The sequence below is a fragment of the Talpa occidentalis genome, unplaced genomic scaffold, assembly GCF_014898055.3.
Source record: "Talpa occidentalis isolate TD23 unplaced genomic scaffold, MPIMG_talOcc4v2.1 talOcc4.2, whole genome shotgun sequence".
In the NCBI taxonomy this organism is placed as follows: domain Eukaryota; kingdom Metazoa; phylum Chordata; class Mammalia; order Eulipotyphla; family Talpidae; genus Talpa; species Talpa occidentalis.
In genome coordinates, this window is record NW_023602073.1 from 3,980,913 (window position 1) to 4,042,761 (window position 61,849).

The 61,849-nt window shown below is 43.7% G+C and overlaps 1 protein-coding gene across 1 annotated transcript; it reads right to left on the reverse strand.

The window, feature by feature from the left end:
• Positions 1-22,261: 22,261 nt before the first annotated feature.
• MCUR1 (mitochondrial calcium uniporter regulator 1) lies at positions 22,262-43,375 on the reverse strand. The gene is made up of 9 exons (XM_054698858.1): positions 43,084-43,375; positions 35,436-35,555; positions 33,353-33,456; positions 32,202-32,303; positions 31,313-31,354; positions 30,156-30,227; positions 25,066-25,119; positions 23,185-23,299; positions 22,262-22,333 (listed from the first exon to the last, which is right to left on the reverse strand). Exons 1-9 carry the CDS (start codon positions 43,373-43,375, stop codon positions 22,275-22,277), a joined length of 960 nt encoding a protein of 319 aa, XP_054554833.1. The 3' UTR covers positions 22,262-22,274.
• Between the last annotated feature and the right edge of the window lie 18,474 nt (positions 43,376-61,849).

Here is a 61,849-nt window from a genome sequence, read left to right on the forward strand (position 1 = left end):
AAAGAGAAAAATGAAAGCAGGCGGGAGGCGGGAGGAGTCAGAGGCTTTTCCTCTCTTGGGTGTCTTGGGCCTGGGAGTCCTGGGCTGGGACGGCGCGGGGCAGAGCCCTGGCAGCCTGACCTCCTGGTCTGTCCACGTGGGTTGACCCACGTGGTGTTTATCAAGCACCTACTGCTCACCGGGCATCCTTCCAGTGAAGAGAGCCTCCCTGCCTCCATGGAAGGAGGAAGCCAGCCAGTGAACACAGAACCACGTGAGCATGCAGCAGAGACTGTGGGGAGAGACAGGCAAGGTAAGAGGGGTGGAGGGTGGAGGTGATGTGGCCTGGGCTGGTTTGCTATTTATAGAGTGTGCTCCGAGTGCTGATGGTGCTCAGCGACCCCAGCGGAAGGGAGGGGCCGGCTCGGCTGACTCTTCGGATGAGCACTTCAGGGAAGAAAGTAGGGGCCTTCACCACAGGAGGCCTGCAAGCACCAGGACACTTACACTTATCTCTGGGCGTCAGCACCCACGCCCCTGGCATAGCTCACAGACATTTGTAATGGCCTCACTGGCATGCATATCTTTGTGAAGTTTTTTCTTATTTTATTCTAATTTCATGTCAGAAAAAAAAATTTGTCACTTTCAAAATAATTGGCCCCACCATTGGATTCAAGTGGAATGGGGCTGGCTGGGGTATTCAAACTAGCTTTCCTCACCATGGGCCTCTTCAGACAAGCCCTGAAAGAGGAGTGTGAGTTAGTCCTGGTGGGGATGAGGGCTGAGTAGTTCAAACAGAGGGTACCGTGTGGCAAAGGTCCAGAGGTGGCCAGTTCATCTTGAAGATGTCGTTTTTTTTTTTTAAGATTTATTTATTTATTTATACAAGAACCGGGGTACAGGCCAGATGTGCGGGAGGGTGAGAGGATTCATCAGAGACAGAGTGGGGAACAGAACAGGCAGACGGACCAAAAACACCGCTGAGGGGAGCAGCAGGCGACACAGGAGAGGTCTGCCGCACCATGTGGGTATCTTTCTGGCTGGCCAGGAATTGAACCTGCACTGCAGAGGCTGAGGACAGTTTCACAGCGCTGCGCTCAACCACCTGTGCCAACAGGGAGGCCCTTGATGATGTCACTTTTAATTCTCTAACTCTGGATCTCTAAGCTCAGGGTGGGCACCTTCTCCTTAGAAGTCAAGGCTTAACCGCATCTGCTCTGCAGGTTTTTGGGGAGGTGTATCCTCCTGCTCCATGCTTTTGCCCAGGGTTGTGTGTTTACACTAGATGCTGGCCCTTTAATTTTAAAAGCCTTCTCCAAAGCTTCGAAGCCATTTGTGGGGTTCCTAGTGTGTATTTATCTCCCTTGGGTCCCCTGGGCAACTGGCCTTCTGGCCCCAATTCTTGCTCTCTGGCTTCATTGCCAGGCCTGGCCAGGCCTATTCAGTGACATCTGGAAAACAACTTTTCAGCTCCATGCTTTAGCTTTTTCCAAAACCTGCATGCTTTTCTATAATCTCACAGTCATATTGCGATGGCCTTGGGATTTTTTTTTAAACCTAAGATGATCTGAAGGAAATATTATATAATCGCATTTAGTTTCATACTAGATGTAGTGGAGAAGCAAAAGTGTATCCAATTTTGGGAAAAGCTGAAAAATGGAAAATTTCAAAACACAATTATATTTGAAGAGGATTTTTCAGGTTGAAAAAAATCACCACTAGTTTCCTTTAAATAATTTCCCCAGTGTAATTAAAACAAAATAAAATTCTCTCAAAAGTCGATCCATACCCATCTTCTTAGGAGGATACACATTGCATAATGACAAGCACATCGGTTTTCTCCTTTCTCCCTCCATCCACTCATCAACCAGGATTTGCCTCCTCCTCCTGTGGCTCCATAATCTCCAGCCTTCAGGGGGCCACTGACTCCCCAGCCTCCACTCCACCCAGCAGAGGTCAGACCTGCAGCTGTCCTTGGAAGGTCCCAGACTTGCTGGCACTTCTTTTTTTTTTTTTTTAAAGATTGTAGAACATATAACTTTTTTTTTTTTTTTTGCATTTTTTTATTTGTTTGTTTCTTTGTTTTGTTTATACATGCACTGGGTACAGTCAGAAGCGCGGGAGGGTGAGAGAATTCACCAGAGCCAGAGCGGGGAGCAGAGCAGGCAGAAGGACCGAGGTACACTGCTGAGGGGAGCAGCGGGCGGCAGGGGATGTCTGCGCGCCATGTGGGACCCTCCTCCGGTGGCCGGGGAGCAGCCAGGGATCGAACTGGTGCTGTAGAGGCTGCAGGCAGCTTCGCAACCCAGCGCTCAACCGCTGCGCCACTGGGGAGGCCCTTGCTGGCACTTCTTGATCCCAAACCCACTCTTTGTCCCCTTCCTTTGCTCTTATTTATTTATTTATTTATTCAAGCACTGGGTACAGTCAGAAGCACAGGAGGGTGAGAGAATTCACCAGAGCCAGAGAGGGGAGCAGAACAGGCAGACTGACGAAATACACTGCTGAGGGGAGCAGCGGGTGCTGCAGGAGAGGTCTGCGGCCATGTGGGACCCTCTCCAGCGGCCGGGGATCGAACCAGCACTGCAGAGGCTGCAGGCAGCTTCGCAGCCCAGTGCTCAACTGCTGCTCCACCAGGGGAGCCCCCCCCATTTCTTTGCTCTTTCCAACAGAATGCTTCAGGAAGTCATTTATTCCCATTACCTCCAATTCCTTCCCCCCTTTATCTCAAACCCAATTGAATCAGACTTTCATCCACCACGCCTCTGAAACTGCTCTTGTCATGGCCACTAGCCACCTCTAGTGGGCGCTGCTCAGTCCTCATCCTACCTGTCCCCCTAGGTAGCTGATTACCTCTCTGCTGGGAAATCCTTTCTTTCCTTTGCTGTCCCCTCCCACCACGCTTGTCAGCCTTTACTGCTTCCTCCGCAGCTCACCAATCCCCAGCCACTGGAGTATTCTGAGACATGGTCCTCAGAATTCTCTTCGTCCACTCCAGAGGGGCAGCTTTGGTCAAGTGCTTTTAAATATATTATGAAAATGCCCAAAGTCTTACTTTAGTTGGAACCTCTCTGAACTCCCGCCTCATGGATCCAATAGCTGACTTCATGTCTCCACCTGGACATTTTACAGGATGTCTCTAACTTAATGTGTCTACAACTGAGCTCTGCTTCTACCAAACTGCCTCTTTCCAGAGTGAATAAAATCCGGCCTCATTTCCAGAACTTGGGCATGTTACCTTACTCGGCAAAAGGGGCTTTGCAGATGGAATGAAGTTACATCTCGCGATGGGGAATTAGCCTGGATGAGGCAGGTGCGCCCAATGTAAGCAGAGCGTCCTTGAAGATGGAGGCAGGAGTCGCAATGGAAGCAGAAGCTGAAACATTGAGCTTTGAAGATGGGGGCGGGGGGCAGGGGAGCCAAGGAAGGCAGACAGCCTCTAGGAGCAAGGAAAGCCAAGGAAATGGACTCTCCCCTAAGCCTCAAGAAAAAAACACAACCTGCCAACACCTTGACTTTAGCCTTCTGACCTCAGAGCTGCCAGAGAACAAATTCACATTGTTTTAAATTTGTGGTACTGTTCCAGGGCAGGGAGAAGGGCACCCCAGACCCCGCAAACCCGCCTGCTCTACATGGGTTCTGCCATCTGCAGCATCAACACAGAACATAGGAGACTTTAATGGGAAGGAACTTCAATACCATTAGGAAACAACACAGGAAAGGCAAAGAATCTAGTTTCTAAATCAAGCACCCAAAGTGACCCGTCCCCTCGGGGGGAAAAGTCCACCCAAGCAGGACTGGCCCAGAGCAAGGCCCCAAAGCTGCCACAGTCTGAAGCACCTTCCAGTGGGGACCCACAGAAAAGGAGCAGAAACCACCAGATAAGCCCGGAGGGAAAAGAGCAAAATCAACATCAAGACAAAACCCGCCATGGTCCCCTCCCCACGGGTCTCACCCACATCTGTGTCACCCCGTCCACGACCAAAAGGCAAGCGCAGTTTCTTCACGTGTCTCTCGGCTCCACGTGCCTCCTGCAGGTCTCCTTCTGGCTCCATCCTGCTCCTTCCTTCCTCAGTCTCCTCTGCAGCCTCTTCTCTCCCTGCTCAGCTCCACCCTCCCTTGGGTGGGGCAGGAAACCTGGAACCTCCCCCTTTCCTGGGGACCACCTGTTACAGTACCACTAAATTTGTGGTATTTTGTTATAGCCCGCTTCCCCCATCAGTAAATGGTGACTCCACCCTTTTAGGTACTTTAGAGGGACACTGACGTTGTCCCTGCTTTTCCTCTCTCTCCCACACTCCACATCCAACCCACCAGCAAATCCTGTTGGTGCTATCTTCAGAATAGAACCAGAATTCAACAACTTTCCATGTCTACAACTATGACCATCACCGATATCCTTATGGTCTTTATTCTAAGTATCTGTGAATGAATCTTCCTACAGCCTCCTGGCTCCTCTGTGGTCTGCCCACTTTGCTGCCAGAGATGTCACTCCATCCACACTTTTTCCACGTCAGTGATGCTGAACGACACAGCGGGGCCACGGCCCAGCCCTTTTCTTTCCTTCTGTTCCCCCCAGTCAACATAGGCTTGTTTCTTTCCCCTCCTTTCCTTTCCACAGGTTGATTCCAGGATACGGCCTAGTAAGCTACCCGCACATGAATTGCCGTGTCAAGCACCACCTCCTGGGGAAACTGACCAGTGAAGCTGCTCTCTTTGCTGTCCCTTGAACACTCCAGTTACTCTTTTGCTTCCGGGCTGTTGCAATCTCTGTTCTGCAAAAACTTTGCTCCCAGATGTTCCCCTAGCTCACTCCCTCACTTCTTTCAAGTCTTTGCTTAATGTCCTACAGTGAATAACCCTTCCTCACCACCCAGGGCAAAGCAGCAGGGCCACCATCATCAGTTTTACTATCCCCCTTGCTTGACCAAATTGTTTTCTATAGTGTCATCATTAGACATATTTACTTCCTCATTTATTTCTCAAAAGGGCAGGGACTTCATTCTTTTTCACCACTATTTCCATGGTGACTAGAACAGTGCTTGCTACACAGTAGACTCGGAACAAACTCAGGCTGGTGTTGGTTTCTTGCCCAGGCCTGATTCTAAGTCCTTGGCCATTGTTATATCCTCATGACAGAAGTCCTGCCTTGTGGGTTTTCCGTCTTGACCCCTCTAATTTGGAGTTAATGCCCATCAGGGATTCCATTACCTCCTCTATGATTGAGGGCCTGCCTTGTTATCCGCTCCTCAGTCTTTCTGGAGATGCCATCCTGCCTCTATCTCCCAGGCCCTCTATACTGCTATTAGATTAGGGGGTGTCGCACCACTCTCCAAATATTTTTGTACTGTCTGTTTCTGGAATATCCTTCCCAATCCAAGTCTTCAGTTCTCATCACTGTCCCACCCATGTTCTGCTCAGCCTCCCTGAGAGCTTTGTCTAAGGTATGAGACACATATTCATCTTCAGCAGCAAAAGAGCATGGAAATCCCTGCCATAGAGAAGGAAGTTTACATTTGGGCCAGAAGGGCCCGGGTGTGCACCCCAGCTCTGTCTCTTAGAGAGTGGCCCCTTGGCAAGTCACTCCACTCCCTATGCTCTAGCTCTCTCCCTGTGAAGCACAGCCAGTAATGTCAACCTTGCAGAGCAGTTGTCAACAACACAAGAGGCATGAAGGTGTCTGTCACAGGGCTGGCAGTCAGCCAATTTCTCCTGCCTGGACTGCAATCCTCTGAAACATCTGTCCCATTGTGTCCAATGGAATCACACAAGGTCCTCACAGAGCTCCAAGACTGGGGGGCTCTATGTGCAAAACAAAGTATTCCCATGGGAAGACACTCGTGATTACATGAAGATCCATGATAACTTCAAACATATTTGAACAAGGCACCAGGAACCTGTGTTGCAACATTACGTTGTCAGCCAAGTATGTGAGCTCCAGCTACCTACCCCCCAGAAAGGTAACTGAATAGACAAATTTCCCTCTCCCATCCTTGCTTTTGCCAGATTTAATGGAGACATTTCCACTACACCTTGTTGATTCTTATTACTTTGCTGTTCAAAAGGAAGGCGATTATCACTTCAGTGGTAGGGTGTGGTGTGTTTAACAGAGTGTTGAAAGCAAGTCCTGCGTGAGTGACCGATGCTGGCAGACTGCACAATGATTTTTGTGATGGGCGATGCTTTTCTTTTTCTTTCTGTTTTCCTCCCCTTGAGGTGGGTAATGATTCTCAACGAAAAGAACTCTTCCTGGCACAATGTGTCCTTCCACATGTGTCAACCAAAGGTCTTGTGTTCACACTCGTCCATGTGATGGGCCCTCTGCTTAGCAGAGATGGGAGAGGTAGTGATGTTCAGAGTTGGTGATGTTCATCCGTAATTTGTACAACGGGGTTTGGAAATGGGTCATCAGCTCCGCAATGAGGGTATAAAAACACCCAACAGGGCTCCCCCAGTTTCTGAAGTCTGAGCCATCATCTCTTGAGGAGCTAAACGTGCACACATTATGAGAGCTCCTATTTGCCGTCGTGATGGCCATGGGGTGTCCCTGTCCAACCTGGATGAGCTGTTTTGTGTCAGATGGACAGGTGACTTCGGGCCTCCTGTCCAGCCCCCTGAAATCCACAGGCTGCTACGTTCGCCGCCAGCTGCGCTCTCCTCTGCAAGACTGCCAGGAGCAAGGTGCGTAAGGCCATTAGTGATTAGGACAGAAGCTGACAGCTGTGGTATCTCCTCTCACATACCTTATCTATTCCATATCAACATACCTTACCGTGCTAATGGATGGGGTGAAGAGCGAGCCCTTGAGGACAGGTCATGTGCACCGGGGCGATGGCCGGATGCCCTCTTCCTATTCAGCCCCTGATTTTTCAGAGATTCGCCATCTTCTCCCCTGGGGTGGGTGAGTGCAGGAATTAAGGGGGATATTTGAGTGAGTGAATATTTTCCAAGAGAAGCCTTGGCGTTTAAACTTCAATTTTCATTTTAAAAAAGCGTTATATGCTCATGGTAAAAACAAAATTACACAGTCTACAGTAAGTCTCCCTCAGCCCCCCGACCTCCCCCTACGCAACCCGTCCCCAGAGGCAGCTACTGTTACCAGATTTGTGTGTGTCCTTCCAGACGGAGTCTATGCCTATAAGAGGAGCTTTGATTTTTGAGATGCATTTTTATATGTTCAGCTGAAGTGGTTCCTAAGACTCCTCTCCAAACAACTCTCCATGGTAACGTAACTTTGGAACACTTGCCACGCACACACTCACAGGGACACACACATGTACACACAGTTATTCTTTTAAGCATAAAATGGAGGGGGAATGATGCAACGGAGCGTGGCTAGAAGGTACATTACAGTAAACTGCAGTGGTTTGTGGATTCTTGGACTGTTCCAGACAGCGTTTTATACAGAAATAGCCCAGTGAGAACACCCCAGCCCACTCAGACTGCAGAACAAATCTCAGGAATTTGCCTTTGCACTCCCTTCCTCTTGAAGCTCAAGTCTCGACACATCAGAGCTTGGCGGGCTGCACGGGCACATTAGCTGACAGACGAAATACCCTCCTCAGGGCGCTCCTCACTTTTTCCCCCTCTGAGCCAGCAGATTCTTCTGGTTGCTTCTGCTTTCCCCCTAACCCTAACAAATAACACTTACAAGCACAAAGCCCCTCACATTTTTCTTGGCTGTGCAATGGAATAAAAGCCTTACTCAGTCTTACACTCTAAAGGAAAGGAAAAAACCCAGTAATTATAAAGCTAAAATACATATGTGTATGTTTGGCAGAAATAGCTTAAAAAAAATCATTCTGTTTGTAAGGCCATTCTGAAACTAAATGGTGTAGACTGTTGTTCAAATGGGGAAAGTGTGTTTGTCTTCCCAATAGTGGCATCTGAATAGGGGAAGATACAGAGTAACTTGAAGTTAATAGAATGTGAATGAAAACATGGAGGGACAGCTTTCACCTAAGTACTGCCAGCGGATGGAAGAGCAGTCATAACTATTGGCTGTAAAATCAGTCAGTCTATAGGTAACTACCTAGAGCCCCAAAAAATTTGGGTAAAATTCTCTCATCAAAAGCAGACATTTGAGGGCCTCCCTGGTGGTGCAAGGGGTTAAGTGTCAGCACTATGAAGCAGCCAACTGCAGCATGAGTTCGATCCCCGGCCAGGGAGCTACCTACATGGCACAGCAGACCTCTCCAGTCTTGCCCGCTGCTCCCCTCAGCAGTGTGTTTCAGTAGATCTGCCTGTTCTGCTCCCTACCTGTCTCTAGTGAATCCTCTCACTCCTCACCCCCCACACCTCTGGCCTGCACCCCAGCTCTTGTATGCATAAATAAATAAAATAAATCTTTTTTTAAAAACGCAAACATTTGAATACGGGAGCCACATGGAAGCCAATAGAAAAAAGGACATTTCCAGGTGAGGGCAGATACACTTTGGATCTCACATTGGAACAGAGGTCTTATTCCTAGTTAGGGAAATAGGAATATACATACATACATACAAAACATACATACACTTGTATGTATGTTTTTGGGGACATGCAAAGATCCTGCACCAAGAAAATATAGCTTTACCGGAAAACACTTTACTACTTGAGAAAGCTTTAAGTTCCTCAATAACAGGTAAGTGTAATAAGCTAAGCCCGCTGAAATGAACAACAATAATAATTGTGCTGATTTCCTGAGCCCTGAGTTATGGTGAGTGCTTTACTTACACCCATCCTCGGGATTTTGCAGGCCCTTTAATCTCTGTGGCAGCTGGTTCCCCAATGTGGCCCCTCAATGTATATACATGCCCTTGTGTGGTGTCCTGGGCTGGCCTGTGGCCCCAATATAACAAGTAGAAGGGGGCAGAAACAATGCTGTGTGGCTCCCAAGTTAGATCAGGAGAAGCCTTGTTTTGTTCTCTTGGATTAGTCACCCTAGGGAAAGTCAGTTGTCATATAAGGACTTCAGTTCTCCTGAAACTGCCATATTGTGGGAAGCCCAGGCCAACCACAAGGAGTAGCCAATAGAGAAAGAGACGCCTGGCCACCTCTCGGATATCCCAGCCACCCTGCAGCAGGTACCAGGCTCTTGAATGAAGAACCATCTTGGGCATCCAGCCCTATGTAGCCTTTGGATGAATCCCAGCTCAACCCACACGTGAACAACACGGCATGTGAGGGTCTAAGAGAATATTGTCCAGCTGAGCCCAGTCAACTCACAGAACCATTAGCAGTGGCCATAAATTGCTGGTAAGCCACTAAGTTTTGGAGTGTTTGTTACAAAGCAATGCATGACTGAAACAATCTCCATATTTACCCTGCAGGAATTTGAGAATCACAGTTAACATCCATTTCGCCCCTTCCTTGCTGTGCGATTTGAGGAACGGGCCGCAGCTTAGAAATACCCCTCATCAGTCTATACTAGTAGTTCTCCAAGAGTGGTCCGGCAGCAACACTGGCACCTCAGAGCTTGTTAGAAAAGCAAATTCTTAGACTTTTCTCCGGATCTACAGAATCAGAATATCGCACAGAGGCCTAGTTGTCTGTAGTGTGATAAGTCCTGCAGATGATTTGGATGTATGCTCAACTTAAGAACTATTAGTCCATACAAAGAGTATGGACTATTATGGTAATCCTGCCCCTACCTTGCTGGTTTGGGAACCCAGGCCTGTGCCAATCCATGCAGTGTCAGTATTGGCCTGTGGTTGAGGGAGTGGTGCCCTCTGTGCTGCTGGCAGCCTCTCTGAGTGACACTGGGGATGGAGGATAGAGATGGAGAAATAACCTGGGTCCCTGACACAAGGGTTCAATGAGCCTTTCAAACCTTTGAACTTCCGGTTATGCGGGTCAATACATTTTCCGATTGGTTAAACCCACTTGAGTTGAATTTTGGTTTCATGGAGTCAAAAGCACAGCACCAGCAACGGTGAACACAGCTGTTTTTTCCACAGAAGAGGCTACGTCATTTGCAGTAGGTCAGACAACCAAGAAGCACAAGTAGGATTTGAACCCAAGTCTCTTTGTTGTCAAATACACAAAGGAGATTTGCTTCTTTCCTAAGACTGGGTTTGTTTATTGTTGGTGGTTTAGGCACTGAAAATATGTGAAGGGACGGGCATCTGAGAGAAAGTGGGCTAGCGAGGAAAGGAAAAACAGAATTCCTGCTGATACTATCAGAGTTGGCCTATGCTCTGGTATTGCTTCATGTCCTTAAATCAAGTGACATCCTTTCCCCTCCCCTTACCCCCCAAACAGACTGACATATGATGTTGTTTTTGCAAGAACGATACTGGAAGCGTGTAAAGCAAGTGTTCCTTTGAGGAGGAGGCTGATTGGTCCAAGGAGTTCTATAAATTGCAACCACCCACACCATGCTACTCCAAAGACAGTTTATAATCACAAAAGGAACAATCTGGAAGATTCCAGTTGTCAATGCAGCTAGAATGTAGCAACAGCAGACCTTACACAAGAGACATATACTGAGGCACAAAAGAGGATTTTTATAGCCTTGGGGATCCCTAAGTTCTGTGTTTCCTTCAGTAGAAGCGACCTTTGTGTGGACTCTCACCTCTATTTCATCGTCTCCACTGCAGGTCTGCAGTCCCCAATCCCACTACCCTCCTGCCTCCGCGGGGCCCCCCAGCAGAGTGATGTGGCTGATTCTAACCTGTAGTCAGAAGCCCAGCACAGGGCAGTCTGGAGGTGCCAGGGTGGCCATAGATAAAGGACACTTTCAGGGAAAACATGAAACAAGGCTCAGAGAAACAAGGCAGACAAGAGAGCGACAACTCTTCTCCAACAATCACCCAGAGTTTAAAGTTTCTCCCAAACTGGATTAGATTGATCTGGGAAACAGATAGCAGGTGTTTGCTAGACTGCCTTATGCAGAGCGGTATTTTGACACCGGAAAAGGACTCCAGTTAGGGGGAAGTCCTTTAAAAGATGTTTGGAAGAAACTATAAAACATGTCAACAAGTAGGAGTTAACATACTGAAGATAACAGGATGCACAAAACACATTTTTTTTTGCAGGTACCAGATGCTTACATGGACTAGTTTCATCCTCATAAAGACCCTGTGACGTAGGTACTCTTATCATCCCTATTTTAATGATAAGGAAGCTGAAGCACAGAGAGGTTGAGTCATCGCCCAAGATAACACAGGATTCAATGGAAGCAGCCTAGCGCTGGAGGCCACGCTGCTAACATGCCCCAGCAGGAGAGCAGGGAGCAATGCTACGAGAATGGGCTTGATCCAGGCAGTTTCCTGGAGGTGGTTAAGTTTTCACAGAGTGATGAGATTCTGGGCCATGTCTGGGGTAAGTGAAAATGAGTTCTCTGCTTCTGATAAGCTGTGTTCCTTTTTCTCATGAGCATTCTTTAGTGGAAGGCCTCATCCATAAATACTCAAAGATCATTGTTCCATGAGTACTGGGTACTTACTAGAGGCCATGTTTGCTGAGTTCCAAGACGGAAGTGCTTTGGAATCAGAGCTGTGGGTCTGGAAAGGATGAAAATTCACTTGGTTTACCTTATTTTAAAGACAATGAAACTGAAGCTCAGAGAGACTGTGGTGCCCAGACCAGCAGTCTAGCCTCAATTCTCATTCTAGGGTCTTTCCAGCCCACTCTCTAACACCATCTCTTGGATGAGCAGCCTGAGCCGGTGGGCCTGGGGTGGGAGGAGAGCTGGGCAGTCATGCCTCAGATGGTCCAGAAGTCTTGTGATAGGGCAGGCCCGATATGGAACGGGTTGCCTGGCTGTGGGTCCTCACCCGCACGCTTAAAAGGGACTTATGAATACTCCACTACAGGACACACAAAAGGTTCATAAAAGGCTTATTTACAAGGGAAAAGGAAATAAGGAAAATGTACAACTCAGGGAGAAAATAGGGAAATAAAGTCTTTAATGCGTCTTACCCGATCCGCCGACCTGGAAACCCAAAGGCACTCTCCGAGCTGGCCGGACGCTGCGAGCTGGTGGAGAGCCAAAATGGGGGATCCCCCAAAGCCCACGGGTCTGTCTTTATACCATCCTGGCTGCTGAACCCCACCCTCAGGTCCCAGCCACCTTCCCTTTGGTGGAGATGGGATTTGGAGTTCCCAGTGTCTTTGGCTTTGGCCTGGGGTGGGGGTGGAGTCCACAAAGCCTGTATGGAATTAGCTTTAGGACAGCTTTTCCCCCTTACAGTCTGAGAACAGGCGGCACAGCTGAGGAATGCTGAGGTCCATTTGGCTTGTTTACCTAGACCAAGGTCAGTCCAGAGTTGGGAGCAAGGGAAGGGAACCTCAAAACAAAGTCTGGTCACAGGACTCTGCGAAATGGGCCTCTGGGCCTTCCTGCCTAATAGCGCCCCACACAAACTTGCACCCCTGAGGACGCCCCACAGTCAGAACTCTGTCCCCTGGGCTGCACTGATGGAAGAAGCTCATGCTGTCCCTGCCCAGGGTGGGGGTGGGGTGGGGGGTGTTACAGAACCCATGGGGGGGCTCTCGTACCCTCACGGCAGTTCTCTCCCTGTGCTGACTGGGAGACGGCTCTGTCCCTCCTAAAACACTTTCAACACCGGATGACTAGAGTATTTCTTCTAGTTATCACTGAGTCATAATAAAAAGTAATTTCGGGTTGTATAGCAACCGAAGCATCATGTTCTGGAGACACTAGTCGGGAGTCACGTGGCACTCAGGGAGGGGGGCTGCAGGAGGCTGCCCACTCAGATCCGGGTAACTAGGGACCCACGCAGGCAGCCGCACAGGGCGCTGGCGTGGGTTCTACATCTGTGAATTAAAGGTGTAGAATGGAGAGGTTTTGGAGGTTCCTTTTAGTACTCTTTTTTTTTAAAGAAATGTCTTGCCTTCTGGGGTTCTGGGGTTGTATTTTATAAAAACAGCTTTACTGAGATTTAGTTCAACAGACAATTTAGCCATTTAAAATGTGCCATTCACTGTTACAGTCTATGCAGAGCTTGCAACCATGACCATGACCCATCTTTAGAATATTTTCACATCCCTAAAAAGAAACCCTGTACTATTAACACTCAGTGTCCACTTCCCCAGCCCCCCATCTCTACACCCCCACCCCAGTGTGAAGTTTGTGTGCTATAAGCTCTTGAAAGCTTCCTATGAATTACCTATAGCCTCCAAATACCTACCACAACCTATACCCTAGATTCCAAGGATTATGTTCTGTTGCTGGAATATGCCCCTTTCTCAGGGAATTCACCTGCATGGATACTCTGGGGTGGTTGCTGGAGCATGTCAAGGACTATTCACTTGTTTCGGTGGTGGTGTAAATGATGGTACTAGTAGTTACTAGTGATTCTGTATTCTCTGTGTGTAGTTTTACTGTTTACAAAACATCTGCATGTAATTCACCTCCTTTAATCCTTTGCAGGTCCGGTCAGGTCAGTGGGTGGGTCTCTTCTACCTGGGGTCAGAATGCTTGGGTTTGAACACAGTCACCACTTTACTAGCTCAGTGCTCCCGGGCAAGTTATTTCAACTCTTTGTCCTGCTTATCTCATCTAAAACAGAGGTCATAGTACTTTTTTCATAGGGATGTGATGAAGATCAAAAGACTACCTGAAGACCGTAGAACAGTTCCTGGAATACAGTAAACCAACCTCTGTAATTATTCCTGTTATCGTCATTATTGTTTCCATTATTTTAAAAATGTGGGAAGTAAGGCTTGGCAAGGTCAACGGTTTTCCCAAGAGGGTAACAAGTAGCAATGCTGGGAGCTGACTGTAGTCCCTGACTCATCATCTTAGTGACTGTGAAATGAGCTGCCGGTGAATATTGGTACCAAGAGATTGTGTTGTGACAATAAAAATCATTGTGGTTTTGTAACAGGGTGGTCCCCAGGAAAGGGGGAGGTTACAGGTTTCCTGCCCCACCCAAGGGAGGGTGGAGCTGAGCAGGAAGAGAAGAAGCTGCAGAGGAGACTGAGGAAGGAAGGAAGCAGGATGGAGCCAGAAGGAGCGCTGGAGGAGGCACATGGAGCCGAGAGACACGTGAAGAAACTGCGCTTGCCTCTTGGTCGTGGATGGGGTGACACAGATGTGGGGGAGACCCGTGGGGAGGGGACAATGGCGGGTTTTATCTTGATTTTGCTCTTTTCCCTCCAGACTTGTCTGGTTGTTTCTGATCCTTTTCTTGGGTCCCCACTGGAAGGTGCTTTAGACTGTGGCAGGCTTTGGGGCCTTGCTCTGGGCCAGTCCCGCTTGGGTGGACTTTTGCCCACGAGGGGACGGGTCACTTTGGGAGCTTGATTTAGAAACTAGATTCTTTGTCTTTCCTGTGTGTTTCCTAATTCTATTAAAGTTCCTTCCCATGAAAGTCTCAGATGTTATGTCTTGATGCGGCGGATGGCAGAACCTGTTTAGAGCAGGCAGGTTTGCGGGGTCTGGGCTGCCCCCTCCCTGCCCTGGAACAGATTTATTAATTGGCAGGAAGAAGATAATTGACACTTTCCTTGATCTTCAACTTCTTCCCTTAGAGTTTTCTTATACTTTGAGGACTTGCTACTGTTTTGTCCACACTCACTCGCTGAAGCTCATAACCAAGCAAAGGAATGCGCATAAATATTAATGGGGCAAACTCAGAGCTGACCATGCTTGCTTCATCAGCTTTTTTGTTTTCATAAGCACATGACCTTGCGACTTAATTGGATACACACATCATAAGCAGGTGTTACAGGGCAACCCCGCTCTACAACGGGTTGCCTGGCTGTGCGTCCTCACCCGTGCGCTCAAAAGGGACTCATGAATACTCCACTGCAGGCACACACAGAAGGTTCATAAAGGGTTATTTACAAGGGAAGGGAAACGAGGAAATGTACAACTCAGGGAGAAAAGAGGGAGGTAGAGTCTTAGATGTGTCCTACCTGTTCCGCCGACCTGGATCCCAATGGCACGCTGAGAGCTGGTGAAGAGCCAAGAGCCAGGAGGCCAAGAGAGAGACCCCCAAGGCCCACGTGTCTAATTTTATACCAAACCTGGCAGCTTAAGTCCACCCTCAGGTCCCAGCAACCCTCCCTTTGCTAATGATGGGATTTGTCTTTCCTAATGTCTTGATGGCTTTGGTCTGAAGTGGGGTGGAGTCCACAAAGCCTGTATGGGATTAGCTCAGAACATCTTTTCCCCCTAACACAGGAACACCTGTTCTATGTCACATGAAGGAATGGGCTGTCAGGAATTGCAACATCCCATAAGGGCATGCTGTTCCCTATCAAACAGGATGATTTCTAGGTCTACTACCCTCTGAATAAACGAGGGCCACCAACTGTCACAGTCATCCCTCCCAACACCCAATTCTACCAAGTGCGGATGACCCTTTACATTTTTCTAGCACCTACATGAATTTCAGATCAAGTATATGCTCTGAGCTATCTTTGTAGGAGATAGTTAGAAACCAGGAAGCTGGGAGAGGAAGTGAAGAGAGAAGGAAGGCAGGATACTTGCTTTTGCCATGCAGTCCAGGCCACTGAGGCAAAGCAAACCTCACGCTAGTGTTGACAGTGCCTGCTGCAAGTCTGCCCTGCTCCTTGCAAGGGAAGGGACATGTACCTGGGATATGCTGTGCTTTGGCTAAAATAATATGGCATAGCTAATACATAGATATATATTAAAGAATTTTGAGAAACTTTCAAATATGTGAATTTTTAAAAAAGATTTATTTTTATTTATTTATGCATACAGGAGCTGGTGTGTAGGCCAGAGGTGGGGTGGCGGTGGGTGGGAAGGGTGAGAGGATTCACCAGAGACAGAGCGGGGAACAGAACAGGCAGACTGACGAAATACACTGCTGAGGGGAGCAGCGGGCGGCAGGAGAGGTCTGCGCCATGTGGGTCAGCTCCCTGGCTGGGGATGGAACTCATGCTACAGTGGCTGCTGATGGCTTCATAGTGCAGAGTTAACCCCTTGCACCACCAGGGAGGCCCCAAATGTGTGAATTTTTCATTGACTTTTTTACCCCCAAGCATGCAAATTAACTTGGAACAATGGTAGATCCTGGAAATTAATTTATTAAAAAAAAAAAAAGGAGATTTGGTTGGTTGTGAAAATATTGTGACATGGAATATATATTACCCATTATTGAAAATAAAGGGGGGGGGGGACTCCCTTGTGGCACAGGGGTTAAGGACACTGCTATCAAGCAGTCACCAGCCACTGCAGCACGAGTTCAAAACCCAGCCAGGCAGGGAGCTACCCACATGTCGCAGCAGACCTCTCCTGTTGCACCCATTGCTCCCCTCAGCAGTGTATTTCAGTCAGGCTGCCTGCTCTGCTCCCCGCTCTTTCTGGTGAATCCTCTCACCACCCCTGGCACCTCTGGCCTGTACCCCAGTTCTTGTATGCATAAATAAAAAAACCTCAAAAAAAAAAAGAAAAGAAAAGAAAGGGAAGAGACATTCTGAAGTGTTTCCAGCTACTAAGGAATGGTAACTTAGAGGAAAGCTAATTGCGTGACTCTCTTTAGGTTGCCCTGAATATTGTAAGGAACATTGATGATGTGGCAACCACTCTCAGCCCCCTTCCTTGCTACAGGTGGCTGTGCGACCTGACCCTGGCCTATGAAACAGGGCTGTGTGTGTTTGGGGAGACCTTTCTCCCTGATTAAGAGACACGAGAAGGGTCTTTTTGCACATCTATCTTTTTTGGCTTGGATGCTATGTGAGGATGGCCGGGGGAGCCATATTGTGATCAGGTAGCCCCAACCCTGAAGCTAACACGCAGAGGAAGGCAGGGGTTGAAATATGAAAAAGCAGTTGGGTCCTTGAAGGTACCATGAACGACTAATCCAAACCTTAGAATTACCTATTTCTAGACTTAATAAACATAGGTATAAGCTATTGTTTAGTTTTGCTAAATGCAACTGAAGGAGTCCTGTAGATATATATGTAAAAAAACCATCTATTTATAAGTGCTTTCACAGGCTCACTGAATCTCTCAATTCCCCCAGGCTACCACTGTTTCCCCAAAGTCTTACCACCAGAGTTTGCAGAGAGAGCAATTCTTGAGGTTTGACAGAGTGACTGCCTGTGACAGAGCCTCGCAGAACGCTGGGAGGTTCAAGCAAACCATGAAGTAGTATAAAAATAAAAGAGAAATAGTGAAAAAATAGCTGTTAGGAGAAGACACTGACTTCCATCTGAAAGGGACAGAATGCCACAGGCAGCTGTTTCTTTTCTCCTGGGAGAATGTGTTGCGGAGTCTGAGGTAGCTGAGGAAGAATTTACAAAGCTTCTCTGAAAGAAACTGTAGAAATGAGACACTAGCTGCAACTGTTAAGTGTGGCTTCCCAGCCTTTAATCTGAAGCTGATAAAGCTTCAGAATCATGGAAACTGACAGAAAGCAATGCAACAAAAACCAAAAGACAAAAAACCCCATGTAGACAAAAGTTGAAACTGAAACGGAAAGATAGGACTTTGTAGCATGTCCACATAGTTCAACTTATTCCTGGAATTGTTGGCCTAAAAATAGTGATCTGTGTGTTTGTGCTATGTCAAAGACAACCGGAGCTGTCCCGTTTCCGCCAAGCATGCTGTGTGTCTGGCTGACTGTGGGCTCAGTGTGATCCCGGTGAAAAGGGCAGAGTTAAGGTAGACATGCCTGGCAGTAAAAGGAATGATGAAACTTGGCTGTGGAAAGCCAGAGGTTTAGATACCAGAGAAAGCGGTTTCTAGAAAATGCCTGTCTTTAAGACAAATGTCTTATTTTTAAAGAAATCACAGACCTGAAGCAAAGAACAGGTTTTTCATTTGTCTGCACACCACTGACACGAAGCAGGTGGCAGTGAGGTGACGTGAACCGCCACATCGAACACATCAATGACACTGTTTTTAAACACACATGCAGCTCACTTTGCCTCTCACTTGCTGTCCCCCTTTTATCAACTCGATTGCTCATCTTCAAATCTTGTTAGTTTATTTGACTAACTTTGGTAAAAGTGATCTGTGGTTGGAGAAAGGGAAAAGCACATAAAACGCCAGGCTACCTTTCTATTTCATTTATCCAAGCTGCACGGTCCCCCATCGCTTTCCTCTCTGAGCAGACATCTGTCACATCAAAGATCAGCTTGCAGGCAGGCTGACTGGAGAGCTCCATTTTTCAGAGGTGGGGCATTTCGCTCAACAGGTGGTCAGAGGAAGCATGCCTCGAAGAACCCAGCACCCCTCTCAGGACGGGCCCCTCGCTGCCACCTCAGCTGCCTACGCTGGCTACTTCAAAGCTTTTCAGAGTGGAAAAGTTACAAGAGCATGTGCTACTATTTCTGGCTCTTCACACTTGAAGTTGGTCTGAGTTGTGCCTGCCTGGAGAAAAAGTGGAGGTTAAGATAAGCAGAGTTGAAAGCTGAGGGTTGAGTTTTGCCCTTCCTGAATTTACATCAGGTAAAAGCAAATTCCTCTTTGTTCAAACTAACCTGATTTGGATTTCTATCACTTACATCCAAGTCCTCAGCTATTTCTAAAACTTGTGTAGAAACCTCATCATTGCCACTCAAGCAAGTAGTCACAATATTTTATATAAGCACACTAAAGGAATTCTTTTTTTTTTTTTTTTGTGGGACCCTCGCCAGTGGCCGGGGATCGAACTGGTGCTGCAGAGGCTGCGGGCAGCCTCGCAACCCAGCGTTCAACCGCTGCGCCACCAGGGGAGGCCCAGGAATTCTTTTGAGTAATGAAAATTTATTTTGTGTATCAAATGCCACTGTCAAATTTACATTCTATATAAATTCAAATGTTTAGGTATCAGATTTTCTTAGCGTACACCTGTGTTAGTATATACAAGTGGAGGGAGTACAGTTGAAATACAGTGTAGGCAGAAGGTGTTCTAGTTTTTCATATTCGATTTGATTGAAAAGTACATTTTCCAAAGAAGATAATTATTTTATTTTAGGCAATAAAAATTTATGCACCCTATTATATAAAAATACAACTGAACATCTGCTTAAGTAATAAAAGGGTCATTAAGAAATGATTTGGGCTAGGATCAGAGGAACATATGTATAAATCTCTAGATATAGGTATTTTCCAAATAAAATTTCAATAAAAGGCTGAACATTCTCCAACATTTCACATACACGAGGAATAAATTATTTCTGGTTAACATGTTTTTGCTTTAGTTTCAGAAAGGCCACAACAAATTGGTTTTAAAACCACAGTTTTCTAGACACGAGTTCTATCTATATTTGTTCAGAAGTGACACCAAAATCCTTAGACCAGACCATATTAGGGTGAGAGAAGAGAAATGCTTGCCAGGGCACGTGTGTAATGAACAGACAGGTTGGAGAATGAGCACAGGAGGGAAGGTTCTGTCACTGAGTGTGGCTGCAGAGACAATCACAGGTGAGTAACAGGCGACCAGACAGGGCATCATCACTGTGGGTCAGGATTTTGGTTTTTAGTGTCTGGAGGCAAATTCCAGCAAGATCTCTAGTTTCAGTCAAAGCTTTTTTCTGGAACTTGTGATTTCTCAACTAAGGTACCTGGCATATGTAGGGGGGCAAAAATGAACATGTTCAGATTTGTTTTTGTTAGGTATTAAGTGAGAAAAGAACAGCTAGGGAATAAGATGGGCATGGAACCCAAAATTCATGTTCCCTGTAAAGAATGCTCCACCTAAATGGGTTTTGCTTATTAAGGAAAGGAATGAAATTGGAGTTTATGTTCTATAAAAAAGGTGAAGGTCCTTAGGAGAGCAGGGGAAGAAGCAGCAATGCAGAGGAACCTCTAAGCATGGAGTCATACACAGAAGGGACACATTTGGATTCTGACTTCTGAGGTTCTGCTGTAGGAATCTGTACCAGGGCATCTTTGCTTGATGTATGTTTTCAGGATCTAGCTCTGGCTGATGTTCCTACATGCCGGACAGAGGTTATCTGGAAGTTTTGCCAAGGACCGTCTTCCTTCTGAGAATTAATGTCTAATTTCCTGGGGTGATCTGAACCCGTGTAAGCTAGCTCAGGGTTCTCATACTGTCCGGTCACAGCAGGCCTACAATGTTGAGGCATCTCGGCCACCAGCAGGGAGGGTTTATGTGTATTTTTGGCTTAAGTGCTTTTCAAATAGAATACATTTGATAAAATAAAGGAACACAGTCCTGAGTCCTCCTAACCTCTGTATGTGCATGCCATCCATGCCATCAAAAGTTCACTGCTTCCAGGGCGGGCTGGGGCAGGGATTCTGTACTGCAGAGAACTCGCAGCAAAATCAGAGCCCCAAGAGACAGACGGCTATGGCCCACGATCACAGCAGGAATGTCATCTGAAGTAATTTTGGCAGATGAAAGAACATCATTCCATTGAGTATTATTTTAAAAAAGACTATTGGTTTTTAACTTCACTGCTTTTACCTATAGAAGTTAGTGTTTGCTTCGAAACAATTTCTTATATTTTCTTCCTCCTCTGGGGGTTATTTTGGAGAAGCACCTGAGCTTGCAGCCCCTTCACCAAGTTCTTATTAGCCAAATTCAGATCTATATGAAGTAGGTGCAAATAATGGGACGTCATGCACATCAGTCTTTGATACTAAAAGTGGCTGCTAAATGTATAGTGTTTTGGGGGGATCTTTCTCAGAAAGGGGAAGTCTATACTGGTAAAATATTTTAAAGAGCTGTTAAGACCATTTGCAGTCTAGCTGAAGAAAGGTTAAATTGTGTTATTTCACTTGAAACTGAGACCACAAATGTAGACTTACTTGTCTTTCTACTTATTTGGAGCCCAGAATCTTTATTTTATTTTATTTTTTTAAAGATTTATTCATTTATTTATACAAGCACTGGGTAGTCAGAAGCGCTGGAGGGTGAGAGAATTCACCAGAGCCAGAGTGGGGAGCAGAACAGGCAGGACAGAAGTACACTGCTGAGGGGAACAGCGGGCAGCAGGAGAGGTCTGCGAGCCATGTGGGACCCTCGCCGGTGCCCGGGGAGCGAACCGGCGCTGCAGAGGCTGCAGGCAGCTTTGCAACCCAGCGCTCAACCGCTGCGCCACTGGGGAGTGGAGCCCAGAATCTTTATGCCACAAAAATGTTTTCTAAAAAGGCAATGACTTATACTTTCCAAATTTTAGAAAATATATCCAAAGGACAAAAGGTAACCTTCTTACTAATATGGTGAGAACAATAACATTTTACCCATCTGATCGTGTGGCTTCTGCACAGTACCAGGTTATGTGCACATGTGAGTACAGGTAGGAAGAGAAAAGATGCTATGGACACCTTCCTCTCTAAAATGCGTATCTTCCTCTATGTGGTGGTCATTTAATTAAATGCTTCTCCAAAATAACTCCAGCTGTATTTAGGAACTGATCTGTTTGGATCTAGAGGTAAGGTAGGCATGAGAAATCAGCCTAACTTAGGATGATACTGGTTGGCATGAGAACATCTGTGATCTGAGCCTGTAATGGGCAATGGTATATTTATTAAAGACCAACGTTTACTCCTAAAAAGTGTGTACACGACCACACATCCAGGTATCATTACAGAGGAATACTGAGTGCCTCTCTTTTATAAAAAGCAGATGACGACCAGAAGTAGACCCTGTTCTAAAAACTGAAGTAGAGTTCCATGTCAAGAATTAGCAGGTTTTTGGAAAGGTAATTCCACAAGTGGATTGTTACAGTTGTCAATGAGGGAGGGCGAGCAACGGCAAGAAGAGGGAAGGAAATTCAGGATTTTAAGAAGTAAAAGAGAGTTCTCATGACAATTACACTTCATTAAGCAACAAAATTTTCTAGCTGGAAGACACTTTAAAATTAACCATAACAATAACTTATTAAGACAATGGAAATTAGAAGAAAAGAAAAGAAAATTTTACCCCCTTCTTTGGGGGTAAAATACAGCTGTATCACTAACATATCCACCAGCTCAGGCTGAAACACAGTCGTCTGGGGCAGGGACTGGCTGAAGGCACGGGTGGGGCTTTTAGGAAGAGGATTTAGTGTCCTTAGGTTTCAGTGATTCTTCAGCACTTTGCTTTTCAATGGAGACCTCATATCTTTACATGACAAAAAATTGTAGAGAATTAGATAAATATTTACTTTGGGTATGTCCCACAGGTTAGATCAAATTCACTGGCCCCGCTGAGTGGAGTCTTCCTTCTCCACAGCCACTCGGTTATAAAGTCAACTCAACAGAAAAGATAAGAGGAGCAATTGTGAAATTTCTGCCTTCTTTATCTTGGTTGTCTGTCCATATTTATATAAAATAATCTGCATTAAATACAAATCAGGGTTAAAATTTAAGATGAGAAAAAAGGACAACAATCTGGCATTCTTAAGGCAAAGAGTAGAGATACTGTTAAATACATACTTTATTGTACCCACAGGCGATAAAATCCCAGAGCTACTGTTAGGCACGTAAATACAGACCCTGTAAGAAAAAAAATAATTGAGAACAGCGTTAGTTCTATTAACGGTTACTTAGGGGAATGTCTTTTTATTAGTAAAACACCCACTTACCGACCTATTTGCCAAAAAGAAGAAAAAAATAAAAAAATCCAAGTGATTTATATTGTTCAAAGATGTACAATATCCTACGAAACACCAGCCCATTAAAAAAACCCCACAGCTTAAAATTATTTTCAAAGTACAAAGGATCTGATATTCAAGAAAGTTTTTCAATCCAAGTATAGAATCACAAAAATTCGGTGGTCACAGTGTGTGTATATGTGTGTGTGTGTGTGTATGTGTGTGTGCGTGCATATGTACATATATACAGGACAGACCCTTCATGAGCCAAATTTCACTTCTAAACACTAAATATCTGATTAAGCCAAAACATGAAATCTGAGTTAAAATAATGGCTAAGTAATTTTTTTTGGGGGGATACATGAATTTTCATTCCCTCTTTGGGCTCAAAAATTGCAAAAGCAAAACAACTTTTTAATGAGGAATATCACCCAATGAAGCAGGAAGTTCACAACTCAAAAGCCTTTCATTCTCTCTAAAAATATTTGTTTTGAACTAACCTGTAGTTCAACGACAACAGTTCATCCAGTGATTTATAAAATGTATCATTTTACTAATTATGTTACTGCTTAGAAAGAAAAAGGTGTCAATTATAGTATGGCAGCCACCCACTACAAATTGTAAGATGGCGTCCATTTGAAATTGAAACAAGATAAGCCGGAATCAATGAAGGGCAATACCTGTCTTTGACTTACTTTATAAGTTTATTTTATTTTCAGCTTGTTGTAACTACCCAGATACAAAGCCACTTACCTGCTAAGTATTTAATATTGTCAAGTTTGTGTGACTCAAGCATGGTTTTAAGGCCAGCAACCTCCGTGTCTATCTTCCTGTCTGTCTGGGTGACGGCCCGGTCTTGCTGGGCATGCTTTTAAAACAAAGAGATTCACAGCATTAACCCGCTTGAGAAGACACAGCCCCCTCTGCTCTGCCAGCCTTTCCCAACAGGGTGCAGCCGAGGACACTAGGCAAAGACTCAGGACATTTGGCCCTGGTGTTACTGCTCCCACACTCCCACCATGGTTGTGTTGCACACCGCAGGGTGCTTATCTTATTAGGTCTGTTTCCTTGTTTGAAAAAAAAGGAGAAGAAAAATAAGAAAAACAAACAAAAAAACAAAAAGCAACTGAACTTGATTGGTTTAAGGAAAGTTAGAAAATATTCTTTAATTGCTATATTCTGTAAAGGTGTATGACATGTAAGGCACAGGAAAAGATGCCGTCAACTACTTTTTGCTTTCTGAAATAAAATTTAAATAGTATTCAAGGAACACTTAGATATCGAAAACTTAATTTTATCCCAAAGTACTTTTCAAGAGTATATTTTGCTCGCACGGGATGTTCAGAAATTTAAACATGAAAACGTGCATTAAAAAGCTTTTGTCAATCACAAATGACTCTAAAATAAGGGGGGGTGTTATGAAGCCCGTCTGTTCTCAATGGCAATGAATATGTCTCACCCTTTCATATGTTCCTCCTAATGAGAAGACTATAGAAATACTTTAAAAAATGGGATCTTGGATAATCTAAAAGCAACAGTCCTTGCTTGACACTATTTCTACTCACAGTTATAAAAGTTTTCTTCTTTTATATTTCAAATGCAGAGTGTTTATTATTATTATGAGACTTGTGTATACCAAAGGCCTACTTGTGTTGTTTCCCAAGTATAACACAGTTAAACTAGACATATAATCTACCTGTAAAGGTGGTGAGTTTGGGTGATGGTATAAATGGGTTGTAATATTTCATCAATGCACAAAAACACTGCAGCAACTTCACCAAAACTTTCCTAAGGCGAGTAGCTAGTTCCCTAGGACTAATAATCAGTTAATCAATAAGGAAATAAATGCCTAGATGAATAGAAAAATACTCTAGCAGAATATTTCAGTATTCTTACCATGGAAGTCTCTTGTAGATTGCATAGATTCTATGTATTACAGGATTGAAAAGAATGCATGCCATAAATTAAAATAAAATAAAAAACCCGAAGATATCCCACTTTTGGGCATATAGCCAAAAGAAATGAAGACACAAAGTCCAACAGATACTTGTATGGCCATGTTCTTATGGCATTACAAATTACTCAATATACAAATGACCACAAGACAGAAGCAACACAAGTGTCCTCTGATAATCAAGATATGGTATATATTCATACAATAGAATGTATCTTACACATTACAAGTATAAACCTTGAGGACACTATGCTCGGGATAGTAAGCCAGTCACAAAAGGACAAATACAAAATGATTTCATTTATTTGAGGTACTCAGAATAGTCAAAACCATAGAAGGAGAAAGCAGAATGTCTGTAACTACCAACTGGGGGCTGGGGGATAGGGAGCTAGTAGTATTTAATGGGTAGTTTCAATTCTGCAAGATGAAAAAGAACTCTTTGGATAGATGGTAGTGATAGTAGCACAATAATGTGAATGTGCCATTCAACTTAAAAATGGCTAAGATGGCCATTTTTATGTGTATTTTACTGTTTAAAAACCCCACAAAAACCCAAAAATCCCTGACACCAAACCTGCATGTTTTCCTGCAACATTACATAATTACAAGTGACAGTAACCACGCCTGACATGAAACAAAGGTGAGTAATTTTAGATCAAGAAGTCAGTCTCATTTCTTACCAATGCCACCATTTCTGTCTTCATTTCCAGAAGCTTCCTTTCATTCAATGAATACTGGAAAAAACATGCAACATAGTTCAGAGATTCTAATGTATTCCTTTTGATTTCTCCTTAAAATATGCTGGTCTTAGTAATCCCCAAGGTTTCTTGGATTCCCCTAGTCATCACCTTTGAGATAAAGTAGCCTGCTTGCTCCGCTCTTTCAGATCTGCTCTTGAGGTTTCTTATTTGTAATCACTCATCACTCCAATATCTGAGCTCCCTTTTGTCATTTTTCACCTCTCTCTGCTATGTTTTTCTCTTTTCAGCTTTTTACTGTGCTGTCTCTATCCAGCACACTATTCTAGTGGCATTTGTGGGACCAATTTAGATGGATACTGAGCCTTTTGGTTTTGAGAGTACTGGAAAAAGTTGGGAAGGATTCAATTTAAGGGCTGTTCCTGCATAATAACAAATGAATCTGGTCACAACTTGAGGCTTAGACAAAAGATAAAGTTCAGAAAAATAGTCTCAAGAAGTAGTATTTTGTGACACAGACGTTGCCTTGTGATTAGAAAACACAAGGAAAATACAGATCTAACACACAAAGCCATTATACTGGTTTCAATTAAAAACAAAACACTTGGTTGTAGTCACAACGGAGCATTATTAAGGAACTGATCTTTGTTTTTTATGTCTAAGCAAAGATTTAGTGCAATTTTGTTGACACTGAAATCAAAATCAGACATATCTCCTTAGCAGTGAGCATTAGGATTTAAGTGAACAAATGCAAATCTATATTTAAATGAATAGTTAAGAATTCATTAAATTAACATTGTTATAGGCGAAAAACAAATGCTTTTGGAAGTATCTATTTAAATAATTCATTTATTTTTATATATTTTACATCAATGTTCATTTTTTTCCACAATGCTTGCTTTCTTTCCTCAGATGTAGTCCCCATAGAATTTCCACCACCAATTCACCCATGTACCATCACCAGCAATTCCACTCCTAGGGATCTACCCAAAGGACACAAAAACATTAATTCAAAAGAATACCTCTACCCCTATGTTTATTGCAGCAGTATTTATAATAAGTAAGACTTGGAAACAACCCACATGCCCAAAAATAGATGACTGGATCAAGAAGATGTGGCTTATCTGCACAATGGAATACTATTCAGCAATCAAAAAAGAAAATCTCATGCCACTTGCAACAACATGGATGGAGCTAGAAGGGATTATGCTCAATGAAATAAGTCAGAAGGAAAAAGAAAAAATACTGGGTGGTTTCACTTATAGGAGGAATGTAGGGGAACCAAATAAGGGGTCAGGGAAAAATTGTAACAATAAAAAAGCACAATAAAAATAAACAGACAACTATAAGTCAGTGACATTGTGCAGTGATGGGGGAGGGAAAGGGATCAAAATAAGGGCAAAAAGAAGAGCACAGGGGATTTTGGAAGTATTTAGAAGCTTTCTAGGTATAAGACGTCCTCCTGGGACTACTAGGGGGGATAGTATCAAAAAAAGTCACTGCTTAGAGATAATAATAATAATAATAATAAAAAAGAAAATCTCGACCCCCCAATTAAAATCTAGTTGCAAGACCAAAAAATAAATTTCATTCTGTCTTTTAAGTCAGGGTTCCAGACAAGGAGAGAGCCATGCATCATATCGCCACTAGAGGGCAGGGCTGGATTTTCTGCACACCTTTTAAACTCCAGTCTCTAACTGTACTGACTCAGTCACAAGAGCCTAAATCTTGACATTGTCATTATTTTAAAAATAATATCTCCAAGGCTCTGTCTTCCCTAAAGAAGTTTATAGGTCATACTGCTTTTGAAACTGGCTATATCACCACAGTTCATTGAACTGAACAATAATTTTATTAACCAAATTATTAATTTTATTAACCAAAAATGAGAAGTTCAATAACTCATCTCTACACATGGTCATTGCTGAAGTTACTCTGAAGTATAGGACAACAGCATATTAATATACCATTGTTCTGCGCTTCATAGTGATCTAAGCTTAGGATTACCAAGATCAACTTCTCAGCTAGGTTAGGAAATTCACTGGTTTTAATCCTTGATGACACCCCATATTTCCCAATCTCCTATGATATAGGAGAATAGTTAGTTAGAGGTTTCCTTATCAATCAGATAGATTCAGAATTTTTGCTAAGGACTCAACCAGTTAGGGCAAAAGTAGTCAAAAGAGATTCTCTTCTTTGAGATACCAGTCATATGCTAGTGATCACTAAGTATTTTTCAGATACTAGGTGATTTGGTCCTCATGTCTGAAAAATATTTTTAGATTAGAAAGACAGGTAACATAGGCATAACAATTACTTTGTACAATGAAGCTCAACTTAACTCTTGAAATCCAGAGGCAATTTCTAAATATAGTTAAGTATGTCTGAATTTCCAGACTAGGTTCATTTATCATTGTAGTACATTTTGGTTAAAAGCAAATTATGAAAAATGAGAAAACAATGAATAATTTTGAGTACTCACTGTCTGGACATGTATCCAGCTCTGTGTTAGGAAAACACCTTCTATGCCCTATTTTTCATTATGATGAGAATAAAAAGGGCATCTAATGTTATCAAATTCAAATAAGGTGTAAACAAAAAGACAGATGGGCTAAAAATCGCAACCCAACACATATCTTTATTAACACTTTCAGCTTATTTCACCCCTACTTTCTTATTTATTTTTATCATTAATTATATATATATATATATGTTTTACATCATTTTTCCTTTTTGTACAAGGCATGCTTTGTACACCTCTCAGGTGGAGTCCCCATAAAATTCCCACCACCAATTCCCCTGTGCACCATCACCATTGTCTCTTGTGCTCTTCCCTCCCGTTTTGATCCTCTTCCCTTCTCCGCAGAGTGTCTCTGATTAACAGATGCCTGTTAATTTTGTTTTTTTATTTATTATAATTATTTTTTTCCTGATCCCTTAATTGGTTCCCCTACATTCCTCCTATGAGCGAAATCATCCAATATTTTTCTTTTTCTTTTTTTTTTTTAAGATTTATTTATGCATACAAGAACTGGGGTACAGGCTAGAGGTGCGGGAGGTGAGAGGATTCACCAGAGACAGAATGGGGAGCAGACCAGGCGGATAGACCGAAGTACACTGCTGAGGGGAGAAGCAGCTGAAATAGGAGAGGTCTGCTGTACCATGTGGGTCAGCTCCCTGGTGGCGGATCAAACTCGTGCTACGGTAGCTGTGGATTACTTCCTAGTGCTGATGCTTAACTCCTTATGCCACCAGGGAGGCCCCCTATTTTTCTTTTTCTTTCTTGCTTATTTCACTAAGCATAATCCCTCCCAGTTCCATCCATGTTGCTGTGAATGGCATGAATTTATCTTTTTTGATTGCCGAATAGTATTCCATTCTGTATATATACAGTATTTTGTTGATCCAGTCATCTATTTTTCGGCATTTGTCACCCTCACTTTCACTGCAGCATTGTTTAAAACAGCCAACACACAGAAGCAACCCACATGTCCACTGATGGATGCAAGGATAAAGAAAATGTCCTATATACACAACAGAGTATTACCTAGTCCTAGAAAAGGTGGAAATTTTGTCTTACAACAACATGGACGGCACTTGAGGGCACTATGGTAAGTTAAATAAGTCAGAGAGAAAAGACAAATACGGTGCAGTCTCACTTACATGTGATTCTTTAAAAAAGGGGGAAAAAAAGCTCCCTGAGTGCATAGATAAAGAGAACAAATTGGTGGTTGCCAAAGGTTGGGGGCAGGGGGAAGTGAAGGAGAAAGTGATGAGGATCAAAAGGTACAGATTTCCAGTGATATAATAAATAAGCCATGGAGTGTAATGTACAGGATTGTGGCTACAGTTGATACAGTACTGCATATTTGAAAGCTGCAGAGCAGATCTTAAGCATTCTCATCACAAGAAAAAAACAACTGTATCTACGTATGATGACAGGCCTGACTAGGCTGGGGGTCATTTTGTAATGCATAGAAATATCACGTGCTGCACACCTGAGCTAGTATAATGTTACATATGTCATATCTCAATGCCATAAAAAACAAAATTTAAGAAAACAAAGAAACGTTCGTATGAAAAAAAATGTATTTATAGGCATTACTTTTGAAAAGGCGAAGACAGCAGAGCTGTCCTCAGATCCTGAGTGTGAACCTGCACACAGAGCTGCAGAGCATCTATCTCCATCAGCTTGATTATTTACAGCCCACATTTTGTCACCTCTTTTTGGTAACATGTAGAGCACTATTTTATTTGAAATTTCAATTTAGCCTAACTTACAGAATTATTGAGAATTTGCATTTTGAAACAATGCAATAAAGTCATTATGATTTCTCTATTAAAAAAAGACTATGAGGGCCTCCCTGGTGGTGCAGGGGTTAAGTCTCAGCACTATCAAGCTATCCACAGACACTGCAGCAGGAATTCGATCCCTGGCCAGGGAGCTGACCCACATGGTACAGCAGATCTCTGTAGTAGACCTCTCCTGTCTCACCGCTGCTCTCCTCAGCAGTGTATTTCAGTACATCTGCTTGTTCTGCTCCCCAACTCTGTCTCTGGTGAATCCTCTCACCCCCCCGCACCTCTGACCTACCCCCCAGTTCTTGTATGCGTAAATAAATAAAAATAAATGTTTAAAATTTTTTTTAAAGACTATGAGAATATATTTTAATCTTAAATTTCAGTATAGATCTTGAAATTAATAATCTAATATTATTCAAGCCAGATAATCAATTGAACTTTTATAAAATCAAGATAGCTGGAGGCTTAAGTCACCATTAAATAAAGCAAGATTGAATTCAATTTCTTTGTTAATGTCTAAGGACACATAATTTAGCATCTTGGAAATAAAGATGATTCAAACTTGACTTGACCCAGATTTTAATTTTCACGTTACTTTCGAAAGTTTAAAATTTAAGCCCGAATCCAAAACATAATTAAAAAAAGAAGCAGTTGTGTCTAACACTGATACACAGGTAAATATGGTACAGTACTCGCATATAAATGGCAACTTCATCAAACATTCCATCCTGTGAAGAAAATAGTTTTCTATTTTTAATAAAAGAACATACCAATTCTTTTACTCTGCTCTTTTCTAGATTGAAGTCTAACTTGGTATCTGTTCGGACTTTGAGCACTTCATCCTAGAAGGGCAAACAAAAAAGAGAGAAAGAAATCAAAAGTAAGAAATCTAAACCCCTGAAGATGTGAAACCTGCGATTGTGTCTCCACAGGCAGCAGAGAGGAAGGGCAGACACAGGGGCTTGTAGACAAAGGGGGGACAGCGACTGATGATGCTGAGACACTGGTCAAGCTACATCTGGAGTCAGTCCTGCCTCGGGACATACGCAGCTATGGCTACAAATCCATTTCTAAAGAGTTATCGTTGCTTTTGACCTCAGGATTCTCAATATAATTTCCTTGTGACATTTATGAATAAAGTTGTTTCTTGGACAACTTTGGAAAGCAGAGATGGTCTCAGTGAAGTAAAACATTAATAGTGGTTTAAATAAAGCTTTCTTCCTGACAATCATATAAACATCTTCTGTAATATCATTATCCCTTCCACTTCAAAAGTAATCAAACACCCAACATAGTAAACATTTTAAAACCACAGGTAATTAGCTAAAGATAACGTATTCTAAGAGAATCCACAATACCACTTTAAAAAACTTTCACTTTAAGATGCCCTGGGGCCTCCCTGGTGGCGCAGCGGTTGAGCGCTGGGTTGCGAAGCTGCCTGCAGCCTCTGCGGGTGCCGGTTCGATCCCTGGCTGCTCCCCTGCCACCGGAGGAGGGTCCCAGATGGTACGCAGACCTCTCCTGCCGCCCGCTGCTCCCCTCAGCAGTGTCCTTTGGTCCTTCTGCCTGCTCTGCTCCCCGCTCTGGCTCTGGTGAATTCTCTCACCCTCCCGCGCTTCTGACTGGACCCAGTGCATATATAAACAAAATAAATAAATAAATAAAACATGCCTCTATTAAAAAAAAAAAAAAGATGCCTTAATTCTTCCCAGAACACAATTTCCCTAATGAATTTGGGTGTAGGCATCAGAAATTATTCATTGGCTGTGTTTTTAGCTAAATCTTCTAATTTGTACTTTTGAAACATATTACATACACATTTAATATGGAATTATGTTTTTAAGGACATAAAATATTTCTTATATTTATTATTAATAAGCTCATGTAATTACATAAAATAAACCAATAAACAGGATGGTGATCTTACCATTACTTGTTGTTTTAACTGATGCAGCTCAAGTTTCATTTTCTGAAAAACACATTAAAAAGAAATAAGCCAAGGATATGTTTAGACTGTTGAATAAAAATATAAAGCTTAGTAATTAACAAATATGAAAACATTACTAATGCACAAATCCCCCCCACGTTCCACAGGAAAGTGTCTGCATTAAGAATATAGTATTAATGGAACAGTTTCAGTAGCAGAAAAGATTATTTGTCGAGACAGGATAGTACTATGACCACATGTATATCCTCAGATCTGTTATGATTCATCACTAAGGTTACAAAAAATGGTAACACAAGTGTTTTTAACATATGCATTTGCTTTCAGAGAAGCTGCATCCTTTAATACATCCTTCAAACTTTCTTTTAACTAATTCTGCCTTAGCTTTAAGGGCAAGGTTAAGATCAAAAGGTAATAATTGCATTTCCCTTATGAACTTTAAATAGGACTGAAACAAAAGGCAAATACAAAGAGAGCATTTCTTTAAACACTGATCCCATAGGACATGCTTTGAGAAACTATGGGATATTTTATAGCAACACTTATTCATAATAACCCAAAACTGGAAACACTTCTAACAAAAGTAAGCATAAAATAATGTGGCATATTCATATAATGCTGTTTAGCCAATGAAAAAGAATGACGTACACTGCGGGACACACCATATGATTCCATCAGATAAAGTTCTGGAATAGGCTGAACTAGTCAAAGGCAATATGGCTTCCTCTGTGGGAGGAGTGACTACAGGGGGGCATGAGAAGGACGCCTTGTGAAAATTCATCAAAATGTACACTTGTGTACTTTTATGTGTCTATATATTTCAGTACCTTAATATAAAGTAGTTTGTAAATATGAACAATTCTAATTTTACCTCATTTTCTGCTCTGAGCATTGAAAATTCACTCTTTTCCAAAATAATCATATCCTTTTTCACATTAGAAATTTGAGACATTATTTGCTGAAGAGTGATCTCCTAGGAAAAGAAAAACAAAACATATAATCTAGTCTAGTCTACAAGGTCCATCTCCCAGGCCTCCCTGGTGGTGCAAGGGGTTAAGCACCGTACTATGAAGGAATCCACAGCCTCTGCAGCACGAGTTCAATCCCCAGCCGGCCAGGGAGCAACCCACATGACGCAGCAGACCTCTCCTGTCTCACCCGCTGCCCCCCTCCGCAGTGTATTTCAGTCAGTCTGCCTGTTCTGTTCTCCGCTGTCTCTGGTGAGTCCTCTCACCCCCCCCCCACATCTCTGGCCTGTACCCCAGTTCTTTCATGCATAAATAAATAAATCTTTAAAAAAAAAAAAGTCCATCCCCCATCAAATATCATCTTAATAAGAGATTAGAAGAACATGAGCATCAGAAAAGAGGCTCAAAAAAAAAAAAAAAATTACAGGGCCTTCCCGGTGGTGCAGCGGGTTGAGCACCATGCTGTGAAGCTGTCTGCAGCCTCGGCAGTGCAGGTTCGATTCCCGGCCGGCCAGGGAGAAACCCACATGGTGTGGTGGACCTCTCCTGTCTCGCCCACTGCTCCCCTCAGCAGTGTGTTTTGGTCCTTCTGCCTGTTCTGCTTCCCGCTTTGTCTCTGGTGACTCCTCTCACCCTCCTGCACTTCTGACTGTACCCCAGTTCTTATATAAATAAATAAATCTTTAAAAAAAATCACAAAATGAGGAAAGGAAAAGAAAAAACACAAGTCCAGTATCATCATCACGTAAACCACAGTCAAGAGGGGGGCAGTCCAAGCTGAAGAACCCAGCACTGTAATTCTGCCCACATCGCCGTTATTAATGTGTGTTTGACTGGAACAGTTCTCAAGTAAAGTGACTTTATAGCACCATTCTGTAAGTCCACTAAATAGCTTTGAAAAAATATATATTTTTTAATGACACTGTAATCACTTGCCTCTCAATTATGGCTAAAGTCACTAACTACTTTTCAACAGAAAATTATCTGAAAATATAATATACAAATAATGCCACCTTCAGCTTTCTTATTTGCTCAGGTGGCTGACAAAACTCACCTGCTGCATCTTGGTGACCATATCTTTGTAGACAATATCCATATTGGCATCCATGATCTTGACCAGGGCAGACACAATGATTTCTGCTTGTTGAGTAGTAAACCCTGAGCAGACACATAAAGATAATCACACTCAGGAATTCTAGATGTCAGAAAAAAAAAATGTCCATGGAGAAACATATTCAGGTGAATGTGTGAATTCAGAAGCAGAAGGAGCGCCTAGTGAGCAGAGGGTAAGGAGACTAGAGTCCTGGGTTGAGCGTGTGCCCCCATGTAACACGAGGACTTCTGACTGTACCCAGTGCTTGTATAAACAAATAAATAAAAATCTTAAAAAAAAAATATACTTAAAGAGACCAAAAAAAAAGACCTTCAAAGACCTATTCCTTCCACTTTACTCAAAGTCCTTTCATTTTCAATGTGTGGGCAATGCTCATCAAGAAAACCATTCCAAAATTTACCCACTAACATGATGGTGTTGTGTAGCTCTGGGGAACTGGAATACGGAATAGTTTCTCTTGTTTCTTTTCTGTCCTCCTAATTTTTTGAAAGTGAACATCTGTATGTTTTAATACTTTAATAAGAAGAATTCATAGTTAAACATAATTTGGTCTGGCAATTATGAAGAAGAGAATAAGAGAAACATGGGCCTTCCTGGTGGCACAGGGGTTAAGACGCAGAACTAAGAAAAACAGAAACAAAAAGAGAACTTAACACTGGTGATAAACTCCAAAGTCTGAAAACCTAAAACCCCCAATGGTAGGAAAAAGGGATAATAAAAAACTGACGTTAAACATGAAAACCTACTGAGTTACCAGATACAAATTAGTTTTTGTTGGAATGAGAGAACAAGACACAATCAGGGTGAGTGAGATTATAGACACATGGGGAGTTTTGTTAGGAAACACAGCTCTGGACCTCATCCTGCCTGACCTCATGCCAACCTAGTCATCTTAGATACCCCACATTATCACCATCAGCCTGAGTAAGCACCTTCACACCCTCTTGGGTCAAGGTTTGAAATCAAGAAAAGCAGAAAGTGCACATATCAAAATAGTGCATTTGATCTTTTAAATGTGTACAATTTTTGTCAAAATAGATAACACTTTGGGGGGGGGGGAGAAGGGAAATAAACTCCACCTCTTCATGAGAGGAAGGCTTGAGGCCACTGAGTTTACTACAGCCACCTCCATGCTGTCACACTTAGCAAATTAAGGATGTTTCCTTAATATCATGTAGAAATGCCCCCCTTAGCTTCAATGTCTTTCTACAATTGACTTCTTTGAATATAAGAACACTAGGTACACATACACACACACACACACACACACACACAGGGAGAGAGAGAGAGAGAGAGAAAGAGAGAGAGAGAGAGAAAGTAAAAAGAAAAAGCAAAGCAGAAAGACTTCTGCTTCTCAACATAATTTTAGATGCCCTTCCTCTTACATCTTCCCCTTTTAAGTTCTCGCTAAAAATCAAGTTTGAGAAACTGTAGAAATTATTATGCAGCATTTGACAGTTCTCCCAAAGTGCATTCAAGTAAATTATTTCACTGAATACTCAAAAGGATCCTTGGAATTCTTCTGACCATGAGGAACTAATATTAGTCTGAATATTAAAAATGTTAGTCTGGAAATTTTAGTCTGAATATTAAAAAACAAAGAATAAGGTGAAAGCATCTTAATTGCTGCTCAACTACCTACATTTTAATTCCACAAAAAAATTTAAAACCAAGATGCAGAGCAATAACATTATTTTTGTGCTTCACACAGTTGTTACAGAAAACAATCCTGAGTTTTGCTGACCTGAGTTTTTACCTACGACACTATATATCCACAGTGATGTTATAAAAATACACTTGATTGGAACGAAGAGGAAATGTGTGAAAAACATCTCCATTGTACTGATGAAGCAAACATTTCCTTAAAGAAAAAACAAGGGAATGAAAAAACCAGATTATTCAGAAGGTTATTCGCAGACTTAAAAGTCAGAAAGAGGAGAAATTAGATGAAATCTCATCATGACAGAACTCGTAATTTATTGTTCTCTTTTAAGGCAGGGAATGACCAATGAGTGGGGATTACCGTTTTCCTCAAGTAAGCACACCAAGGCATGGGTGTCAAAGTAGAGCTTCCTGCTCCCAGAGGCGGTGAACTCTTTCCTTTTGTGCTCCAGCTGCAAGCACCCAGTAGAGAGGCTCAGCTCTAGAAATGCAAAGGACAATAATGTTCAAAACCAAATCTAATGGCAGAAAAAAACAACTTAGCACCATGAAAAAAATATGACATACCCCCCCCAACCTATTTTTTTTTTTTACAACAGCTTTGTTGAGGTCTAATTCACATAGCCTACAACTCACCCACCGCAAGTGTGTCATTTCATTTAGAACAGAGTTGTACAACCATCCCCACAATCAACTTTAGAACATTTCACCACCCCAAAGCGGACTCATCCCTGTTAGCTATCACTCCTTAATCTCCCTAGTCCACCACCCCCAGACAACTGCTGATCTACTTGCAATCTCTCTCTCCTTTTTAAAGATTTATTTATTCATGCATAGAAGAACTGGGGTACGGGGCCAGATGCTGGGGGGAGGGTGAGAGGATTCACCAGAGACAGAGCGGGGAACAGGACAGGTGGATTTTACTGAAATACACTGCTGAGGGGAGCAGGAGAGGTCTGCCGCGCCATGTGGGTCCCCTCCCTGGCCTGGGATGGAACTCATGCTTCAGTGGCTGTGGACAGCTTCACAGTGCTGTGACTTAACTCCCCGCACCACCAGGGAGGCCCCGACTTGCAGTATCTGTGGAGTCGCCTACCTGGGACATTTCATAGGAACAGTATCACAAGACCTGTGATGTTTTGTCTGGCTTCTTTCACTCGGAGTGATGTTTTCAGGGTTCATCATCTTTCTATACATGTCAGTACTTTATTTCTTTTTATTGCCAAACAACATTCCATTGTATGGACATGCCATTTTTTTTTTGACCTGTTCATCAGCTGAAGGACACTTGCGGTGTTGCCACATTTACCTATATGAATGCTGCTCCTACGAACATTCATGTATATGTTTTTGTGTGAACACGTTTTCAATTCTCTTGGGTACACCCCTAGGAGTGGGACTGCTGCATCCTACTGTAACTCCATGTTAACTCTTGGAGATGAAGCCTTCCAAAGTGCCTGCACGGTTTTACATTCCCAAGAGCAGTATATGAAGGTTTCAGTTTCTCCACATCCATAACAACACTGGTTATTATCTTTTCTATCCTAATGGGTGTTAAGTGGTATTTCACTGCAGTTTTGATTTGCATTTCCCTGATGGCTAAAGATGGTGACCAGCTTTTCATATGCTTATTGGCCAGCTGCATATCTTCTTTGGAGAACCATCTATTCAGATCCTCTGCCCATTTAAAAACTGGGTTATCTTTTTTATTGCTGAGTTATAAAAGTGCTTTATATAGTCTAGATAATTCCCTTATCATAGACATGACTTGGAAATATTCTCTAACATTCTTGGGTTTCTTTTACTTTCTTTTCTTTCAAAGATTTTATTTATTTATGCATACAAGAACTGGGGTACAGGCCAGAGTTGAGAGGGGTGAGAGGGTTCACCAGCGACAGAGTGGGGAACAGAACAGGCAGCCTGACTGAAATACACTGTTGAGGGGAGCAGCGGGCGAGTCAGGAGAGATCTGCTGTGCCATGTGGGTGGCTCCCTGGCCAGGGATCAAACTCATGCTGCATTGGCTGTGACGAGCTACATAGGTTGCATCTTAACCCCTTGTGCCACCAGGGAGGCCCTCTTTTACTTTCTTGATGGTAGCTTTTGAAGCACAAAAGTTTTTAATTTTAGTGAACTTCAGTTTATATTCTCTCTTGCTCCTTGTGCTTTTGGTGTCATATCTAATTGAAGTACACAATGACATATGCTTTGGCTTTTACATTGAAGTCTTTGAATCACTAGAGTTAATTCTTGTATATGCTATGAAATGGGGGCTCAACTTCAATTTTTTTGTGCATGGATGACCAGCTGTCCCAGCACTATTTTTCTCCATTAAACTGTCATGTAACTCATCAAAAATTAGTTGACTATAGGGGACTCCTTGGTGGCGCTGGGGTTAAAGACAGTGTTATCAAGCTACTGCCAGCCCCTGCAGCACTAGTTCGATCCCCAGGTGGGCCAGGGAGCAACCCACATGGCTCAGCAGACCTCTCCTGCCTTGTCCGCTGCTCCCCTCAGCAGTGTTTCAGCACACCTGCCTGTTCTGCTCCCCACTGTCTCTGGTGAATCCTCTCACCACCACCCCCGCACCTCTGGCCTGTACCCCAGTTCTTGTATGCATAAATAAATAAATCTTCAAAAAAATAAATCAGTTGACTATAAATGTGAAGCCTTAGCTCCGGTTTCCCATTCTAGCCTGTCTGCCCTTATGGCAGTGCCACATTTTCTTGATTATCTGTAGCTCTGATGTAAATTTTGACTTTTAGGATGGGAGTCTGCCAACTTTGTTCTTTTTCTACATTGTTTTGGCTTTCTAAGTCCCTTGCATTTCCATATGTACTTTAGATCAGTTTATCAATTCGGTGATCTCACTGAACATATTAGCTCTTATCATTTGTATGAATTCCTCAGGGTTTTCTATATGCAAGTTCATGTCACCTGAACAGTGACAGTTTTAATTCTTCTTTTTCAATCTGAACACCTTTTCATCTTCTTGCCTGTTTGCTCTGGCTAGAACTTCTAGTATAGTGTTGAATGAAGTGGTGAGAACAGATATCCTTAATCCTGACTTTAACAAGAAAGCATTCTGTCTTTTGCTATTTAAATATATCAGCCACACATTTTTCAGATACCCTTTAACAGGTGAGGCAGTATCCTCCTGTTTTTAATTAGCTAGGGACACATTTTGTTTTGAATCATGAAAGGGTATTGAATTTTATCAAATTTTTTCCCTTTAAGATGACCACGTAGTTTCTCTCTTTTATTAATATGTGCATTATATGAATTGATTTTCAGATATAAGTGAACATGATGTTCCTGGAACAAAAGCCTGTTTAGTTATATTGTCCACTCCTTTTTATATATTGCTGGATTTGGTTTGCTAGGATTACTGTATTTTTACACATAATAAATACTGGTTTTTTGCTTTCTTTTCTTGGGATGTCTTCCCAAAAGTCTACCTTTAGAGAGATGTGCTCTAACACTTTGTATATTGTAGTTTCTATGAATTTCTATTTAGCCACACATCCAACTCATTTTGTAAACTTGTTTCAAGGCAGTCATTTGAAGAAGGTAGCATAAGAAAGCATGACCTAATTTATTTCATCAACTACTAAGTTTTAAGAAAAATTTGGAACAAGCACAATGCCAATTTCTCATTATTTCAAGAAAGGTCATTTAAATAGAATAGCTCCTTATTATCATACTGAAACTAAAAAAAACATTTTGAAAGCAAAGGAAAAATAAAGAGGCAAAATATAAAATAACTTTCATTTAAATCTAGCAAACAAAGCTATGAAAATCTTGCTTTTTTCCCCACATGCCATATGTTGTACAGGAGCGGTAGACCTGTCACCTACTAACAAGTTTAAAGATTTGCTCAAGAGGTTTCCTAGGTGACCAGAAAGACACTTCAGTTAATCAACTGCTACTCTTAATCCTTCACTACTAGAGGCTCTTAAAGGAAGTTGCAAGTAAGCAAAAGCAAGGCATGGACAGGGCCCTTCTGAGCCCATGCTTCTCCCTAAGCCCACAGCAGTGATGCCCAACCTACAGGCAACTTGGAAAGAGTCAGCGGCTGTGAGCATCAAGGTAAGTGCAAGAGACTGAATCATCACTCATTGTACCAAGCAGTATGCAGACTAACAAAATTTAAAATGTAATGACTACTGTATGTCTGTGCTTAATGGTAAAAATGGGCCCTTAGATCCAAAAAACCAACAGCCTACAGTATAAGGTTCTTGGCAAAACAAAGCTTTGAGCCCACACCTAGCCTTTCCTGTCTTTCTAGCCGCCTAGGCTGTTTCCTGCACTTTCATATCTTGATACGCCATCCTTCAGCGTGGTTTGCCCTCCTTTCTCAACTGGTGAATTTTAAGTATTGCTTTTACTTGTCTTTTAATATCTTGACAACTTGCAAAGCACCCATGAAGTTCTGGACACACATGCTACACTGTATGGTTCCCTCTGCTGTCTCCACCCAGGCCTGGGGTGGGGAGAAAACGTGACTGCTGCTCTATCAGTGTTCTAGTCCAGCACACACAGCTCCTGCATGGCACTGACCACACTATTTCCCTGTCTGTATCACCTACTAGATCAAGAGCTTTTAGTTATTTTTTTGCCATTAGCATTATCAGAGGGCCTGGCACACTGCAGGTCAGAATTAATTTTTCAGATTCACCTGCACGACTTCTAAGATCTGCACGATGAGACTGTCAGGAAGAAAATTTGAGATCAACTCCTTTCTCTTCTTTACCTAGTCTTCCCTTTTCACATCGATAAGCTCGCTGGAATTGGGTACCTCTTTTTTCCAGTCCATATTTCCAGTCCTGGGACAGAAACTGGACTTCACGAAACGAGACCCCGAATGCCTGACACAGAGCAGACCTGGTTTGAGACACAGGGTGGGCGAATAAGTGAACGAATAAAAGAACGCACCTCTCAAGTGCCCCCTATATTCTTTTTTTTTTGAGACTTATTTATTTCTTTATACAAGCACTGGGTACAGTCAGAAGCGCGGGAGGGCGAGAGGATTCTCCAGAGCCAGAGCGGGGAGCAGAGCAGGCAGAAGGACCGAAGTACACTGCTGGGGGGAGCAGCGGGAGAGGTCAGCGCGCCATGTGGGACCCTCCTCCGGTGGCCGGGGAGCAGCCGGGGATCGAACCGGCGCCGCAGAGGCTGCGGGCAGCTTCGCAACCCAGCGCTCAACCGCTGCGCCACCGGGGAGGCCCAAGTGCCCCCTATATTCTTCCTTACTCATCCTAGAACTGCCTTGGACTGTTTCCTGGAAACTGGAAACATCTGAGTTCAGACCTCACAAAGAGTGAAGTGATTATTCTAGACTCAAAATTCCTTGTTTCTAAAAACCAAGTAATGATCTGACTTACAACACAAATTCCACCTCTCTACACACACAAAACAAACCATCATAACCACTTTCTAAAGAGGAGCGAATTCCGATTTAGACATGCAGGTTTCCTTTCCAAAATGAGCGAGATTTTCAACAGTAAGCTTATTTCAAAATGCTGCCTTCTAAAAAGTGGAGAAAAGGGCTGGCCACTTCCCACCTGGCATTGCCGTTCCTGTGGAGAGGGTGACTGACTGCAGCCTCACCTCAGTCAAAGGGCAAACCTGAGGACTAGGGCTCGGCCATTCTCTGGCATTCAGAACACCTCTGACTCCTTCCTTCTCTATCAAGAAGCAAAACAAGGTCCGGGAATTCCCACTAATAGCCAACAAGCAAGTAAACTGAGCTATACTAAAGTGTAATATGTAATTCTCTTTTGGGGAGACTTTCAGCATATCAAAAGCATATTAAAAATACTAACAAGGGCCTCCCCGGTGGCGCAGCAGTTGAGCGCTGGGCTGCGAGCAGCCTCTGCAGCAGCAGTTCGATCCCCGGCCGCCAGCGAGGGTCCCGCATGGCGCTCAGACCTCTCCTGCCGCCTGCTGCTCCCCTCAGCAGTGTACTTCGTCAGTCTGCCTGTTCTGCTCCCCGCTCTGCTCTGGTGAATTCTCTCACCCTCCCGCGCTTCTGACTGTACCCAGTGCTTGTATAAATAAATAAAAAAATAAATCTTAAAAAAAAAATAAATAAATAAAAACACTAACAAAAGAAGCCTAAAGTCAGCCTTCGACAGAAAAGGAAACCAAGTTAAATTCCTATTCATAACATCGCACTGCGTGAACAGTCCAGTGAAAACCCTGGGCACAGAACAAACCACTAGGCTGAAAACATAGCAATGATCAGTCATTTACTGCTGGTGAATGGGCATATGGCCTTCCTTACTCTCTGTGTTCTCCAGTATCGATACATCCAGCCTCACTCTGCATGACGCCGAAGAATCAGATCACTCGTTCGAGATGAATCCAATGGTGCCGCCTTGCTGGTACAAAATCAGAAAACTAACTGACCGAAACTCAGAAAACTGCCCCATAATCTAGAATTATGAGAAATTCAACCACAGGTCAACAGGTCATCAAAAAAAGAGCAACAAATGCAGACATAAAACCAAAGCTACCTCTAATTCATAATTACTGCAGGACACGGGCAGAGTTAAATATTCATCTCCCACCCTTTGTATGTGAGCTACCTTCACCTAGTGGCCCCACCAGTTTCTCCCCCAGAGAGTGAACAGTATTCTTGAATTTTATGCTGTTAACATTTACTGGGCATTTCGGTTAAGAAAGATATTTTAAAAAACAGCCATCAGTTTGATTCCTGATGGACTTAGACTTCCCAACGTGGTATTGCTAATGTTTGCAAATAAAAAATAACCCAAATGTCATTTTTATCACTGTCTGCTGTCTAGTAAACAGAGTCTGTTGACACTTCGGTTTCAGTCAGGGCATGTGATTAGCCACATTTCCTTTTTTAATCAAATTGCACCCTCTCAATGAAACCTATTCTGATGACCGTAATTAAATTCATGACTGGAGCCTGTGCCACTCACGGAAACCTTTAACCCGTGTATATTGTCCCTTATCATTTATCACAATGTGTAAATTACAAATATGTGTACACACATAATACATAATTATTTCTGTAAACTAAATGCAAGCTATTCATGTTTGCATAAATTATATATAGTATATATTTACAAGTTCTGTATATGTATAATAATCTTAAAATTAATGCTTGCATAAATTATATATAATATATTTACAAGTTCTGTGTATGTATAATAATCTTAAAATTAATGTTTGCATAAATTATATATATTATACATTTACGCTCTGTATACGTATAATAATCCGTTAAAATTAAGGTCCAGGAAGGAAAGGCTTCTGTTAACTATTATAACCCAAGCACCTACAGAAGTGCCAGGAGACACTGGTGCTCAATGAATGACTCCCTCAGCGTCTGAAATGAAATTGTAAAACGCCCTTCGCTCCCCAGGGCTCGGTTCCTCCAGCTTCCCGGCCTCCCGCACGCCCTTCACCCGGGCGTCGCCCCAAGCCGGGCACCGACACAACGAGAGCCCCCGGCGGGCGCGCACCGCCCCTCCGCCCAGCACGCTCGGCCTCCCCCGCCCGCATCCCGCTAAAAATCTGCGCCAAAACCTTGGGACTTGGGCCTCCCCGGTGGCGCAGGGCGTTAAGCACAGCCCTGGGAAGCTGCCCGCAGCCTCTGCAGCACGGGTTCGATCCCCGGCCAGGGAGCTACCCACACGGCGCGGCAGACCCCTCCTGTCTCGCCCGCTGCTCCCCTCGGCGGTGTATTTCAGTCAGGCCGCCTGTTGTGCTCCCCGCTCTGTCTCTGGGGAGTCCTCTCGCCTGCACCCCGGTTCTTGTGTGAATAAATAACTAAATAACCCAAAACCTCGGGACTGAATTTCCAGCCCTCCGGCTCCTCCCCGCTGTCCGGCCCAGGCGGCGCCGGACAGACAGACCGACCTCGGGCCCCGCGCCCCGGAGGGCCGGCGCCCCGGGCTGCTCCTCTGGGTCCCCGGGCCCGCCCCGCGCCCGCCCCGCGCCCGCCCCGCGCCCGCCCCGCGCGCCTCCGGCCTCACCTCTCCTGCAGGCGGCGCGGGGGCCGCGGCCCAGCGCGGGGGCGCCCGGGCCGAGCCCCGCCGCGGCGCGCCCAGCCGGGGGTCCCGGGGGCCCGGGGGTTCCGAGGGTGCCGGGGCGCGCGCGCCCCCAGTCGGCGAGCGGCCGGCGCGGGGCGGGCGGCGGCGGCAGCAGGAGCAGCAGCCGCGGGGAGGCCCGCGCCGGGGAGCGGGGGCGCAGCGCGCCGAGCCCCGCCGGGAGCCCGCAGAGCAGGAGCCGCCCGGGCCCGCCGCCCGCCGCGGAGCCGCCGTCCATGCGAGGCGCCCGGGCCGCGCGCACAGGCCGAGGCCGCCGCGGGGCGCGTGGGCGGCGGCGCCGCACCCCCGGCCGGGCGGGGCGGGGCTCGGGGCGGGGCGCGGGGCTCGGGACTCGGGGCGGGGCTCCGGGCGCGGGGCGGGGCGCGATTCGGGGCGCGATTCGGGGCGCGCGGGCGGGCCGGCCCGGGCGCGCCTGGAGCTGGAACGAGCTGGCGGCGGCCCCGACCCCGCGTCCTCGCTGAGGCACCAACCGCCCGGTGCCCTGGGGAGCCGCGGAAGCCCCGGCCCCCCCAGGCAGCCGGGGTGGGGTGGGGGGGGCACGAGCTCCCCGGGTCCTAAGGCCCCGGGTGCGGCGCGGGGGTTCCTGTGAGGAGATTCTGACAGGGCCGGGGCCGGCCGGCCGGCGCCCCAGGGCCCGGGTGCGCGAGTCAATGGCTCCTCAGGGGGAAAAGTAAGTTTAGGGCCTTTGCTTCTGGGCTCCGGCACCGTCGACCTGAGAAACCCTCGATCTGGGAATTCCAGACCCGGGCGGGGTGGGGGGTGGGGGGGGGGGGGTCAGACGCGCCTGCTGACGAGAAAGGGCGTTTCACACTAGCCGTGCGCAGCTCGGGAGCAACGGGAAGGCCTGTCGCGCCACCACGGTGACTGGGATTGCGGGAACTCAGGAAATGCTCTTTTTTTTTTTTTTTTTAAAGAGTTATTTATGCATAAAAGAGCTGGGGTAAAGGCGGTGTGTGTGTGTGTGTGTGTGTGTGTGTGTGTGTGTGTGTGTATTCACCAGAGACAGAGCGGGGAACAGAACAGGCAGACTGACTGAAATGCACTGCTGAGGGGAGCAGAGGGTTAAATAGGAGAGGTCTGCTGCGCCATGTGGGTCTCTCCCTGGCCCCCCAGGGATCGAACTCCTGCTGCAGAGGCTGTGTTTTGCTTCCTAGTGCAGTGCTTAACCCCTTGCGCCACCAGAGAGGCCCAGGAAATGTTCTTTTAACGAATAAATGAAACACACGAGGCACAGGGCAGGAGAAACAAACAAAAGGGCATTGCTTTTGTTGTGCGGAGTTGTTTTCCCGCACTCCCCTTTGTGCACGTACCTGATGGACAGAGAGTGTGTTTGGAGCCATAAGCCACCTGCAAAGTGCCTAGGAGAAGAGCAGGCAGAGATAATTGACTTATCAGGAGTTGTGCTAAAATTGGACAATCTTGAGGGCACACATCCTAAAATTGGCCTACTTCAGTGGGTAGGTAGATGGATGGACTGGATAGCTATTTCCCCTAGGGAAAATATCTTAGAATCAAATTGCTGAATCAGATGTAAGTATGGTTTGACTTTATGGAAACTGCCAAATTGATTTCCAAAGTGACTCTACACCTTTGTTACGCTAAGCAGCAATGGATGAGAATTTATGTCTTCCATATACTCTTTTAATGCACATTGTCTTGGTGACTGCTAATGTTGGGGTACATTTTCATGATTTAAAAAAAATAATATTTTGAGTGCTAAGTGCATTGATCCCATGTAAAGTATAGTGCCTGGTGTATAGTTGGAATGTATGTGAGTTGCAATTACAATTTTGATAAGACTTTTCCTTGGATGAGGCAGTGACAGGTGTTGCTTGCTTTCCAAAGCATCTTCTTTGTTTGTTATTTTGGCACCCCTGTATTCCATGGGGAGCCACTGTCTGCTATTGGTCCTTAGGATTTGTATGGGCCAACCTTTCTCTAGGTCACAGGCATGGACCTGTCATCTAATCAGAGTGAGTGAGCTCCAGCTTTAGGATTTTTTTTTTTTTTAAGATTTTTATTTATTTATACAAGCACTGGGTACAGTCAGAAACGCGGGAGGGTGAGAGAATTCACCAGAGCCAGAACAGGGAGCAGAGCAGGCAGAAGGACCGAAGTACACGGCTGAGGGGAGCAGCGGGCGGCAGGAGAGGTCTGCGCGCCATGTGGGACCCTCCTCCGGTGGCCGGGGAGCAGCCGGGGATCGAACCAGCGCTGCAGAGGGTGCGGGCAGCTTCGCAACCCAGCGCTCAACCACTGCGCCACCGGGGAGGCCCACCAGCTTTAGGATTTTTTAGAAATATTGGCAAGAAGAAGGTCTTACTGTGATTTCTCACTGTAGCATTTCTAACCTCGAGCTCCTCGGACCCAACAATAATGCCATTATGGGAAAAAGCAGACCTGCAAGATGAAGAGAAGGACTCCTGGTTCTAGCTTAGCCAATAAAATTGGTATTTATTTTATTTTATTTTTTAAAGATTTATTTTATTTTTGATATTTATTTATACAAGCACTGGGTACAGTCAGAAGCGCGAGAGGGTGAGTAAATTCACCAGAGCTAGAGCGGAGAACAGAGCAGGCTGACTGACAAAGTACACTGCTGAGGGGATCAGCAGGCTGCAGGAGAGGTCTGTCACACGATGTGGGACCCTCGCTGGAGGCCGGGGATTGAACTGGCGCTGCAGAGGCTGCGGGCAGCTTCGCAACCCAGCGCTCAACTGCTGCGCCACCAGAGGAGGCCCCCAAAATTGGCATTCTAATTTATAAAAACAACAAACTATTTGTTTAAACCAGTTAGAGTAGACTTTCTGTCTCTTACCACGACTAAACCAGGAGTCTAGTGGATGGGAGATATTAGTTACAAGAATCTTATGGTCAAAGTGTTGGGGGGAGAAGATGTCCTGAGCAAACTCCACAAACAGGTTTTATGGCCCCACCCCCACCCCAGACCAAAGAGAACCAAAACACCAAGGACTACAAATCCCATAATATCATCACCACCGAAGGGAGGATGCTGGGAACTGGGGCTGGAGTTAAGCAGCCAGGCTTGGTGTATAACCAGGTATGTGGGCCTTGGGGGTGCTTGGGTTTTTCACTGGCTTTCAGTGTGCTATTAGGGTTCCAGCTCAGCCAAACTGGTAAGACACATTCACCAATTTATCTCTCTTTCTCCCTGAGTTATTCCTTTCTTCATTTCCCTCTTTGGTAAATAAATCCTTTATTAGCTTTTTGTGTGTGTGCCTGCAGTTGAGTCTCATTATAAGCCCCTTTTAAGAGCGCCGTGAGGACCCACAGTAGACCAACCATTTAACTTGGGGTTGCCCTGAAAGAAAAGTAGAAAGTATCAACTACAAAAGACTTCAGGCAGGGACCAAACAACCCTCAGATTCATGACTTTCTGACAAAGTGGACTGACCAAAGCACAGTCTTCCTCCTCCTATTCTCTCTGCACCTCTGTGCTGCACCTCCCATGACCAAGTGGACTCACAGAGCAGACCCCTGAGACCACCATGAGAAATCTCATTGGCGGCACAAACGCTGAGATCCTAGGAGGAAAGTGGAGGATGGCTAGAGCTATCTCTGGAAGAGGCGCGGGGCCTGCCTTGTGGGCACTTACCAGGCGGTGACAGAGAAGGCAGTGCTTCGTTGTCCTGCTGCAAAGAATAAAAAATAAAGATAAAACAAGGCACTGGAGCATGCCTGGCTGTGACCTTTCAGGAAATCACCCCACTTACTTGGAAGCATTGACCAGGGACGATTAGCTCCCACTAACCAATGAGTTCCTCTCCCTAATGGGAAAGCAGTGAAGGGTAGGAAGAGTATTCGGTTTCTGGGTAGAGATGGTGTAAGCACACCCTACCCTGTCTCTCCACTGCAGCTGTAAACCCTGGAGAGGATGCAGAGAGCAGGTATTAAGGGCTGAAAAATGAGTATGAACAGGCAGATCAGTGAAGAAGACAAAAATTCAAAGTGAACTGATGTTGAGTTTACTGAGTGTTCCTCCAACCTGCACTGTGAACCCAGAATTCTAAATCCAAGAAAAATTCTGTCAGAATGAAACTGAAATGAAGATATTTTAAGATAAGGAAAACTAAGACGGTTTGTTGCCAGTGGACTTGCTCTTAAAGAAATACTAAAGGAATTCAGCAGATGTAAGAAAATGGTACCAAAAGGAAAACTTGGTATTAGAAATGGAGAAAAGAAATAACGAATATCTATTATGATATATGGTAGATGGTTCTTCTGTTTATTCCTTAAAATTTGTTTAGTGGTTGAAAAGCGAAAATTTTAACGGTGTCCGATGGGGTTTTCAGTGTGTATTGAAATAACATGTAACAGAACTACACTATAAAGGGGCAAGAATAAAGAGCGCTATGTGGAAATTTAGCTATGAAGTGCTGAAATGGTAATTTAAGTAGATTTAGAAAAGTTAAATATCTATATTGTACTCCCTAGAATAATACACAATCGATCCAAAGAGATAAAATCAAAACACACAATAGAGTGGTCTCCCTGGTGGCCTAGGGGTTAGGTCTTGGTGCTACCACCGCTATGGCCTGAGTTCGATCCCCAGCCAAGGAGCTGACCCACATGGCGCAGCAGACCTCTCCTGTCTCTCCCTCTGTTCCTCTTAGCAGTGGATTTCAGTCAATCTGCCTGTTCTGCTCCCCACTCTGACTCTGGTGAATCCTCTTACCTTCTGCACCTCTGGCCTACACCCCAGTTCTTCTATGCAATAAAAAAAAGAAAATGCACACAGAATAGATAAGTTGTAAAAATAAAAAAATGTTCAAATAGCTCAAAAGGACATTGAAAAGAGGAAATAGAAGATAAACAGAAGAAACTGAAACTGAAATACAATGATAGACTTAAAATCCAAACACTGATCACTATAGTTGACCTTTGAACAGCCCTGAGGTTAGAAACACCAACTGCTAACACAGTTGAAAATCGAAACATGACTTTTGACACCTCCCCAAACCTAACTACTCTTGCCTGTAAGTCTGACTAACAACAGATGGTCGATTGACACATACTTTGTATATGTAATACACATTGTATTCTTAAAATGAAGTAAATGAAAGGAAAGAAAAGAAAATCATAAGGAAGAGAAAATATACTGTATTTATTTATCCTACAAGTTTACATAGTCTATTTACAAGAAAATCCTTGTATAAATAAGTCCACACAGTTCTATCTATGTTGTTTAAGAATTATCTGTGCATTAAATACAAAGAGCCTAAGCCAGGAGTCAACAAAGTTTTTTTAAAAGGTCAGATATTACATATATTTTACTTTACAGGTCAAATACAGTCTCTGTTCATATTCTTCTTTGTTTCAAAAACAGGTGGTGAGCAAGATTTGGCCTGTGGGTCATCTTTACTAAACTTTGGTCTAAGTACACCATTAAAAAACGTGGATTGTCAGAATGGGTTAAAAGTAAAAGAAAAAAAGGGCCTCTCTGGTGGCACAGGCGGTTGAATGCAGTGCTATGAAGTTGTCTGCAGCCTCTGCAGTGCCTGTTCGATCCCCGCCAGCCTCGGAGCAATCCACATGGCGCCGCAGACCTCTCCTGCCGCGCCCGCTGCTCCCTTCTGCAGTGTATTTTGTCAGTCTGCCTGTTCTGTTCCTCGCTTTGTCTCTGGTGAATCCTCTCACCCTCCCATGCATCAGGCCTGTACCCCGGCTCTTGTATAAATAAAATAAATTAAAAAAAAAAAGTTCAAGAAAAATAAGAAAACCTGGACTAACCATATGCTATCTACAAGACACTCATTCCAGTTATAACAATAAAGGTAGGTTAGAGGGTGAGGAGGGAGGGGGTACACCTTCTTAGCATTCCCCCGGAGGTGGAACTCTCGATGGAAGAACCTCGTAATGTGCAATGAGATGGGAACTTGAGCACAGTGGAAGGAATTCTTCCTTTTCGGACTCTTCCCTTCCACGGAAGTCAGATTTATGGTGATTTTAGCATTTAAGAACAGCCCTAAAATGGAAATAAAGAATGCCTCTGAGTAACACCAGTGACCCTGACCAACCCTGAGCAATGTATGACACAGCTAAGGCCTTTGGACACACATTTGGGCCTGCTTATCTCATTTCACGTATAACATAAAATACATTAGCACTCTCCCAATGTCGTCAGATAGGAAACAAGCCAGGAGGACAGAGAAATGAACTAAGTGCAAGGTACAGTAAGAAAGGTGAGTGACAACACAGCTGGCGCTGGACCATAGGATGGTGAGGTTACCCACTTTCTCTTGCCTGAGGGTTTCAGTCTGTACAAATCTCGAAGACATTTCTCTTTAAGCTGTAGATTTTGTTTTTCTTTTAAGACTTTTGTGCTGTATTTCTGATAAAGTTTCTATCCCCTTGCTGGATTTCTACTTCAGGGACAATGATCCACATATTGCATCACTTTTATTTCCCATATCTATTCTGTTGAATGAGTTTGCTCATTTTGTTTTTTATGCTCCTGAGCTCACTTTGATCATCTCAAGCCTTTCTTCCTTGGCAAACATTTAAGTTTTTGTTGTGCCAGTTCTGTTCTTTGCTTTTATAAACAGTCCAGCTGTTATAGGGTAGCCCCAATATAAAATGGGGTGCCTGACCGTGGGTCCTCACCCGCGCACTTAAAAGGACTTATCTATACTCTACAGCAGGCACACGTGAAAGGTTAATAAAAGGTTTATTTACAAGGGAAGGGGAAATGAGGAAATGTACAGCTCAGGGAGAAAAGTGGGAGACAAAGTTTTAAATGCGTCCTACCCGATCCGCTGATCAGGAATCCCAAAATGGCGCTCTGAGAGCTGGCCACGAGCCAGGAGCCGTGAAGCCAGGAGGCGAGCGAGAGAGCGAGCCCCCCAAGGCCCACATGTTTGGTTTTTATACCAACCCTGGCTGCTTAACTCCACCCTCAGGTTCCAGCCACCTTCCCTTTGGTGGTGATGGGACTTCTCTCTCCCCATGTCCTGATGGCTTTGGTCTGGAGTGGGGGTGGGGTCCACAAAGCCTGTATGGGATTAGCTCAGAACATCCTTTCCCCCTAACACTGCCTCTGACTTTTGTGGGCATCAGAGCAAGAGGGCAAATGGAGACTCATTACCCATATATCCAAATATTCCGAAGTTACAAATCAAGTATGTGCTATCTTCTCTCCTTGCAATGGATGCTTTGGCATAAGGGTTACTTTGAGCTGAATGCAACTGAGAAGTAGACAATAAGAAAAATTCTCTGCTCCCCACCTCCCTTTTTGATTTTATCTCTTTGGGTTGAATGTTTGTGTATTATTCTAGGGATTAAAGAAAGATCTTTAAGTTTTCTAAACCTACCAAAACAGGACATACATTTGCAAAGATGTCCCTCTCCCTTCTCTACCCGGAAGGACAGAAGTTCATTATCCAAGAGAACTCTATAGTCTTATCAGCCCGGAAGATCTACAGCAAACATTTCTAAGGCTAGTCTTTATCTACCATCAGTCCTTATACTGCCTTCCCACAATTTGCTGCCCCTAGAAGCTCAAAGTCCTCTCCCGTTGTCTTGTCACATCTCTATAACATTATTGATCTTTGATAAGATGCTACATAAGCCCAGGTCCTCAACAGCCCTTTGCATTATGTCTCTGAAAGCTCCCGTGTGAATGCACGATACATATGATTAAACTTCTGCTTGTTTTTTCTCTTGTAAATCTTTATGCCACTGTCATTTATGGCATCCCAGTGTTACAGGGCAGCCCTGATACAAAACCCCTAACACCAGGAATGAACCCATGAAAAAGCTTTTCTTCTTTTATTTGGAATACACTTCCATATGACAAAATAAAAAGGCTTGGCTGTTCATGGTTTTTATTTATTTTTTTTTAAAGATATCTTAAGCATGAAGAAGAACAAAGCTCAAGACATTACATTTTCTTTTCTTCTTTTTTAAAAAAAGATTTATGTATGCATACAAGAACTGGGGTACAGGCCAGAGATACAGGGGTGAGAGGATTCACCAGAGACAGAGTGGGGAGCAGAACAGGCAGACTGACTGAAATACACTGCCAAGGGGAGCAGCAGGCAAGTCAGGAGAGGTCTGATGCGCCTGTTCATGGTTTTTAAATGACTGAAATTTTGCAAAATATTATAAAGATCTTGAATTTAATTCTCACTGGGAATACGTAGGTGTTCTGTTCATGGACTGGCAATGTTTACAAGATTATTAAATACTTTCCTGATTTATACACTTTTATCTACTTTATAATTAATTTTCTATAAATTAAAATTTTCTATTAATACTTTTCTTGGTGATAGTGATGGAGGACAAAAACAGAAAGACTGGAAAGGAGGTGCCCAAGGCCAGAACTTGATTCACAAGGAGGTGGGGGTCGAGCAGGCAGGTTTGGGGGTGTTACAGGGCAGGGAGAGGGGCACACCAAACCCCCCAAACCTGCCTTCTCTAAATAGGTTCTGCCATTAGCCGCATCAACACAAAACATATGAGACTTTAACGGGAAGGAACTTTCATACAATTAGGAAATAACACAGGAAAAGCAAAGAATCTAGTTTCTAAATCAAGCACCCAAAGTGACCCGTCCCCTTGTTGTCACCTCCCCATGGGTCTCACCCACATCTGTGTCACCCAGTCCACGCAGTTTCTTCACGTGTCTCTGCTCCATGTGCCTCTTCCAGGTCTCCTTCTGGCTCCATCCTGCTTCCTTCCTTCCTCAGTCTCCTCTGCAGCTGCTTCTCTCCCTGCTCAGCTCCACCCTCCCTTGGGTGGGGCAGGGAACCTGGGACATCATTTCCCCCTAACAGAACCTCCCCCTTTCCTGGGGACCCCCCTGTTACAGGGGCTCTAAGGTACCCTCCTCCCTTCTCTGTAACAATAGAACTTTATAGTAGAAAAATTTAGGATGGAAGTTCTCACAAGGACAAACTTCAGAGGTGGGGCTTGGGAGTATCGGTACATCTTTAACTAAACCAGTTTTGGAAGTTTCCAGGAATCTGAGGCGGGGTCAGAAAAGATTATCAGCCAGAGGTGGTGGCAGAGAGGATTATCTATCAATCATAGAAGACCAACCTAACCTGACTCCAAAGTGATAATTTCCACAATAATTCCATCAGGGAACACTTTAAAAAGTGAACACCGCTTGCTCTGGAAAAATGCAGTTCTTATCTTTTAAGATTGCCCACCTGTGTGTATTCAGCCATCTTGCTTTCCTTTTATTTTCCTTTTCTCAATAAACTTGCTGTGTGCTGATGAACATCTGCTGAATTCTTTCTCAGAGGGACCCAACACACCAGACCTCATCATCTGAACCCCATATCAAAATATTGAAATGTCTCTACTAAAAGACAAAATAATTGCAAGTAACAAAAATCAAAATTTTAAGTCAAAGTTAAAGCACAGTTTCATTTAACATTTAAAAAAATTAATGCAAATGGTCAGCAGGCATATGAAAAAATGTTCAGCATCACTCGTAATCAGGAAATACAAATCAAAACCACAACGAGATACCATCTTACACCAGTGCCCAAAGGACACAAAAACATTAATTCAAAAGGGCACCTGCACCCCTATGTTTATAGCAGCACTATTTACAATAGGTAAGCTATGGAAACAACCCAAATGCCCAGAAATAGATGAGTGGATCAAGAAGATGTGGGACATATACACCATGGAATATTACTCAGCAATCAAAAAAGATAAACTCATGCCATTTGCAGCGACATGGATGGAGCTGGAAAGGATCATGCTCAGCAAAAGAAGCCAGAAACAAAAAGAAAAATACTGGATGGTTTTGTAACAGGGTGGTCCCCAGGAAAGGGGGAAGTTCCAGGTTCAGGATCAGGAAAAAAAAGGTTATTATAATAAAGTGAAAATCAAAATCAATAAGCAACTATAAAGCAGAGACATCCTGCAGGGGGGAGAAGGGAGTAACATCAAAATGGGTGGGAAGAGCACAAGGGGGTGTGGTGATGGTGCACTGGTGAATGGGTGGTGGGAATTTCACTGGGACTATAACTGAGATGAGAAAGCATACATTGTAAAAAAAAAAAATGAAGAATGGTGTAAAAATATATAAAAAAATACTAAAATTAAAAAAAAAACCTAATGCAACCTTAGCAAACTTTTTATATTGAAAAATGATTTGCAGTTTTTGTTGTAAGCTAGTGGCATCGGGGTAAAAGAATTCACCTGAGACAGGGGAGAACAGAAAATGTGGATTTATTGAAATACACTGCTAAGAGAAGCAGCTGATGAGATAGTCCAGAGATGTGAGAGTCCCGAGAATCTATTTACACTCCAGGCATCAGTGACTGGTTAGGGTGGCTAGTCTTGAGTGTGTCCTGACTCCTGATCTGGGTCATCAACCTGATGGCTCAGTTCCCCTGGCTGTCCCGTCCACTCCCTCTGTCCAGTCAAGCCTCCAAAACTTGCCTGCTGGGCAAGGAGTGGATGCTTAGGTTTTTTTTTTTTAAAGATAATTTAACTTTTTTAGAAAGATATTTAACTTTATATTAGTCGTCAGATCATACATGATTTTTTTAATTTTTAATTTTTATTTTTAATTTTTTTATGTATGCTTAGTTTTTAAATTTACTAATGATACCATGACACTTTTAGTGTTTAATGTCCAGATATATAATTACTAATGTGAAAAATTAGAATCAAGTTTCACATGTCTTCAATATATGCATGCATACATTTAAGGTGAATATTCCACACAGACCAAAGCCATCAGGACATTGGGAAAGACAAATCCCGTCACCACCAAAGGGAAGATGGCTGGGACCTGAGGGTGGGTTAAGCAGCCAGGTTGGGTATAAAACCAGACATGTGAACTTTGGGGGATTCCCTTTTTTTTGGCTCGAGCCAGCTTGCAGCTTGGGCAGCTCTTGGAGTGCCTTTGGGGTTTCCAGGTCGGCGGATCGGGTAGGACGCATTAAAGACTTTATCTCCCTATTTTCTCCCTGAGTTGTACATTTTCCTTATTTCCTTTTCCCTTGTAAATAAACCTTTTATGAACCTTCTGTGTGTGCCTGTAGTGGAGTATTCATAAGTCCTTGTAAGCGCGCGGGTGAGGACCCACAGCCAGGCAACCCGTTTGATATCGGGGTTGCTCCGTAACAATATCTTTATTACTTTTCTTTAAAGATTTATTTTTTAATTCACTTATGCATACAAGAACTGGGGTGTGGGCTAGAGGTTTGGGGGTGGAGAGATGAGAGGAGTAGGTTAGCTCCCTGGCCAGGCATCAAACTCATGCCACAGTGGCTGGTGATAGCGTGGTAGCACTGAGACTTTAACCATTGTGCCACCAGGGAGGCCCTGAGATCTTAATTTCTTAATCTTATTTATTTCTATCTCCTTTTAGAAAAATATACTTTCATAGTGAATGCAATTTTTTTTAATTTTCTTTTTTTTTTAAATTGTAAAATTCTTTATTTTAAGAAGAAAATTTAGTGAACAAAAATTTAACAAGTTTCACTTAGCATATGTTTTCATTTTCTTTATATGTAAGGGAGATGTACCATCCAGACATTCAGTCTGCTTGGCTATCAGCGTTCTCCCTGCAAAGCTTTTCTTTTTCATGTGAGACCCGCCTTTTTCCTCTGCACTGCAGCTCACCAGTTTGGGTCTCTGTCTGCCTTTCTTTTTTCTTTTTTTCAAGATTTATTTATTTATGCATACAAGAGCTGGGGTGTAGGCCAGAGATGCAGGGGGTGAGAGGATTCACCAGAGACAGAGCGGGGAACAGAACAGGCAGACTGACGAAATACACTGCTGAGAGGAGCAGCGGGCGAGACAGGAGGGGTCTGCTGCGCCTTGTGGGTTGCTCCTGAACTCTGCAGATAGCACATAGTGCTGAGACTTAACCTTTTGCTCCACCAGGGAGGCCCCTCTGTCTGCCTTTCTCTGGTCTAACTCTCTGGCATTTGTAGGGAAGAGCAGCTGCATTGCTTGTAGCCTTCCTTGGAGACTTGAGTCGCTAGTATCTTTTTGAGGTTTGATTAAATATCTTGCAATAGGCTTTGCTTCACAATAATGGATTGGGTGGGAAGGAGAAGGTGATGGAGGAGTGATTTTATTTCCCTTGGAGGAAAAAATTTCACCGAAATGTGCACTTCTGTTCGAGTCAAAGATGACTATTTGATTCCCCATTTGCCTGCCTTTCCTCAATAGCTGGAAAATAGCATTTTGGGGACATTAGTCTTGCATCAGTGGCCAAGATGGATTGAAATGGACTCAGGGAAATCAAAGAGGTAACTCTTACGGTAACATCAGTGGGAAATGAAGTTGGCTGAAAATGCTGAGTATGAAGAGAAAGGAGTAAAACATTTGGAGGGAATAGCCCCGCAAACGTATGGTGATAGTAGAGACATAGATAATGAAGGATTGGGAATAGACAAAATTTATTTGACCCTGGGGCCTGAAAGATTGATAATCTGTCTGCAGCATGTTGATAATTGCATTGATTTTTTTGAAAGTGCAGAAAAAGGTAAAGTCAATTTAGGTATACAACTACCTCTAAAGTGAAAGAAAGAGCACAAAATACTGTGCATATTACCTAAATGTGTTATCGGTATTATTAACATTATATATTACTATGCATATACTATAATATGTATAAATGTAACAATATATAATTTATAATTAATATGTAAATTCAATTACATGTTATGATTATAACATATAGCATTATATATTAACATATTAATATAATAGTACAGATTGCTATTTTATAGTATAATTGCTATTATATAGTATAATATATAATTATACTATAATAGTGAGTAATATATACATTATTCTAGAAGCACATGTATTAAAATTTTTTTTTAAAAGATTTATTTATTTATTTATTTATGCAGGCACTGGGTACAGTCAGAAGCATGGGAGGGTGAGAGAATTCATCAGAGTCAGAGCAGGGAACAGAACAGGCAGACTGATGAAATACACTGCTGAGGGGAGCAGCAGGCGGCGGGAGAGGTCTGCGCGCCATGTGGGACCCTCCCCGGTGGCCAGGGATGGAACTGGCAGTGCAGAGCCTGTGGGCAGCTTCACAGCCCAGTGCTCAACTGCTGCGCCACCAAGGGAGGCCCCACGTATTAAAATATTTAACAGTGGTTATTTATGAAAAGGAGTTTATGACTGGATTAATTTTTTCTTTGTTCTTTTGTATATTTATCAAGTTCTCTATAAATGAACACATATTACTTTTTTTTTTTTTTTTTTTTTTTTGCATAGAACTGGGGTATAGGCCAGAGGAAGGATATGGGGGGTAAAAGGATTCACCAGAGACAGATTAACAGAACAGGTGGATTTACTGAAATACACTACTGAGGGGAGCAGCAGGCGAGACAGGAGAGGTCTGCTGTGCCATTTGTGGGTTACTCCCTGGCTGGGGATGTATCTCAGGCTATGGCAGTGACAGTGCTGAAACTTAACCCCTAGGTCACCAGGGAAGCCCACTTTTTGCCTTTTTTTAAAAAAAAGATTTATTTATTTATTTATACAAGCACTGGGTACAGTCACAAGCATGGGAGGGTGAGAGGATTCACCAGAGCCAGAGCGGGGAACAGAACAGGCAGACTGACGAGGTACACCGCTGAGGGGAGCAGCGGGCATGACAGGAAAGGTCTGTGCGCCATGTGGGACCTTCGCCGGCCAGCCGGGATCGAACCGGTGCTGCAGAGGCTGCGGACAGCTTCACAGTGCTGCGTTCAACCACTGCACCACCACGGGAGGCCCAGATGTCACCCAATTTTTAATAAGCCAGTGAAGGCCTGGGACGGCAAGTGCTCGGTGGTCCCAGTATCCTCTCCTGCACCACCCGTCAAAGGCTTTATCCTCTCTGAGCCATTTTACTTAACACTTCCGACATCTCCAATGCTAGACACTAACTTGTATGTCTTACAGTTCAGTTATGATACTAACTACTCAGAATTAGCATTCGAGGATTTACATTTAAGGGCTAGTTCTACAAGATGCCCCCACTTCACACACTGACTCTATGTCCCAAGCTGTCCCCCCCACTTCTGATCAACTGGCTATGAATTGGGGGGTTCCTTGATCTTCTCCTCAGGTTATATAAGGAGAGATTCACAAATTTAGGGGCCTCCCTGGTAGCCTAGGGATTAAGTCTCAGCACTATCACCGCTATGGCCCAAGTTCGATCCTCGTCCAGGGAGCTACCCACATGGCGCAGCAGACCTCTCCTGTCTCACTAGCTGCTCCCCTCAGCATGTTCTGCTCCCCACTCTGTCTCTGGCCTATACCACCCCCCCTCCACCTCTGGCCTATACCCCAGTTCTTTTACAAAATAAATAAATATTTAAAAAAGAGGAAAGATTCACAAGTTTAATAATTTGCTCAGAAACACACATAGGAAAACACTCATTACTGCTGGTTTGAAAGGAAGACTACAGCAATGGAGGTAACTAAGAAATCATAAAATTAAAATGCTAAGGGAATGTCCAAAATGGAGTTAGAGGCTGTTAGGAGAGTAGAACTTAACCACGTCTGCCACGCCAGACCACTTGAAACTCAAATTGATGACCACATATATCAATCAGCCTTAGCAAACCAGCATCCTGACATCTGGAATTGGCAAGTTTGAGCAGACGGTGCCAAATTCTGTATGAACTAGGCTTGAAGAGGACATTCTTTGCATTAGCACACAGACGTGTTTTCCTTTCCCTTTAAAACCTGTGTACACAGGCTTTGTGTTTTTCTTCCCACCAGTAAGCACACCAAGCTCCTGGATTGCAATTCTCTTAAGACCTCAGATAAAAGCCTGGTTTGCAGATGAAGTTCTGACTCATGGCTGAATGGTTTAATGCAACAGAGGTATGGGCAGATAGAAGGGTGTCAGGGGTTGGAGGTAGGCTTGGAGTACCCCCCCAAGCTCCCACCCCCACCTCCCCACTTCCTACCTCTCCCAGTGCGCCACCCTACCCGCATCTAGTTCACTAACCAGAGTCTCTGTACCCTGTAATTAAGGAGGTTTTAGGAAATGTTCATTACTTAATCATGCTTGACTCAATCACTGGACACTTGTGATTGAACCCAACCTCCAGCCCCTCTCCCCTGCTGGAGGTCGGAGTGTGGACTGGATGTTCCAGCCCTCTAATCAGCCTTGGTCTTTCTGGAGACCAGCTCTGGCTAACTGTCTGGGGGCTCTGGTTGCCAGCTGCCTCATCAGCATAGGAGTCTCCCAGCACCCAGATCCCAAGGGCTTCTGGTTCTCTGTGCCAAGACCAAATAGATGTATTTCTTACTGTATTGCATTCTCCACCATAAGTTCTGACAGCATCTAGTTCCCTTTTCTGCTCCTAAGGAAGGGCCCATTGGATTTGGCTTACTGAGGAACAATACAGACGCAGTTCACAATGCTGGTGGTTCGTGCTGGACCCGGTCACTTCATCCTTGCTATTGGTAACTATTTGTGGATTTCTGAAGCCACTGCGCTTATTTCTGCAAAACAGTGCTAATCCAAGGCTATTTTGACAGCAGGTGCTTCTGAAGTTTCAGAGGATAACTCTAACACAAGCAGAGAATTACTTCAATTTGTCACTTATCACTCTCTTTGTAAATTTTCCAGCCTTTCTCCACTTAGAGGGAATTTCTCACTCCTTCAAAGCAGGCACTGCCCCCACCGTGTTCCTGTGGCTCTTTTTTTTCAGAGTCCAGTTCCTTCTGGATAGCACCAGCTCACACCACCACCATTTCTTGAGATTTTGTCGTGTAAAGATGTTTGTTTATACATTTTCCATGTAGACTCTGGCCAGACTACTTTGCATTTTAAAGCCAAATAGGCCCCTTGTGGCATTTTTCTAGAAGGCTAATCTGCTCAAATTTCCATGAGTTCTTTGTGATCATACCATTTGACTTGGTTACGCTAGTTTTGTTTACAGGTAGTTAGCTTCTGATGGCGTAAGTCTCATTGTGAGCCAAGCCCTATTGAATTGAAAGTCATCAGATAAAAGAAAGGCATAGGCAAGGAATGTTTTCAAAAAGGAATGTTTTTTAAAAAATCTGATTGGCATTATTTAGAAGAGCACAGTGGAAAGACTCATCACCCAGAGCAAAGATAGTCAAGGCAAAGATAAACACCTGGGATTACATCAAACTGAAAAGCTTCTGCACAGCAAAAGACACATTATCCGAAACAGAGAGAAATCCCACTGATTGGGAAAAAAATCTTTGCACTCCAGTCAAGTGATAAGGGACTGATCACAAAGATTTACAAAGAACTCACATGACTCAACAAAAACAAAGTAAACAATCCAGTCCAGAAATGGGCAGAAGAACTTAAAAGACATTTCTCCAAAGAGGAAATGCAAACGGTCAACAGACATATGAAAAAGTGTTCAACATCCCTTATCATCAGGGAAATGCAAATCAAAACCACATTGAGTGGTAATCTTGTACCAGTGAGAATGGCACATATCAACAAAACAAGCAACAACAAATGTTGGCGAGGATGTGGTGAAAAAGGAACTCTCCTGCACTGCTGGTGGGAGTGCAAACTGGTCCAACCACTGTGGAAAGATGTGTGGAGGTTCCTCAACCTACTAAAGATAGAGCTTCCATAGGATCCAGCAATTCCACTCCTAGGTATTTACCCAAAGGACACAAAAACAGTGATTCAAAAGAACACCTGCACCCCTCTATTTATTGCAGCACTATCACTATCTACAATAGGTAAAACCTGGAAAGAACCCAAATGCCCAAAAAATAGATGACTGGATCAAGAAGATGTGGCACATATACACAGTGGAATATTATTCAGCAATCAAAAAGATAAACTCATGCCATTCGCAGCAACGCGGATGGAGCTAGAAGGCATTACACTCAGTAAAATAAGTCAGAAGGAAAAAGAAAAGCATCAGATGGTTTCACTTATAGCAGAAATATAAGGGAACCAAAAAATGCATCAGTGTAAAAAATAGTAACAGTACAAAACACAACAAAGCAAAACCAGACAATTATAAACCAGAGACATCCTGCAGGGGAGCAGGAGGGAGAGGGATCAGAGGGAGGGAGGGAGGAGCACAGGGGACTGAGGTGATGGTGCACGGGGGTGCATTGGGGAAGGAAACTCTATGGGGACTACACCTGAGGGGTGGGGGGAAGCAAATATTGTTTAAAAATGAAAAACGATGTAAAAAATTAATAAAAAATAATAAATAAATAAATAGCACAGTGGTTAAGAACATGGGTGCTTTCTCTGACATTTATAACTGTGTGGCCTTAAAGGCATTTCTCTGTGTCTCTCACTCTGAATCATCCTATTCTTAAAGAGAACTCTATCACAAAAATACCCCCTATCTTGCAGGATTAGAAATGGAGCTAATGAATGGTGAAAACTTACTGTCATGCTTGGTCTAAGTAGGTGATCAATAAATAGTACCCGTTTTTGTTATTAATATTGTATAAGAATCCAAGGGATTTGAGGTAATAAGAAATTTATATTTCAATAGTGTATCTGTTAGAAATGCTTTTGATTGCAAATAGCAGAAAACATATCCTGTTGTGGAATTAGGAGTTTATTTAACTTACAGAATACCCTCAGAGACTGGCAATTTGGCATCATCAGTGACTGATCCTACTTGTCTTCCTGCCTATTGTGTGTTTTTCCTTCTCAAGGTTGTTGGATTCGTAGGCATAAGAAGGCTGTTGCCTCACTAGGCCTCTCAAGTACATTCTGGGCAGAAAGGAAAGAGAAAGGGTAGGGGACCAAGGCTTCTTGTATTAAGGATCTGTCTCTCATTTCAGGAAAAAATCACTCCCTTAGGGCTTTCTGCTCACATCTTGTTGCCCAGAACTGAGTCACATGGCCACCCCTTTGTAATTGTAAGTTTGCGAAGTCAAATATTTACCTTCACTTCCTCAACAGAAAAGCAAGGCCAAGTAGGGAATGAATCCTGATCTACCCTATATCATCTGTCACGAAGAGCATTGTTTAGAGGGCAGAGGTAATCAGCTTCTTTCTCCATGGAAGCAGCATTTCCATGCCTCAGGGACCCAGGGAGACTAGAGCTGCAGGATGTGGACACACACATAGAGTTTTGCTTCCAATGAAGCCCCTGGCAGAGGAAAAGAGACTCTGTTCCTTTTGACTTTTCACTAGCAACTATCAAGTGACTATTATATTACTGTGACTACGAGATTGAATACTGTGGCACAGCCACTGTGTTCAGTGGTGGAGGGACTCATCAATGAGTTCATCCCACAAGTTCACATCCATGGAGAGATGTGTGTGATGTCGTGGGGAAAACAAAGGAGGGAGTATTGGTTTAGCTTGAGGATTAGGGAGGGTTGCCCAAAGGAGATGACTTAGAGTTTTGTTTTGAAAGGTGACAGAGCTTTGGGAAGAGAGACAAGGAGGTGGAAATGTATTCCAGGTAGAGAAAACACATATGTACTGAGGTGTGGAGGTAAGGAGATTGAATAGATGATTTCAAGGACTCTGGAGTTTGTTAGGAATAGAATTTAGAGTCTCATGAGAAATGAGACTAGAGAAAAAGCAGAGTCAATCTCCAGAAAGCCTTGTTTGCTGAATTAGGACATTTATGTGGGATCATTGAAGGACTTCAATGATATGATCAAACTCACATTTAAAATTGCTTTAACGGGCAATGTGGGGGAATGACTGGAGAAGGGAAGATGAGACCAGAGGCAGAATAACTAGAAGGTAATT

Bases quoted from the DNA above. Each gene is read 5' to 3' on its own strand.
- MCUR1 (XM_054698858.1), bottom strand. From the start codon at position 43,375: ATGGACGGCGGCTCCGCGGCGGGCGGCGGGCCCGGGCGGCTCCTGCTC. The intron at 30,228-31,312 runs GTAAGATCACCA...TTGCCCTTCTAG, and splicing joins AGTTAAAACAACAAGTAATG to GATGAAGTGCTCAAAGTCCG. The intron at 25,120-30,155 runs GTATGTTCTTTT...TGTTTTTTCCAG, and splicing joins AGAGCAGAGTAAAAGAATTG to TATTCATTGAATGAAAGGAA.